The 72,089-nt window shown below is 32.5% G+C and overlaps 5 protein-coding genes and 1 long non-coding RNA gene across 14 annotated transcripts in view; 4 read left to right on the top strand and 2 right to left on the bottom strand.

Annotated features, from left to right (window-relative positions):
• Nucleotides 1–14,171: 14,171 nt before the first annotated feature.
• On the top strand, nt 14,172–16,660 carry LOC112282861 (xylan glycosyltransferase MUCI21). The gene is made up of 2 exons (XM_024520975.3): nt 14,172–14,524; nt 15,098–16,660. The coding sequence occupies exons 1-2, from the start codon at nt 14,350–14,352 to the stop codon at nt 16,378–16,380; spliced, it is 1,458 nt and encodes a 485-aa protein (XP_024376743.1). The 5' UTR covers nt 14,172–14,349; the 3' UTR covers nt 16,381–16,660.
• A 3,330-nt stretch (nt 16,661–19,990) lies between these two features.
• Nucleotides 19,991–22,102, bottom strand: LOC112282155 (uncharacterized). The gene is made up of 3 exons (XM_090250278.1): nt 22,005–22,102; nt 21,677–21,867; nt 19,991–20,491 (listed from the first exon to the last, which is right to left on the bottom strand). The coding sequence occupies exons 2-3, from the start codon at nt 21,856–21,858 to the stop codon at nt 20,269–20,271; spliced, it is 405 nt and encodes a 134-aa protein (XP_090106404.1). The 5' UTR covers nt 21,859–21,867; nt 22,005–22,102; the 3' UTR covers nt 19,991–20,268.
• Nucleotides 22,103–27,952: 5,850 nt separating this feature from the next.
• LOC141045445 (uncharacterized) lies at nt 27,953–30,097 on the top strand. 3 transcript variants are annotated; one of them, XR_016502855.1, is made up of 3 exons: nt 27,953–28,045; nt 28,212–28,530; nt 29,300–30,097. It is a non-coding gene; the product is annotated as an uncharacterized LOC141045445 (long non-coding RNA). The 3 variants fall into 3 exon arrangements; XR_012217592.2 differs by having other exon boundaries at nt 27,953–28,064; XR_012217593.2 differs by lacking the exons at nt 27,953–28,045; nt 28,212–28,530 and adding an exon at nt 28,533–28,972.
• A 1,006-nt stretch (nt 30,098–31,103) lies between these two features.
• On the top strand, nt 31,104–33,722 carry LOC112282807 (protein COP1 SUPPRESSOR 2). Of its 4 annotated transcripts, none has more exons than XM_024520887.3 (7): nt 31,104–31,318; nt 31,832–32,005; nt 32,125–32,325; nt 32,501–32,615; nt 32,801–32,874; nt 32,989–33,149; nt 33,310–33,722. In XM_024520887.3, exons 2-7 carry the CDS (start codon nt 31,926–31,928, stop codon nt 33,483–33,485), a joined length of 807 nt encoding a protein of 268 aa, XP_024376655.1. In that variant the 5' UTR covers nt 31,104–31,318; nt 31,832–31,925; the 3' UTR covers nt 33,486–33,722. The 4 variants fall into 4 exon arrangements, with proteins under 4 accessions (XP_024376655.1, XP_090106403.1, XP_024376656.1 ...); XM_090250277.1 differs by having other exon boundaries at nt 31,256–31,318; nt 31,853–32,005; XM_024520888.3 differs by lacking the exon at nt 31,104–31,318 and adding an exon at nt 31,568–31,707.
• An 11,074-nt stretch (nt 33,723–44,796) lies between these two features.
• Nucleotides 44,797–47,773, top strand: LOC112282781 (dynamin-related protein 5A). Its single transcript, XM_073534397.2, has 10 exons — nt 44,797–44,839; nt 45,280–45,402; nt 45,671–45,772; nt 45,955–46,005; nt 46,149–46,210; nt 46,391–46,481; nt 46,603–46,667; nt 46,862–46,888; nt 47,052–47,102; nt 47,404–47,773. The coding sequence occupies exons 1-10, from the start codon at nt 44,797–44,799 to the stop codon at nt 47,539–47,541; spliced, it is 753 nt and encodes a 250-aa protein (XP_073390498.1). The 3' UTR covers nt 47,542–47,773.
• Nucleotides 47,774–70,291: 22,518 nt separating this feature from the next.
• Nucleotides 70,292–72,089, bottom strand: part of LOC112282991 (putative F-box/kelch-repeat protein At1g27420) — a 3,242-nt gene continuing 1,444 nt past the window's right edge. The window contains exons 2-5 of one of the 4 annotated variants that reach the window (XR_016502853.1): nt 72,060–72,089; nt 71,469–71,828; nt 70,841–71,289; nt 70,292–70,678 (exon numbers count right to left, since the gene is read on the bottom strand). The exon at nt 72,060–72,089 is cut by the window's right edge and continues 260 nt beyond it. Coding sequence is in view for 2 of the 4 variants with exons in the window: in XM_073534442.2 (XP_073390543.1) it covers nt 71,507–71,828; nt 72,060–72,089 (352 nt within the window). In the remaining 2 variants the exon portion in view is untranslated. Of the gene's footprint in view, nt 70,679–70,803; nt 71,290–71,464; nt 71,829–72,059 lie in introns of those variants that run through there. The other 3 variants (XR_016502854.1, XM_073534442.2, XM_024521262.3) reach the window with 3 other exon arrangements.

Raw genomic sequence — 72,089 nt, 5'->3', positions numbered from 1 at the left:
TTGTATAGTGGTACCTCCCCAAAATCCTTAAATCCTTCAACAATCTTTGGCAATGGTTTCTCCCTCAATCTATCTTTATTCCGTTCATGGTTAGGAGGTACTGTTAGAAATTGTACAGCTTTCCTCCCATCTTCGCTATGTATCCATGTATAAGCAGAACCATCGTCAAGTACTTTTGTTTCCATTCGTGTTGCCATAATATAAGGTTGTCCTAAAATCAACAGATAAGATGTTGTATCTTGAATAAAGAAATGTTGCTCCGTCGCAACATCTCCAATCCGAATTTTGACATCTGGACAAGCTCCATATAATTCACCCCATGTATTATTAGCTGCTTGTATTGCCCATCCATGTTCCATATCAATTGGCCATTTTTGCTTCTTATAAAGATCTTTAGACATAAGATTTATTTCAGAACCACAGTCGACTAAAGCAGCAATTGGTTCTTCTATATCTCCTACTTTCACCAATACCTCTGTAGTTGCCCTTGTCCAATGCTTTCGAGTATAATGACTCAAAGTTTCCATTTCCTTATCACTATAATCTTCGAAACGTACTCGTTGATTATACCCATTCTTTTCATTTGTGGGTTGCTTGTAACCAATATCAACCTCTTCTTCTTCTTTATATATTCTTGCATCAATAGCATGACTTATTCCAGTTTCGTCCATTAATTGCCTCTTTTGTTTAATGTTGTCAATGATAACATCATAAAACTCCTTCTTTACAATTCTCAAAACTTCTTTCAATGTGAATTCCACCTTAGCATTTAATATACGTTCTTTCAACATCCCTTTCAAATTTGTTGCCGCTTCAATGTCAGAAAGTAGCTTATAAGCAATTGATTTGCCCTTATCTTTTGTCTCCCTTATTTTTTCTTCCAATGATGCTGAGGTATCCTTTACAGGCAATTCTTGTGAAGCTGCCTCCCAAGCCTTGTCTCCTCGAGTTTGCTTCTTAGAAGAATTTCCTTCTCTTGTATCATCAAAATTTCCTCGTCTCTTTTCTTCCATCAAAGCTTCATGTTAGCTCTTAGCAATATATGCATGAACTAAAAGAGACTCAACAGGATCCTCCCAATCTGTTGCACCTCGTATTGTAGCTGCAGTCCTCAATAACGCTTCTCGAGGTAATTTCCCTTCTTGCATTGTAGAAATGGCAAAAGTCCAAAACTCACTAGTTTCCGTACTTCCATCAAGGTCATCATCTACTCTAGCACCATAACTTGCACTTTCACTTGCTGCTGTTTCATGTTCTTTTAAGTAATCTTGAACCAATGCTCTCATTCCTCCCTTGCCAAAATTGATTTGAAGAAGATCCTTCCTATCTTTTAATGCTATCTTTCCATCTTTTCAGCAAATAATTCCTTATCATATCATATTATTAAATTCATTGCAATCTTTTCTAGTGTGTGAAGCATCATCATACCAAATGCATCTTTGTACATATCCTTGTTTTGAAACATTCTTCAAATTATTTATAGAAGTATTCTCTTCAAGTCTTGCCAATTTGATTTGAAGATCTCGTATTCCTTGTATAATTTCTTCCATCCCAATATCTGCTTTCTTCGATAAGGATGTCGAAGGTTGAACTGTAGGCATTGTTGGTGGTGTTGTACATACTGGAGCTTTAGGTGCTTGTATTGTTTTCGGAATATTGGTCCTATCCTTCCTCCTTTCTCTTTTTGTAAGCAACCCCACTGCATCTTCAACGTTCTTCTACTTTGTTTTCAATCCTTCATCTTTTTTTTTGTCTTCAAGAAGGAGTTCTAATTTCCCTTGCAATTCTCCATCAGCAGCTTGAAGAAATAGATCAACTTTATTCAGCTCCAATGTCAATTTTTCTACCTTTGATAATTGAGAGTACTGCCTCTCAAATTCCCTTAGTAGCTCTGTTGCTTGCAAATTCTTATTAGACCATTCAATCCATTCCAAAAATAACTCCTTAGTAATGCGATCAGTATCTTCCAAGAAATATTCATCTTTCAATGCATGTAAAAAAACCTCCCATGAATTCCCATAACGATCTGTAATCGATGTAATGTGGTCCCTTATCTCCAGTATCGTGGCAAGTCTAAATAATTCAACCATTTTTTTCTCAGAAATCCGATTTAATTCCATTTCACGAACATAACATCTTAAATATCTAGAAATATTCCTCCCATCAAATTGATCAATTTTATTGACCACTGCTTGCAATGCTTTGGTTGCCAAAGCTTCTTTTTGATCATTGCTTTGTTGTTGCTGCATTGATGATGAGAAGGCTTGAAACATACTAGCAATAGATGGATCCATGTGCATACCTTGTCCTTTAGAAGAACCCCCATCAGAAATTCCTCCCAAATATCCTTCAAAATTTTTATTTTTGTTCTCCATAAAAATAAAAATAAAATCAAATGAAATCAAATACCTTCCACCTCAAGCTTTCACGTCACGTTCACCACTTATGTCGTATTATGTGCTATCTTGCTTGAGAATGTGCCGGGCATCTAGCTGTAGGAGGTAGTATGGTGTTTCGCTAGTACTCAAGCAGTCTATTGGATTCTTGACTATCTAAATACAATCTATATCGGATTGCAATGTAAAAGCTTAATTCCAATATAAAACGCCTAAAGACCCTATATAACTTCAATCTCTTTTATTATTTTTATTTTATTTTATTTATTTTTTATTTTTTATTTTATCTTTATTATTAATTACCTTAATCCTAGACCATGAACTACGGCATGCTGTGATCCTCAACCAGTCCTTCCGACTTATTGTGAAATATCTATCGCTAGTGTCTCTGCAAGCCCTTTTGAATGCTTAAGAAGTTCCAATTCAACCCCGCTTACAGATTATGAGGTTGTGCTGCAATCCACACCGATGTTCCTTGGCCGCTCGCCGATATTCTTCTTATCCCTGTCGGTAGCTCTCCAGTTATCATAGAAATCCTAAACAACTCCCAATTTGCCAACTCCCAATACTTCTTTAAACTGTTGGCAGATATCCTCTATCCGTATAATCAGATTAACACAACCTCGCATGCATTTAGCATATTCAATCTTATAGACAACTCTGAATTTCAACCACAGAAGTATCTCCCATTCCATCAACAATCAAGGGTACCAGCCTTTCCTCTCTTACGAAAAAATCCAGTTCACCAATATAACTTTGACTTTCAGCAACCCTCCTCTCAGTGTCTCCAAAACCCTATATATAAAAAAAATCCCAATTCTCTGTCTTTATTTGAAAGCATGAAGCTAGCTCTCTGACCTAAAACCTCGATTCTCGAAAAATCCATTTCTTAACCTACCCTCCCCTTTTACCCTAAGAAGATTCTATTCTTCCGCCTTGGACTCCCCGAATTGGAACAGTCGACCCCAGCTTTTTTTCCCCCATTTTTACCTTTAAGAGATCCTTTTACAGAAAGGACGTTCCCGGAACGACACAAAGAACAGAACAGCCTAAAACGGAATCGAAGCCCCGTAATTACACTGCATTGGATTGCCCAACCAAGTCAGGTCTCATACTAGGTAAGAGGCCCGTAATACGACCTAGATTAGATGTCTTCTGAAATTGGATTCAATTGGCTCTCCAAACCAAGCTCATCCGACGTTGAATTGGTCCTTTCCCTTCCTGCTGACTCCCGTTACTAGAATCGAATGGAGCATTTCGTTATTGGTGAGTATGCCTCGGCTGACTGTAACGGGATGACTGAACCTGGCCTCTCAATATTTGCACCGGAATTGGCCGCCGCTATCGTGTTGTAACACGAGTATATCGTGAAAATATAAAGAAAGAAGAATTTTATTTATGTTCAGTTACCTCGAATATTGGGAGCAACGACCAACTCCAGTACAAATACTGAGTGTCGAGGTTCAGTCACCCCGTTACAGTCAACCGGAGCATACTAAAATGCTCCGTTCGATTCCAATAACGGGAGTCAACAGAAAGAGAAAGGACCAATTCAACGACGGATGAGCCTGGTTCGAAGAGCCAATTGGATCCAATTTCAAGACATCCAATCCACGTCTTACTACAAGCCTCTTAGCCAATCTGACGTGAAGGACCAAATTGATCCAATTATGGGAACATCCAGGTCTTACTATGGGCCTCTTAGCCAATACGAGACCTGAATTGGTCGGGCGACTCAATGTGGTCTAGATTACGGGGTTCCGATTCCGTTTCAGGTTGTTCCATCCTTTGTGCCATTCCTGGAACGTCCTTTCGGTAAAAGGATCTCTTAAAGGTAAAAACAGAGGAAAAAGTTCTGACGGCGGAGCCAATTCCGGATCCAAGACGGAAGATTGAAGAAATTCAGAGGCTAGGGTTTGAAAGAGAAAAGAATTAGGGTTAAAGGAGACGATAGGTTAAGAAATGGGAGGGGGGAGAAGGGTTTTTTTTTGTAGAAGGATCAGAGAGCTAGCTTCATGCTTCGGGCGGAAAAAAAAAACAGTGAATTGGATTTTTTTTTTCTTCATAGGGTTTCGGGAAGATTGAGGCAATTGTTACTGAAGTCAGTGTTATATTAGTGAATCGAGATTTTAATGAAGTGGGTGTGATTACTCTTGACTGTTTTGTGAAATCAAAGTTATGTCTGTGATTGAAGAATTAAAAGGATGTCTACAAGATTGAGTATGCGGAGTGAATGAAATTTATTAGGTTAATCTAACAAGACAGTCAATGGATACAAGGTCATGAGTATAAAGCGGTATCGAAGATTAGCAGTTTGGATTGTTCAAGGTTCTCTATAACGTCTAGAGACCTACCGACTGGGGCAAAAAGGACTTCGGCCAGCAATCGAAGGACATCCGTATAGATTTACGATATATTCTTGCAGTTGTTTATATTCCATCAATCAAAAACCGATAGACTACTTGAATATTAGCGAATCTCCATACTACTTTCTATAGTCAGACGCCCGGTGTGTTCTCAAGCAGGAAAGCACGTAATACGACACCGCTTCTAACATCCAAGGTAATTAAATATTAATAAATCTTCTTTATTTATATTTTCATCATATAGACGTGTTACAACACCACAACGGTGACTAAATTAGAAGCGCCTTCTAGATAATGATGCCATTCTTTAAAAGAATCCATAATTGCAAGAAGTTCTTTATCATGGATCTCATAATTGATTTCTGCTACTGAGAATTTTTTTGAATGAAAGGCTACCGAATGAAGTTTGTCATCTGTTCCCATTTGTGATAAAATCACACCTAGAGCAAAGTCTGATGCATCTATTTTCATAAAGAATGCTTTGGAAAAATCAACATGATACAAGATTAGTGTAGAAACAAACGCTATCTTCAAAGATTCAAAAGAAACTTCCACTTCTTGATTCCATTGGAGCTTGTCTTTACAAGTCAAACGTATAAGTAGGGCTGCAACTCGAGAGAAGTCCTTGATGAAGATCCGATAGTAGTTGGCAAATCCCAAAAAGCATTGGATATCTCTTACCATTTTTGGAATCTTCCAATCTATAATAGTTTGAACTTTCTTAGGATCCATCATAAGTCCATCATTTGAAATGATGTAACCTAAGAAATCAACTTGAGTAGTATGGAATACACACTTTTCTATCTTGGCATAGAGTCCTGCATCTCTTAATTTTTGTAACACATGACAAACAAGAAGTTCATATTCTTCTACATTCTTAGAATAGATCAAGATGTCGTCTAGATAACATACCATAAAATCATCCAAAAATTCTCAAAAAATATCATTCATTAGATGTTGAAAAGCTGCTGGTGCATTTATAAGTCTAAAAGGCATGACGTTGTATTCAAAATGTCCATACCTAATTTGAAACGCAGTCTTCCATTCATCTCCTTCTTTCATGCGTACTAGATTGTATGCTCTCTAGAGATCTATTTTTGTATAGATCTTAGCTTGATTTAGCTGATCAAGAAGTCCAGATATTAAAGATAGTGGATACCTGTTCTTAATGATAATCTTGTTGAGTCCTCGATAATCAACACACATCTGCAATGACCCATCTTTTTTCTTCACAAATAGAATTGGAGCTCCTGCCGGAGATTTAGAATGGCATATGAAATTCTTGGCTAGATTTTCTTCAATATACTCCTTGAGTTCAGTCAACTCATTTTGTGATAAATTATAGATTGGTCCGAATTGCAGTTGTGCTCCTTCTTGAAGGTCAATTGAGCAATCATATGGACGATGTTCTGGGAGTGTATCCGCATTCTTTTTTTCAAATACATCTTGAAATTCTTGATATTGGCTTAGAATGCCACTTGAAGTCTTTTCACGAGTAGAAACGGGTGTGGCATAAATAATATATGGTGATTCTTTCATAGCAGGATGCAAAAAAGCTTTTGCACCTATAAATATGGATTTAATTCAACTGGACTTATGACTCTCTACTTGATTAACTACATTATTAGTTATACTTTTAGAGAAAGTAAGAGTTCGAGAAATCCAATCTATTTGAGGGTTGTATTTTTCTAACCACGATAAACCTAAAATGATTAAATTAGAGGGAGATCTAATGATATTAAATACTACAAAGCTATTATGACTATTGATTATTACTTCTATAGGAAGAGTTTCATGAGTAATATCTCCAGAAGACAATGGACGACCATCTACGACTTTTACATGAACAGGTTTAGTTTTCTTTACTAAAGATATGCTATGTCTTTTAATAAATTCTTCATTTAAGAAACACGCCGAGGCTCCTGAATCTAACAAGGCAGAGGCTTTGTAATATTTAGATCTTAAAATAACATTTAATGTAAAATAAGGAAAGGACTCTGAAGAGAGAATATGACCTTTACTAGATGTTGTGCAAGGTTCTAGCTGCACGGTCTCTATTGTAGTAGGACAAACTTATTTTCTAACATATTGTCTTCTTTCACAGCCATACTCTTCATTTTGTGATTGCGTCGTTTCTTTGGACAATGTTGAGTAGTGTGCTTTGGTTCTCTATAATATAAACATAATCTTTCTTGACGACGACGAGTCTTTTCTTGCTTAGTAAGGAGTTTGAAACGTACTACATCAATTTACATATCTTTTACTTCCGAATGTATGTATTGAAGAGATGTTGGTATTGCCATTGAATTATAGTAATATTGAGGTCTACTTGTATGTTTCTCAAATCAAAATTCAAAAAGGCGATTGTTGTACTTCACAGCAAAGTCAATTGCTTGACTCAATGTTTGAGGATCAGGTAAGTTGAGTATTAATTTTTTTACCTCATATTATAATCGGTAGAGAAATTGGCTAATAAGTGCAGCATCATCCCACTTGATATCAATTACAAGTTGTCAAAATTGTGAAGCATATAACATTACTGATCGATTGCCTTGTCGTTAAATATGAATCTTATTGATTGCAACATGAATTGCATCATGTTCTCCATACATGGATCGAAACTCCGCTAAAAAAGCCTTTAGATTATTTAATATTGGATCTCATCGTTTAAGAAAAGATGAAAACCACCATAGTATTGAACTTGAAAGAAGCGTACTAATGAATCTAACTTGCGATCCTGGAGTTGGATAGCTTTGGGGTTGAAGTTCAATCACAAGTTGCACTTCATTGATAAATCCTTGAAACTTGGATCTGGTGCCATCAAACTTCTCAGGTAGGGCAATTCTTGGTTCTCTAACACTGGAAGGACATTCCACCATAGTAGAAAGGACATGGTTTGGTGCAGATATTGAAGTAGTTCCAACCATTTCTATATCTTCACTTCCTGCCAATCTTGTTGCTCCTTGTGGTAGTAAATTGAGTTGATACATTGCAAGCATTAACTCCCTCAATTACTCTTGCATTTGTGCCATTGAACTCTTCATTTCAATAAGTTCTGCCATGATAACACTTAAAAAAGAGAAGATGTTTAATATCGCTCAAGACAAATAGAAGAGAGGACTTGAGAACAAAGAAAATACTAAGGACAATATCAATTTAGAAGAGGGTAATCTACAAATTCTAATATACTTATATCTTATGAAAAAAAAAAGGTAATCCATTCTTAATCAAGATTAGACAAAGCTCTGATATTGTAGGTGTACTCTTGTCAATCTATCAAGGACAAGAACTCGATGAAAAAGAAATTCAGACAAGTGAGCCTTCACTCAAAGAAAGGTAACAAAATATAAATAAATAAGTATGTATATTGAAAGAGAAACTGGAATGACTATTGCCAAAAGACAAGAAAACTAGAGACCCTTGAAACTAGACTGGAAGCAAGAAAGGAATTGACAAGAGTGAAGAAGGCTTTACTCTTGTCTCTATATATACTATCTAACTAGGGGCTACATGGCGACGTTCTATAGGACCTCCAATATGTGTTGACTTTGTAGGACACATGCCTTGACTTACAAGGTAAGTTTTTCTACGTGTGGACTAGATAGTTAGCTTGATCTTCAAGCTATCAACATGTGTGGTACATGGCCAACTTGTTGACTACGTTTCTAATCCAAAAAGTCAATTAAAGACACCTATGAAGTCAAAGCAACGTCTATGAAGCTTCTAAAAAGCTTCTATATTAAATACTATAGAATTAACTTACTTTTACTTACTTTTATTTACTTCCATCTATTTGTATATATAATTATTAGCTTACATGAGTATGTCCGTGACACAAAGATGAGAGTTTAGATAAGAAGGGGTGTTGCAAGTATATTATTGATATTATATAAGATTGTAAAAAAATATTGATTTGGCTTGAAAAAGTTCATCTTACATTATCAGGTGTAAAATTTACATTTGGAATTAAGAAATCATAATTATTAGACATTTATGTAGATTTTATGAAATAAAACTAGTTCCAACCAAAATTAATACAATTGAGAGAATGAAAGAGGATTGCAGCTTTTTAAGAAAGGTGCATAGGTTTTTGGATGCATGTATATTTTATCATATTCAAATTCTTTATTATACTGATATAGCACATCCATTGAATGAGTTGTTATATAAGGATTATTGATTTAAATGGGAAAAAAAAAGCATATTAAAGTAGTACAAAGATTGAAGAAATTATTGATATCATCTTTAGTGTTGAAAAATATTGATTATAAGTATAATAGACTAGTGATTCTTATAGTAGATACTAGTCTAATTACCATTTGATGGACTATAAATCAAGATGGTTCAAATAGATACAGATTTATAATTTGATTTGGAGCTAAGGTTTTAAATATTTGCCAACGTGGATATTCATAAGTAAAAAGAGAATTATAGGGAGTTATTTTAGTTATAAAAGCTAAAAAAAGATTATTTGATAGAAACAATGATAGTAATAGAAATAAATTATTTGTCTTTACTTAGAATGATTACTAATTTTAGAATATATAATATTATAATATTGAGATGAATTACTTATATCAAATCATTAAATTTGGAGTTTAGGCATGTTACAAAAAAAGACAATATACCAAATATGTTATCTGAAGAAAAATATGATAGAAAAGATGAGATGATTGAGGATATTCATGATGTAGGTAAAAATTTTTATTTCATTTTACAATTGAATAAAGAAGATAAGTTGTTTCATGAAGAAATTTATAAAAGAGAGTTTTTAGATATTGAACATTATTTGAGTATATTAATCAAGCATGCTAATTGGTTGATTAAAAAATTTAAATGAATAAATTATATATATATATATATATATAATTTTATATTACAAGGAGGATTTCTTTGGAAGAGGCCAAAAACAAACATTATAATGCTACAACAAGTGGCAGGTACTAAGGAAGATCAACAAAAACTACACAAAGAGTTTCATGATAGTGTATGGATAGAGCCTAAAGAAATTTGGACTATTTTTGATAAATTAAAGGGACGATATTGATAGAAGAATATATATTGAGATGTAGCTTTGTTTTTAGAAACTTATGTAACTTATAAAATGTATTCAAATTTATAATATTGAGATGGTCTACATACAACATATTCTTTGGCTATTTATTTTAAGTGGTTTATAGATTTGGTTATTATATCAATAGGACTATGGAAAATGAGGTATTTACTTTTGGTTTTAAAATATTTATCAAACCAAGTAAAAGGCTAGATACTAAAAACAAAGTTTATATAGGAAATTTATAGATTTTTGCTTAAAGATGTTATTTGTCACTACGGATGTATAGAAAAGATTACTACAGATCATAGAGAATTGAATGCACATGAAGCTCAGGAATTCTTTAAAAGATGTACAATTAAATTATCATTGATTGTTATTTATAATCCAAAAAGAAATGTAAAGAGTGAACGTAGACATCTACCAATTATAAAAGCCTTAGTTAAAGCTTACAATGGAAGAGTAAAAGAATGGCCTTGACTTCTATCTTATGCATAATAAATTGATCAAACAATACAAAGTTTAGTGACAAGATATATGCTAGTAGAATTCATAATAAGTCAAAAACCTATTATGCTGATTAAAGAACATATGCCAATTTGGAGTATACTACCTTGGGAAGTTGGATTGATTAAAGAAGAATTGTTGGCTACTAAAATTTGATAACTTGTGCAGATTCAAAGAGAGTGAATGTCATATTGAAAGACAACTATATAGTAAAAAAATAATCAAAAATAACTTTTTAATTAATATTTAATCATCTTGGTTCAATAATAAGTCAAGATATTTAAATATGGCTTTTATAAAGGCCTTCTAATTTATTTTCTTGTCTTAATAGCTAATAGATTAAGACTTGGTTAGTAATTTTACCTTTTGGACTATAGAATTTTTTTAGTACATTAGAAAGCAATAAATTTAAAAAAAATATAATAAAAGAGATACATAATTAATATGATTGATACTAAGATTAAGTTGAGGATAAGGTCGGGCTAAAAAATCTCCAAGATAGGTTGGATTGATATCCAAGGATCGACCATTTGTAAGATAAGATCAAAATTAGACCTCTAGCTACTAAAATAGTTGATTAAGACAAATTAAAGAGGGATTTGAAGATCAGTAATTAGAATTTCTGAGCTACTTTTAAGCTTATTTCAAAGGTCTAAGGCTTGTTTTCATAAGGTTTGGAAGGACTTACCAATTATTGTTCAAAATCAAGGTTTGTATTAGTGACTTGGAATTTATATAATATAATTAGGGCTAACACTCTTCGCTAATTTATGCACCTATTGACACATCTATGGTTCAAAATTTGATAATGCTTCACTAATTAGATGTGTGTAAAAATTTATATTAATTTAATAATGAAGTTGGAAGATATTTGGATTTTGATACAAGCAGATATCAAAAGTTGGTAGTTTGGAATCAAGTAGGGCTTTTATGATATCTGAAAATCTACAAGTCAAATTAAAGTAAAATTTGGCATAGTATTAGAGGACTTCAAGATCAAGCTAAAAATTGATATTGAGTTGAAGTTAATGGTTGGAAAAGGAAAAATTACTATTAAAACATCTGCATCAACATTTAAGTTGGCAGCAAAGTAAAATTAGTGTGGTTTTTGGAATTTTTTTTCGTAATTTATAAGCTGGATTGAGCTGAATTTTTCTAAGCATATAGAAGACTTATAGTGGTATTTTTATGTAAAATTTTGCATGAAGTGGATGGTCAAATTAGGAGTTACAACTTACCAAAGCTCACTATTTAGAGCTTACAAAGAAAAATCAAAATTGCTTAAATATCAAAGTAATAATGCAATTAGAATTTATGTATGGTTGAGGTTACTAAGAAAAGTATTTTTGAATACTTTGTATTAGCTTTAAGTAATTTTGAATAGAAATTTGAATTATATTTTTCTTATATGGATAAAACCTATTAGAGTATTTTTGGATATTTATAAAACACAACTTTATCTTCTACAGCCAAGTACCCAGTGTATTTCCAAAGAAAACAATATGTTATACAAGAGTGCTTTACCTTAAAAAGTGATAGTAGGTATGATATCAACACCTTGATTTTGAATGCTTATAACAAGCTTGTGAAGATTTATAATAGTTGCAAATCTATTCTCACTTTTGTTAGAAATAATATCCATAATTTTTCTTTTCATAGACAATCCAAATAAATTCACAAGTCGAATTAAAAGAAAACAATCTATAATCACTAATATCAAATGAATATTTCCACTAAAAGCAATAGTCTATTTTTTTAATGAAAAAAATTAGCATTAAAAAATTAAATTATTGATTTAAATATAGATAATCTACAACCTTTAAAATATAATAATAAAAGTGAGATAATCTTCTTACTTCTAAAAACAAAACAAGAATAATGAATTAGCATCTTTATCAAACTATCAAAGATATGAATCTCAAAGAAAGAAAGAACTTAATATATTCTTATGCCATCAAAAAGTAGATATTCACTCAAAACCAATATAGTATTGAAACTAAAATGGCTATTACCAAAATACAAGAAAACAAGAACATCTTGAAACAAGATTAAAGACTAGAAAGATGTTGACAAAAGTAAAGAAGGCTTCATTCTTGCTTCCATATATACTATATAATTAGGAGCTATGTGGTGATGTTTTATAAGACTTTCAATACATGTTTAATTTTGAAGACACATGTTTTAACTTGCAAGGCAAATTTCTTATTTATATACTACATTGTTAATTGGTACCACAAGCTATCTACACATGCAACACATGGCTACATTATTGGCCAAGTTTTTAATCTACCAATCAACTATGAATATGTATAAAGTCAAATAAGTGTCTATAAAGCTTCTAAGAAGTTTCTCCATAAGATAATATTAAATCTATCCACATCTATCTTCTATCTAGTACTTCTTATCTAAATAAACATATATGTTTGTGACATTAGGAGATATTAATAAAGAAGAATTTAAATAAAAAAATACATAAATAAAATAAGTATGTCACATTTCAAAAAATATATTCTTTATACAAAATTAATTCTTAATTATTTTGTAAATTATAATATCTTATACATGAAGATATTGGTATAATATATGTATGAAAATATCTTCATGTAAACACAACCATCACCTAAGCCTTTTAATGATTACTTTTAAACCCCTAATTTTTGGAAACTCCTCCAATCCAAGATTTCAAATCCAATAATAAAATAATAAATAAATCACATGTATAATGTAGAGAAATGTCTAATGAATTCAATAGATTCCAAAAAGTAAAAAGATAGTTGTGATACCAAATGAGGAGAAAAATTAGGAGAAGAAGAGGCTTCACAGTCTCTTCTTAAATCCCAAGGATCTTTGGGCTTCGGAGGAAAATTAGGGTTTGCGACCCTCACGCTCGGAGCCGCGTGGGGCAGCGCGAGGGCGCGACGGAGGCGGCAAAGCAGCAGCACCGTCACCACGGCGCGATTGGAACAGGCAGGGACGCGATTGAATCAGGCAGGCAAGCAGCCACAAGCACAAGAAGCACAAGGCACAACAACAACAACGACGCTAGTTCTCTGTGCCCAGGCTGTCGTCAGGATCACAGTTACCCGAGGCGACAAGCGAGACCCAGGTTTCGACATGGCTCACCAGCTGGGGTCCCACCATCTCCATCGGTTTGACACGACTTGCCAACGACGACAGGGTTTTCGTGGAATACGCAGGAAGGAAAAAGAGTGGCACTTGCGACAAGTGGGGGACTTCAGTGAGTGCGGTAATTGGTGACCCGACCTTTTCAACGCTACAGTCGCTGGTCGCCTGGGTCCACCACGATCGACGGGCAGGTTCCTCCACGCTGGCGTGCGTTCGGGATTGACTCGGCCGGTTGCTTAGCTGAGCTCGTGGGATAATTGGTTTGTGAAGCTCGTAAGCTGGAAGGGTTTACCTTTTATCTTCGGTAGGGCGATAAGATCTTACCAGCTCACAAACAGCTTTGACATCGCATTGCAGCTGTTGGCCTCGTCCTCAATCTGTTTCTGGTTCAGTCTCGACGCGTGCACTTAGATTTTTGTCCCGCAACATGCTGCCAGAGCCTGACAGGATGAGTGCTTGAGGACAGGATTGTGCATGTTGATGAATTCGAGAAGGCAATTCGTAAGAGTGACTTCCAAGAGTTCTGCCACTGTCGAGTAACGTTGGGCGGTAGACAATTTGCAATTGAGCGGGTCAAATTTTGAGTCTACTAGTTACGTGAATGACGCGTGCCTAATGATGCGGGCTGATGAAGGGAATACGGTGACCCGCCTGCTCTGGACGTGAGCATAGGCTAGTTCAATAAGTCTTGTTCAACACGAAGCATGTTCATAGCACGATCGAAAATTATCAATTGAGGCGTTGTGCAGAGACCACGAAGCGAAGCAGAAGGGTTCACGGAATGCAATCGTGTTGTACATGTCGATAGGTCTGGGACTGGTGTGTAGGTTTGGTTAGGAATGATCCAACAAGGGGAAGTTCTTAGGAACAATTAGGGGCCTGGGCGTGAGAAGGATTGAATATGCGGACGAAGACGGTAGATGGATGGCAGCGCAAGGACCATTTCCGCTTGAGCGTAATGAAGACTATGAAGAATCTGCGTCAAGCGCGTCCGGGGATGATTTTTGGCATGATTTTGCTCACGGGATTAGTATTGATTCACCTGCACCTGCACCTTCGACAAGATTCCTCACAGGGTTTGTGACGCTAAGTCCCTCATTTTCCTCCACCTTTCTCATACCCCTTCCGACGTTTTCTTGCGAAGTGAATCGATTTTCGAACACCTCACAGCCTGTTCCACGTTCTTTTATCCGCTACGTAGGCAAAAATCTCCTGCGGGAACAACCTAGCGATATCGAACGTTTTCGAGCTAGATAGCGCCGGAATTAACAATTATGTATAGCATTATCCTATCTCAGGTTTTCAGTAGAGCACGATCTGGATATGATGGAGCACGCTAATTTTGAGAGTGGATTCGAGGTTCCGATCAATATTTTACTAATCAATTGAAAATGAAACTAAAACAACGCACATATCTGTATTTGTGTCCCTCATGTTTTGGTTGCTGTCTAGAACTTCAGGTGCTTCGTAGATGCACTCTCTGCTTAGATTTGTAACTTAACCCGTCGAATGAGTTAACAGCAACTGCGTTGTTCAATTGGAGGTCAAACGCACTTTAATTCTAGCCCAACAAACTGGGGTTTCCATTCAATTCTACACTATATTTTAGTGAAGAAACTAATGGTCGTTTTACATGTTTTGCTGCACAGCTAGCGAAAACACCGTCAGTGGATACCTGCCAGGCACGGTACGAGACGATCAGATATTTCAGTGCGATCGATCACAATGGCGGACGGACATCTGCAACTTGCGCGGTGACGTTCAACTAGAGATCTGTAACGGCACGAAGGCGTTTGTCCTGTACGCGAATCAAGCTGTCGAAACCACGCAACTTGTTAGGAAGGAGACGACGAAGCCATACTCGCGGAAATGGGAGGAAGATTCGATGAGTTCCGTCAATGAAGTCACGCTGCTCAGGATGCCAGCCTTATCACTTGCAGCTCAAGCCACTAGGCGCCCGTGCGATGTCCGTCACAAGGTGCCGGGCATCGTCTTCAGCACCGCAGGCTACACTGGCAATCTTTACCACGAGTTTAACGACGGCATAATTCCCTTATTTATAACCAGCCAACACCTGCGTCGGGAAGCCGTGCTCATTATTTCGAGCTTTCACAATTGGTGGTATTCGAAATACCGAGAAGTGATAGAACAGATCACCAAATATGAGATCATCGATCTAGAGCGGGACGAACGAGTTCATTGCTTTCCGGAGATCGAAACTGGCTTGCACATCCACGGTGAGTTAAGCATCGACGCAAATCGAATGCCTCTCAAGGAAGGCATTCAAGAGTTCCGTGACATGCTCAATCGAGCCTACAAGCCCGGACCAGAGGATGAACACAAGATTAGAGCTAGATTAAAAAACAAGATAAATCCGCGCTTAACCATCATTGTACGACAAGGGACCAGGAAGCTGCTGAACCTGGACGACGTGATTCACCTGGCGGAGCGCATCGGGTTTAAGGTCCATCTGTTAACGCCGGACCCCACCATGGAGCTGAAGAAGATCTTCTGGTTGCTCAACAACACAGATGTGCTGCTGGGCGTTCATGGGGCCGCCATGACCCACTTTCTATTCATGCGCCCGGGGAGCGTGTTCATCCAGATCGTCCCGCTCGGCACGGACTGGGCCGCGAATGAGTACTTCGGAGAGCCGGTGAGCAAACTGGGGCTCAAGTACATGCCCTACAAGATCCAACCTGATGAGAGCTCTCTCAGTGACATATACAACGCCACGGATCCTGTCTTAGTCGATCCTGATCGCATCACGCAAAGAGGGTGGGGCGATCTGAAGAAGATCTACCTGGAGGCACAAGATGTGCGTCCATCGCTGCATCGCCTGCGGCAAGTTCTGCAACAAGCGAAGCAGGATTGCAGACCTTTGTCTCACGAGAACAACACATCCAGGAAGAGTAGATTCATGAAACACTGAAACTGATCCATCCCCATCATCAGATTCAACACTGCATGAAAAAAATAACGAAACATCTTTTGGAGCTCATTCAACCAACACTGCACAGATCCATCGGAGCAGATCCTACACCTCCGTGATCGAAATCATCTAGATTAGCGTCGCAAGTTCGACTTGGCCATTGTTTAGAAAGCAGAAACCAATTCGACGATGGATCTTTCGTTCTGTGCTCTGCGGCCACGCACTCTGTACCATATCATTGAATTCCATTGAATTTAACCACCATTTTTTCTTCTCCCAATTTGCATCGCTCCCCCTTCGTTTTATCTTTCTCAGAATATGTTTCTTCACTATGTGTTGTTTGTAGAAAAGATTACACTGCATTCAGCACTTTGATTGTTGCTAGAAGAGTTCAACCAGTTCATAACTGCGTAAAATACCATGGTTTGTTTGAAATTTTACTTTAAATTATTGGTAGTGGTTTGCAAAATTTAGGGCTTTTTTGTAATGTTGTTAATTTTTGATGTTGGATATTGTTTTTTTTTTTCTTCTTTGCTTTGCTTTCTTTTAAATAATTCACACGTGTAAACTAATACATGATTGTATTTTTAATTATTTCTTTATTTTTTTATTGGTTTTTAATTTTTTAGTATAATTGAATGTTGATTGACCATGTCCTATCATGTGGTAAACTCATATTATGTTTTTCTAGTTCATTTTATTTGAAATAAATTATGTTTAATAAAAATTTAAAATTATTATTATTATTATGTTTTATGAATGTTTTTACATTGATTCTTATCTAAGTTTTTATTGAAGAAATACAAAAATATAATATAATTAAATGCAAAAGAAACAAGTTTCATTTTTAATAATAGGATTGGATATAAATATAAAATATATATATATATATATATATATATATATATTTATCTGAATTGTTCAAAATTGTGTGTTGGAAAAACTAATAGGGTCATTAGATCTTAGAGTCCACTTTGAAAGATCTATTTTACTAAAGCCTTACGAAAAGTTATATTTTAGAAGCTTTAGATATTAGAAATGGTATAAAGTAAGAAGACATCATGACATAGACCAAATCATTCTTTTATCATGATTCAAAATATAATAACTTAAATCTTGATTGTGAAAATTATATAAATAAATGTATATATATATATATATATATATATTTGTCAATTTTTTTTTTTTATTTATTTGGCTTCTTAAGTTTTTGTATAAATCACATCTTCAAGATGGATCCAATACAAATTGTGAGCGATAATGCTATTTATATTACTTAGAAAAAAATACATTTTACATCATCTATTCTTCTCATGACCTCTAGGCTTCTTTTTTTAATGTCAAAATCTAACTAAGAAAGACTTTTGGATTTTATTATTATAAACTCACAAGGTTATAGCCTCTTGCCTTCTTTCTCAAGCTTAAAGACATTTAAAGGTACATCTTGTCTTGTTGTTTGTTTGTAATATAGCAATTAGATTTTATAAGAGAAAAATTGTACAAAACTATGTAAGTAATATAAAAAATTATATAAGATTTTTTTAAGACTATAAAAGATTCTTTAAAGCTATAATTGATTATAAAAAATAAAATTGATATACAAGATTCACAAAAACTTTTAAAATATTATAATAGAATTTTATTGAAATTCAATTAGATTCTAGAGGTGTCGAAAAGTCTTTATAATTTCTGTATCAAGTAATAGCACATCTAACATTTATAAAAATAGAAGATATATGAATTTAAAATTTATATACCACTATTAATCTAATTAAATAATGTAAGATATATATGAGTATGTATTGATATATATATATATATATATATATATATGGATAATATATCTTGTATATTTAAAGATTTAAAATTAGTTAATTTTAATTAAAATTTAATATAAAGAGATAATAATATTTAAGAATATGAAAAGATAAGACTATTCCCACCTTTGTTGAGAAGAACATTGAAGGTACCAAAATATTTAAGTTGGGCACCAAAATGTTTATGATCTTTATTAAAGATGACTAGATGTTTTTAATTTAATTATCCCTTAGGATAAATTAAAACATTAACATATTTAAATTGATGCTTTCAACTATTAAAAAAAAAACAAAACAAAACAAACAAAACAAACAAACATAAAGTGGTTAAATGAAAAGATAAACAATGTTGTAAGAAAATTAATAGAAATCAAGAAAGTTCTCAAATAATCTTTTTTAATTTTCTTTTTTGATAATTATAATATTGGATTCAAAATAAATGTGAAGGTTTCGCAATAAATTCTATTTTTAAAAAAAAATTCAACTTATTTTCATTTTTATTGATAGTTTTATTTTTTGTTTGCATCTAAATAACTCAAATTAAGTTATAAAACTCATTTACTTTATTACTTTAAAATTATTAACATATTATTCTTTGAATATATAAATTATGAAAAATTACTTCAAACAATATGTCTGATAATATTATTTTATTCTTAATTTGAGATATACAAAATAATACTAATCTTAATATCATTTGAATCTTATATTTCAAACTTTCTAAGATTATATTATTAATGAAACTTCTTCTTATAACCATCATATTTTTTATTAGTGTAGTAGCCATTCAATTCCATCATGACACACAAGGTACCACAATTATTTTTGTCTAGCATTTGTACATGGCTAAAAAATAAAGTTCACTTTAATTTCAAAATATTGCATAATGTCACTATATCCTATGCAATGGCTTTTCATTTATTTATTTATTTTTTGTTTTGTTTTTGCAATAGTTTACTTTTTTTGGTCAATTCAATTCATATAAATTGTATGCCTTATGTACCAAAGCAACACAAGCAACTTGTTACAAAAAGTGAACCTGCAATATTTCCATCAAAGCATAACACATCATTAAATCATAAGCATGCAAAATTGTTGATAAGAAAAAGTAAATATCATCTACATTATCTGCAAGATTTGTTTTAAAATATTCACTACAAAATTCTTCAGGATACTTATTCAAAATCCTAAATCTCCTCTTTAAAAGAGTTTAAGGTAAAAACCCATACATTAGTTTCAAACACTTCAAATTAAATGTAGTATTTTGTATAATGTTTTAAATATCTTTTAAAAAAGATATACTTTGCATAAAATTTTGCTGAAATTTGAAACTTCATCAATTTATCATTAACACATTATTTAACAACAATATCAAACATTTAGAACCAAAACTGTAATAGAAAAATATTACCTGACAGATAAAGCTTGAAGCAAAAACTATGATGTGAATTCTTAACCAGATGCCCCCCTTTACAGCCAAAGTCACTACGCTGAAAAAATAAATAAAAAGTAAAAAAAAAAAACATCTATATCTTCCAGTTGTATTCTTACATTTTATCTCAGCATACATGATAGGCGGACAAAGCAGTTACTTTTGATAGAATCATACTGGAAAGTCTTGCCATTCATTTGGTCAACTCTAAAAGCTTATACAAAAACGAAAAAATAAAAGCTGGGGTCCTTGATCTCACTCCACAAGTGAATCTTCTGGCTGTAGTCCGCTCAAACCATTTATTACAATCGCCTGGACTCAAATTCCAATGCCAATGGAGAAATTTTGCGAAAAGCAGATATATGGTCTTGATCATTCATCGATGCTCCCAGTAAATTCGTTTTAAAAAGAAACAGAACTACAACATCAATTTACAAACCATTGCGTCTAGCTTTTAATGGGTACGTATTTTAACAGGTAAAGCTTGGTCAAGGTGAGCAACCAGGAAGCTTTGTCAACCAAGCTCGATTTAACCTCAACCTCTTCAAATAAAACTGTTGGTAACCATGCCTGAATCATCCATAACAATTGCTGGATGTTTTTTATGAAAGAAAAATATAGAAATATAGAAACAGACTTTTAGTCATCTTCCCCTTTAGAAGGCTTACGATATTGAGTTTCCAACTGTTTAGCAACTATAAGCCCAGTCGTAATGAAAGTTTTCAAATTCGGGATAGTGTAATTCTGCGCAATGTATACACCAGTGAACGCACCAAGCGAGAACGAAAAACTGGTTCTGAAAATCCCCATATTGCTGCAAAGATACCAAGTCTCAGTGCCAATATATTTCGTATTCAGCTTCCTGCACAAAGACAGGCGAAATGCTTAGCAAGCACAAGAGGAAAGATCTTGCCATAACTGTAAATGACAAAAAGCTTTTTAACATGACCATCCATCCCAAAAAGAAAACATAATTCTATCAACTGAACAATTTGGATATCACATAAATACAACCTCACATGACCAGAGTAGTCTCGTCACCACAAATTGTGAAGATCTCAGGTCAGCAAGCGAAAGAGAACTCCTGCATGTTATCCAACCTAAGGCATCTAATTTATCACCCTAGTCACGAAAGACGAAGCTCTAAATATTAATCTGCAATCTCGAGTCATAAATTCTTCACTTCTGCCTGCTAGATCCTGCTAAGTGGCAAAGTCTTGTATGACTCACACAAAGTTCTTAAGCCATGCCTCACATGCTGAAAAATACAGTACCGATCTCCGCACCACGTTCATCAACTATATCCCACTCTAAGCCCAGTGCACATACTTCTACACACTCTGCCACTAATCTGGTGTGTAAAAGAATTCACACACCAGATCCACACATTGCATTCATGAATCATTTTCATGCCCCAGTATCAGGAACAGAAAACAGACCACAGATAAGCAAAAAAAAAAAGATGCGGCAAAGAAATCACCTACTTAGCTCAACTCAAGCCTGTATGCAGATATTTCAATCCAGTTAACCTAGCAACAGTACGCAAAGTCTCTAACCACGGCAAAAGGATTGTTGCATCCCCCAACGCGTCAAGCGTACACACACAAACCTCTACACACCATCAGATTAATCATTCATTCAATTCAGTACAAAAAAAATTTGCAACTGCCCTTCCACCAAATACTGCATTACCAGAATGCAGTATTGGGAAGATCACACGCTTACACTCTTCGATGTCTCTCAAATAAATAATTCATCATTATAATTATCATTATCGATGTGTCATGGTTTATTTATTTATTCATCGAAAAAAGAATAATTAAACACTTTCGAAAAACCGTAGACAACGAACAGTGCAATACCAAAATTGCATACTGCGTACAATCACACGATTCATTGAACAGTCTATACTGCCGAACCCCATTAACTCAGCACGCGCACACCAAACACTCAATTCCCCCATTTCAATACTTCAAAAATAAATTAACACCAATCTCCACGCACGTAATGCAATAACACAAGATGAACAGCCTTCATTTCTACCTACTTAGCGCACAAGCGATCTCCAATCAGAACTCTCCCATCTGCAAGCTCAAAGTGGTCACAAAATCTCAGGATCAAACACAAACACACACACACACACACGGAAAATGCCCGGCAATGCACCCGATTCATTGCCACCGACACTGAATTTGGCCATCTCGTAACCAGAAAAAGGCACCACACCATCACCGTGTCCTGAAATGAAAAGGAAAAGATCAATTCCACAGCCGATTACAGCGAAACCCTAATACCCGAAACACCCGACTCCACGACACGCGAGAAAGACCTTCCAGACACTTTCACAAAAGAAATTTCCCGGAAATTTTAAGCACCGGAACTTGGAAGAAGAGCACGACACTTGTAGCGCGCAGTGCCCCAACGCAAAGCTCTGGATCGATTACACAAACAACGATGAATCGCAGCAGCAGCTGCTCCTCCTCCTCACCACGAAGCTCGCTTCGTAGCACTTTATGAAGGTTGGAGGAGGAGTTGGTGGATGAACGTAATTCGTTGATGCGCGTCACTTTTCTATCGATGACGTGTGATGTCCTCCTGGATTGTCGTAAAATTTAAATATTACGATTTCTTTGGGAAGTTCTTTTTAATGGTCTATTTTCAATTAGTTATAATACACTTGAAAACATTTGTTACATATTTCTTTTGTTCTTTTGTGATTTCTGGAATTGCTTTTGAATTTTATATTGGATAAAGTGAAATACGTTTTAATTTTTATGATATATTGTAGAAAAATTAGGAGCTGAATTCCTTTTTTGAATTTTTATATAAGTTTAGTTAGTTTCTTTTAGGCTCAAGTACAACAAAAAATTAACACAGATATTTTAGAAATAACAACTTTCATACAAAGTTTGTGATAAAGTATGGTTATCTTGATGTAATATCAAGACTAATCAACTTTGTTATAAGTTGGATTATTAAAGACTTGGCCTATTTAATATCAAAAAAGAAATTAATTCAATAACATATCAATTGCAATTACCACTATCAATGAAGATCCATTATGTATTCCATGTGTTTCTTATTGATCTTGATACAAAAATGAATATAGAAAGAAATCTAGATATTCTCAAAAAAGATATATATATATATATATATATATATATTTAAATGCTAAAAAGTAGTTGGAACATTTATAAGTCCAAAAAGCATGACATTATATTCTAAATGGCTATATCTAGTTCAAAACTTAGTCTATTATTCATATCTTTCTTTAGTATGTAGGCTCTTTGTAGATCTATTTTGATATAGATCTTAAATTTATTTAGTTAATAAAAGAGTTCTAATATTAAAGACAAAAGAAAGTAATTTTTGATGGTCAGTTTAATAAGTCCATAATAATCTATACACATTTGTAAAGATAATTTTTTTTTCTTCATGAAGTAGATTGGCACACCTACAAGAGATTTTAAATATTAGATAAAATTAATTTAAAGATTTTTTATCAATTCTTTTTTTAAAGCAAAAATTTTAATCTAGAGGAAGTTTAAAATTTATGATATGGTAGTTGAGTTCCTTCTTAGAGATCAATTGCATAATCACAAGACTAGTATTTTGGAAATACATTAGTAATTGTTTTTCTTAAATACATCTTAGTATTTTTTATATTATTTGGTAATTCTATTGCAATCCTTATTTGAATAAAGACTTAGTGTTGCAATAATCATAAATATGTTCATATCTTTTGTAGCTTGCATAAATGCCTTACTTTATATAAATAAAATTCAAGATAATTTATTGTTCTTAAAATTAAATCTCAAAATAATTTTTTATAATTTCTAATCAAAATCATAATTACATAATTTAAACTAAGAAAGACCAGGTATTATTAGATTTGTAGGAAAATAAATGATATTAGAGATAGTATTGGATATTTAATCTTCTAATGCACTTTTAATAGTTTGGTTTCTTCTATGATGTCTGTAGATGCAAGTAATTGTTTATTGATAATTTCTATTGTAGCTAATTGGATTTTCTTTAAAAGTATCAATTCTTATTGTAATGAAAAGTCTTTGTATATAACACATGTTTAAACTCCAATGCCTAAAAGTGATAAAATTAATAATTTATAATTTAAAGTTATAACAACTGTAAGATTTAGTAGTAGTATAAGACTTATATTTAATCGTCTAGACTTATTCAACTACAAGATTCTTAATACAACTAGACGTCTTTATTTTCCAACTTTTTCATGTTCAAATTTTTATTTCTTATTTTGAATCTTGTTCATTTGATGCAATAGTATTATATCTTATGACTTTTTTTTCCATAATATAAATACAAGATTTTATAATATATATATATATATATATATATATATATATATTTAAACTTTTGGTATCAATTACTAAAATTGATTTGTATTAATTTAAATAGATTATAGTCTTCATAAATAAGGTTTTGAAAACTTGGAAGTTGTTGTCATGACTTGATTTGTTCTTCTCCAATCAAATCTTTATTCTTCATACCTTTCAAATAGTAAATTGTTATATGCAATGGCTTAAGCAATAACTTATTTTAATAAATCTATTTTTTATTATTAATAATAATTTTTAAATATTATATAATAATTCATAATAAAATTGATTGATAAAGGCTTTATGATTTCCATCTAAAATGTAAGCAAGGTTTTAGAATGTGATAATATAAATGGTAGGTGATTGTAATCTTTATTGTAAAGACTAATGTTTTATTTTGCTACCTTTTCTTAATAGCTTTCTTTGAGTATGGTCACAAATACTTTCAAGAGTAAACTTGAATCAGAAAAAGATATCTGAATCCTTTTCTATTAAAAATGCAAATGAAGAAAGAATACTTATAGATAGAAATATATTTATAAATTTAATTTGAGTAAATCTATAAATATATTAATATATATAATCTTGAATAAAGCTTGACTTATAAAAGTCCTTGAAATTTTGATCTTATGTTGTCAAAATTCTCAAGCATTCTAATCTTTGCATCCTTCAATATCATAGTCATAAGACTTTTTGGATTCACTTGTGAGGTTGATTTACTTGCTTCTTTTTATCTACACAAATTCTTGGAATAGATATTTGATCTTATTGTTAACTTCTTCTATATGAATAAAAATAGTACTTCTATACTTGATATTAGTAATACATGAAATTTCTACACTAAGAATATTCATAAACTTGTGAAGATTTGCAATAGTTGCAAATCTATTCTTACTTCTATTAAGTATAAGACTCATAATTTATTTTTTTCTATCTTTATAATAGATAAATTTAACAAATTTATAAGATTTTTTTAAAAAGTTAATCCATAATATCTGATATCAAATAAAATTTCTAAAAAGATGGATAGTTTATTCTCTTTAAAGAAAGAATAAATGTTAGAAAACAAAAAAATATTAGTTTGAAGGTTGGCAATTTGCTACCTTTAAAACAAAACAATAAAAAAATGGAATGATTTAGTTACTTCAAAAAAAATAAGTATAAAAATTAATACTCTTATTAAATTATCAATAACATGAATCACAACAAAATTTTATAAATAACAATATACTCTTATATTACCAAAAGAGAAGTAGTAGAAAACTAAAAGATGTATATAGAATTGAAATATAAAATGACTAAAAAGACTTGAACCAAGATAAAACATAGAAAAATCATGAATAACAGTAAGAAAGACCTTACTCTTATGTTTGCATATACTATCTATTAAAGAACCATGTGGCAATGTCCTACAAGCCATATGACTTGTATCCAATTTGCAAGATATATGTTTGATTTGTAGTATGAATTCTCAACATATACATGACATTACCAACATATAATATAAGTGGTTAAAAGTGCAACACGTGGCTAACTTGTTGGCTAAGTTATCAACCTATCAATCATTAATAAATACATGTAAAGTCTATCAATAATTTAACATACTTCTACTTCCATCTATATAATTCTACTTATTTTAAGTAAATATACTAGTAAAATATGGCTATTTATTATATACATATATATATATAATATTAATATAAATAAATATATATATATATATATATATATAATTACATATTCTATATTCTTAATACAAATTTTCTGTAATAAATATTTTATACCTTTATATCTAATAAAATTATAACTTAAAATAAAATAATATATTGATAAAAACTTAATTTTTTTATTAAATATAGACATTCAAAGTAATTATTTTTTAAAATAGTCATATTATTAGTATATAATTTTAATGCCTTTATTTGTATATTAAAAATATTTTAAAAAAAGTTTTATTAATGATATAACTCAAAGCTAAAGAAATAACTTTATAATAAATACTATGTCAATATGGTGCCATACATAAAAGTAACTTTAAAAATAAGATCAATCAAAATAGTAAATACAAAGAAGATAACTCTACCAAGTAATTTATTACTATCCAATTGTCTTTTTGAGCTTTAAGATTTAACAATAATTTTATTATAATATTATAATATATCTATTTTTAATATTTTAATATGAATAATAAATTTTTTTGTATAGATTGTCAAGACCATAAATTTGAGTTATTTTTATTATAGCTAGTAGACTAATCACAATAATTTTTATAACATTTTCTATTGCTTAGACATTTTTTGAATAAAGCACAATCTTTTTGAATGTTGAATATAATTCTATTATAAAAAACCTTCATAAAAAAATAGAAATAACAATCTTCAAGAAACTATAATATTAATTTAAACTAAAATATTTGAAATTTTATAGAATCCTCTACAAATAACTTTACATTATTTTACAAAATTTTATGGTTTTTAAAAAATTAATATAGAAAATTAATATAAAAATACTTTATATGGTTTTCTAAAATATAATACATGATGCTATAAATACATACACACACACACACACACACACACATATATATATATATATATATATATAGTTGCATCTTAGTTTTGCTAAAACAAATTATAAAATAATTCAAAGTTTTGACTAATCCTTAGTCTTTACAACAAGTATTGTTGTTAGTACAGCTCTCTTATCATTGTTTGTTAATTTTAACATTTATAAAGTGATACAAAATTATTTTGAAAATAAATAAAAATACACACATGTATAAATTTTTATTTGAGATTTTATGAATTGATAAAAATAAAATTAAGCATAGTGAAAAAATGAAAGAATACACACACACACACATATATATATATATATATATATATATAGAAAAAAATCAATGAAAAAATGTTTTTGGATTCAAATAAAAAAGATAAATAATTGTGCAAAGACTCAAAAAGAATTAATACTACAAAAAATAAAAATAAATACAATAATTAAAAACTCAAGATGAAAAGCAGTGTGATTTAGATTATATTAATAAAACTTCTATCAATACCATTTGCAAAAAATATATATATATATTTTCAAAAATTTAGTTATTTATTACTTGAACCATTAAACAGAAAAAAAAAAAAAAAGAAAAGAAAAATCTAAAAAACATTACCAATCAATCTATTATTACTTTGTAAAAAGTTTTGTAAGAAGTTTCATTGACTGTACTATAGTATTTTACTTTATTTATTATATCTAAAACCAGACACGTCGGTTCAACAATCTAAAAGAAGCTTCTACTAATTGTTCTAGAATATATCAAAAGACTCTAGAGAGACTTAGAAGTGAAGATCTGCAACCACTTTGGTTCACCCAACAAACCGACTATTCGTCAAATTTATTATTCAGCTAAACTTACAACACAATCAACATCGACAAAACAGAAAACTCTCAGTGAGAGTATTGAAGACGTGAGGTTATTTCACATGTGCAGACCCAGTGTAGGTGATGAATCGACCGCACAAACAAGACATGTCTCATGTTCTTACATATATATACACACAAATGAAGTTGTGTATATATATACATATATATATATATATATATATACATAGATATATTGCACTGGGTGAATGAATTAATATACGTAAGTTAAACCGAGAAAGCGTGGCTGGTGCTGAAGCTGGCGGTGAGGTTGCGGCTGGGGCCGAAGAAGGCAACAACATTCGGGGAAGCGAGAAGCAAGATGCTTCGGAGGAAGGTCAGGTCAGCGTGGGGGAGGGGGAGGGGGGAGGGGATGATGAGCAGGCGATGAATGTGCGAGAATCGCTTGTCGACAAATGGCATAGCTCAGCATGCGCATCACAACGGAGCACGGATCAACGTCACTTGCTCATCGAATGAGCGTGACACATGCGTTCCGGGGCACCTGAACTTCAGCGTTCGGCGACGGATCTGCCCTTTTTGAGACGCCTCTTCATTGGCTGGGATCGTCTAGAACGCAAGTCATAACGGTGGATCCCGAGCGTGAGCATGAAAGGATTTCTGACACGTCAGCTCGGGAAATTGTAAGAGGGTTGCGCTGATGTGAGTTCTTGTCGAACATTTTGTTCACTGTGCCAGAATGCTTTTGCCGGTGTCTATTTGATGCGTGACATGTCGATGTGGAGAGGTGTTGTTGTGAGTGTGAGACAGTTTTTGAGACGCTGATGTTGCTTGGGTTTATGTGAATAGTGAAAGGAAGGCCTTTCTGGAGTTCATGTAAGTGGTAATTTGCTGTTTTAAACGGGGGCAGAAGTAGGCAGTCAAGACTACCTATTCGGAGTGATGAAGGTCAAACCCACAGTTTGAAGGAAGCTTCGAGACTTTGCCAGGAAGGCTTGAAGAAAGCTCTTGAAGTGCTTTTCAAGGAGCCGAAACGGGAAAGAAACTTGTGCAGGACAGGATCGGTTTCAAGCACTGACAATGTTCAGTTGTAGACGCGCTCCTGGAGCATAGGTGAGACGGGGATTTGCTAGCAGGTCGAAGTGGTCTCCGAAAGAATGTGCACAAGGTGAGGATCATGCTGGTTCGTGTGTTGTAGCGGTTGTTGTTTCTAGGGGTTCACACCGACCGTTGGTTTTACCGATTTACAGAGGTCTGTCATACCGACTTTGCAATTGGCACGGAGAGTTAGTCAATCGTGGCGCTTGACGAAGCGCCAGCAATCATAGCCCATGTCAAGTACTTTAATGAAGAACGTCTTTTAGTCGTGAATAATTCAAATGGCAACGTGTAGAGCTGTTTGGAGGATGGGGTAGTACGCAGTCGGAGTTGTTGTTGGGTGGAATGGGACCCGCGCTACCTGAAACGACTTAAGCACTTTTGAGTAGTGATACACTGCCAGCCTTTGGTGATGTCGGGAACGAAATCCACTTGCGTTGCTTCCTTCACAAGCTTATCCACAGATTTGAGTTGATGCAGTCTTGGCCTATTGCCGATATTGATCCAGTCAGGTTCTCTTCTCGGTGTTGATTCAGTCTTAGTCCGTTATACGAAGTGAGGGTGTCTTTGCTGTCTAATGATAAGTTCTAATGGGTTTTCTTCGAAACTGTTTAAATTTAAACTGAAGAAAATTTCTGAATTGTACCACAACAATGGAAAGGTTGATCGAAACCCCAAGCAAGGTGTAGTTGGCGAGACTGATAATCTGTCCAAGTCAGAAGTTACAAAAGCATTAACAAACACTAACATAAAGCACTAATATTTGAGTGTATAATCAAAGCTTTGACTGGGAACAGTTAGAAGGCACCCTGAAATGAATTGCGCTTGTTTTCGTGCAGATCAACGAGGAGAAGCAATTGTGTGGGTACTCGTCGATTTGAGATAGAAAAATCATGGGAGATATAGGAGTCATTGACGATTTGTCCCTGGATCATCTTCCAGAATGGACCAACTTGAATGAGCTTCTGGCGGCAATTGAGGCGCAGCTAGGAAGACAAGTGCGCGACCAGATCGAAAACGCACTGGGTCGTGATCCTGACGAGATGATTAACGTGCGGGTGCTTCTGTCAGATATTCAGAATGAATTGGGCGGCTCTTACTTCGTCGATCTACTTCAAGATGAGGATGGAGAGAGTGGGCTAACCACCCAGGAATAAACAACTTTTAGAGGAGCTATTTGTGGCCGATTGTTTCTTCTGCTGCAGGGTGATTGCGAAGACATAAGATCTCAAGGTATTATAACCACTCAACCTTGTAGTTGACTTGTTCCCAACTACTGGCGCATGTAGAAAGTCGTGAAATCTTTATCTTGTTTCACCACAACAGTAAGGATTTGTACGATGTTCAAAATCTCTTAGAGACAAATCCCTTGGTTTCAAAAGATTACTCTGAATCATTTCAACCAGTTTGGCACAATAGCTGACGTAAACATAGATGCGGATGCTGCGTTCAGTGCATGAAATAAGTCGTTTAAGCCATTCCACAAGGTCTAGTAGCTCCTTTGAGGTTCTGTTTGACAGACATTTTGAAAGGTCAAATGCACCTATTTACCCTATTTGTAATCTGGAATCAGAACATGTAATGGGAATAGAAACCAGGCATCTAGCTTACGCGTTGGAAACTCGATTTATTATTAAGTCTTGAAATTTATAAAATGTATTGTGAATGCATTTTTATCAACTGTTGCCTGCATCAAGTTTTCAAAAGAACAAGATGGACATGAGATTGTGGTTTATTAATTCATTTACTGTATAAAAACATTCAGTTAGATTCCATTGTTAAGATTTTACAAGTGTGTTATGCTCTCAAAGTTTACATTCGCTATCTCAGCTCTTTCTGAATGGTAATACTGAATGGTGGAGACTTCAAGGACCCACTGCAGAGGTGTGAATTTTCTAGCAAAGTATGGCGCCCCGTCAAGACGTGTAATGGTTGTACGAGTTGCTTCGATGTCATCACTGGTCTATTTCTGTTTGCATACGCTTTATTCCTCTGTGTTAATAACGCAAACAAGATCAATCAACCCTTAATGAGTACTTTCTACGATGTAGCCAAATAGTTGGATAGGCATAGAGAAACAAAAGCATAGCCGCATTTTTCCTCCTCCAGAGAGAAAATGCAGCCATTTCTTTGAAGAACATCGGCTGTCTTTCCACAATTTAAACAGCATCGACTTCCTCCACTGATCTTTGCCAACACTACCGCTGCGAGGAACCATCCACGACAATTAAATTTGTAAGTCGGTTGCTACACCTTGCCCAAAAATAAGTATAACAATTGTTTATCAGCTGGAAAGTTCAACGCAGGTCTCCGGTGACAAAAGTTCATGAAAGTTACTTCCGGCCGCAAAAGCTTGCGCAGCCATCGAGCCAGCCTGTCTTTGGAAATCCCTTCCATATGCCAGATCTTCCAATTCAGTTGCGCATGCTTTCACCTGGCAAGCGTACATTGTCATGAGATTCCGTAAGTAGTTTACTGTCATCTGTTCTTAGAAGCAGGCGATGTTGAAACTGTGGGTAGCTATGTGGAGAAATCACAAAATCTTCACCAAAATGTAGAAACAGCTGTTGGAATCGTCATTTTAGAACTCACAAGACCAAGAGTGATGAAGACCTTTATATTGAGGCTATTTTACACGAATCTCAGTGAAAACACATGAGGAACCGTAGCTTCGTTGAGGGGCCAGCAATAGAATCTCCTCACTTGGCCTCCAACTCGGACGACTGAACGTCCGTCCTTCTGATGGCACTAATCAATCGATGCGGGCTTGAATAACGCAAGCCAAGCGCTTTCGTGAAATTACATGAGAAGTGCGGGCGAAATTTTGCCGTTCATTGCAATTGCTTCACGTATTTCAAGTAGGTTTGCTGAAAATTACATGAAGTGGGTTGCTGAAACAGATTGTATAACTAGCTTTAGTGGTGAAGTTATATAGAACTTGACTGCTATGGTTGGGTAGTGTAATAACGGAAGATCTCTACTGAGGTTTCAATATTTTATTCAGGAACGTCGTGCTGGTTGGCTGACGATTTTACGGTTAATCGTTCTGTGTACAACTTGTCGTCCACAGAAGCAATCTTTCGTCCACTTTGGTTCATGTTTTTGCCTGGATTGATGCCTTTGAGGGTTGTGAATTTTGTTTTCGATGCCACTTTGGCTCGTTCGAGTAACTTCAACAGCTATTCTATTCAGCACTTTGCACCAATTCTCTGCTTTTTTTGAAGCGTGGAGACACTCTACGCAAATGGTACACGATGTTTGATTTTTGTAGGGCACAGAGTATTAGGGTTGGCAAGGCCCGTATTGAACAATGTGAAAGGACTCTCTGTTATTTTTATTTGTTTGTTTTTGTTTTGTTCCCTCTTTGACAGCGAAGATGGGTTTCGGTGAAGGGCCTTGATCGGAAAGGTGAGACTGAGGTGACAAACTTAAGAGTTTCAGCGACATTAGTGCTTGTTACGCAACATGGGCATCAACGGGAAGCGCTTCCGCAAGCGTGACACACTAGAATCAGAGGATCAGTCTGACGATGAGGACGAAATTAGGTATAGTGATGATCATTTTGGGGTCTGTTCATGCGGTGCTGATTCTGACTGGGTTTCTCAAGTAAGCTTTGTGATATATAGTCGTTGAATCTATTGATTGTTGATGGCGAATTTTGCAGATCCACATTAGAGGAGGTGAAGTTTTTGCAAAAGCAGAGGGAACGAAGCAATGGGGTTGTAGCGAATCAGCTTGGACAGCCTGCAGGAGGAGCGAATTCCAATGTTGCGGAGAAAGGCGAAGGCGAGGGTGAGAACGAAGAGCAAGTGCTGCAAGATACATTTGCACAAGAAACTGCTGTGACTATAGAAGACCCTAACATGTGAGTACATCATTATCTGTGATATCGTATGAGTATTTAAAGTCATATATATATACTTGTTTGAAACTCTACTTGAAGACAAACTGGAGGAGAAAAAGCTATAATCCCATTGTTAGCCATAGCTTAATATGGAGTGGATTGCTATTTGGATTTCCTCATACTGGAATTGTGATAGGTTGAAGTATATTGAGCAGGAGATGGCAAAGAAGAGGGGAAGGGAGACTAGTGAAGTAGGAGAAGAAGTGAAACCTCCCGAAGTTGATCTTTACGTGATACCTGAGCATCTCAAGGTGTGCTCTTGATGGATGCGTGCACACAACTTTGCACGATATCTTTTCTCAGTTCTGGGTTTCATGTGTCGAATACACTCGATAATGAATACTCCAACTACGTCCAAGTGATAGCTCGGTGTTCTTTTCTCACAATGTCGTATTAGTGATGAGTTTGTGACTTATTTGTTTCTTGAATCGACCAGGTACGAAAAAGGAATGGAGAGGAGAGCTCCACACAATGGACAACTGGAATTGCTGAAGTACAACTACCTGTAGAGTAAGTTATTTTTACATTTTTAAGGTGGAATAAGCTTCATTTACATGCTATAGATCATTTCCACTAGCTTGTTTGAGACTCCTACAAAAAACACCAATGCCGCTCTTGGTACAGGTATAAGCTCAAAAACATTGAAGAAACCGAAGCTGCAAAGAAGCAACTACAAGGCAAGCGTCCATTTGTAGGTCGTGGCCGATCCCAGTCCAGCATACCCGCCAGCTACAACGCTGACTACTTCCAACGAGGCCGGGAGTATGCTGAGAAACTTCGAAGTGGTATGCAAACGCACATGCTCATGAAGAATATACAACTAGGTTTTGTCAAACTAGATTTATGTTTCAAAGTTGTTTTCATGGAAGCTTATCTGATCTTATCTGATTTGGAGAATCGTGACCTTATTCGTGACCATATCCTTGTAAACTTGGTTTCGAACAGATCATCCTGAAGGCTACAGAGACAAAGGAAGAGGTGAAGGACGAGGACGAGGACGAGGTGGACCAACTGGTTCTAAAAGCGAGACATATGATGTAAGGAATAGGAGGCAAGCTGCTACTGATGAGATAATGTTAGAACGTTTTAGGAAGAGGGAAAGAAGATTGTTGAGAAGGTGACTTGGACTTGCTGTAGCTGTGCCCTGTAGTAATTCTGGAAAAATCACCACTTGCAGGATAGTCTGTTACCTTTCCATGTTTGAATGCTTGTTTGACATGGGTGACAGGAAATGTTTTCACACATCTGCCTGGCCCTTTCTGGTCATTTTAATTTTGTTACTATCTAACGTTTGTTTTCACAATATTTACACGAACGAGAAGGGCTCATCCGTTTATTGCCCATGGGCAATGGTTCCTTCTCATCTTTGTGCAAGAATAAGATAAAACTTTGGAGGTACTAGCTAGGCACTCGTGAGGTAATTGTTGTAGCTAAGCAAAGGAATGTATCCAATAATGTGCACATAATTTTTGCTGATGCAGTTGGACTTCTAAATTCTATGTGAACGGCATTTGTATTTCTCTATGACTACAAGAAAATCATAAATTAACCACCGCCACACTCTATGCATTTGGCACATTGAATATTAATGGCAGCCCATGCATTAAAATCTTCTCATAGTTGGATCCAAATTTACAAGTATCTTTTTACATTGTAGTAATCAACAAGCTTGAATATTTTTTTGATATTACTCTTGTTTGATCTAAGTCAATTAAAATAATAGATTTTCAAATGAAAGATATTAGTATATATTTAAATTTTAAATTTAGATACTAATTAAAATTCTATTAACCAATAATCAATTGAAATTTTAATAATATCATTATATATTCAATAAAGAAGGATTATAAAATTATCCAATAATGTATTATATTCAATCCAAAACTTGATATTACAAAAAAATTAATATAACTTTTAATAGAAGCCTACAAAGGACAAATTAAGGCCACTAAAAAAAAAAAGAATAATTACAATAAAAAGAACTTATATTGATTATTTAAGTTTTCAAATATTTGTTCTTAATATATACTTTGTTGCTACTATTAGAATAGTGTTGTGGACATTGACATTTTGTAAATTCTTAGCTTAATTTATCTTTTATGATAATATAAGAGCCTATTGTCTCTTTAAAGTTTTTTCTAGATTCATATCCTAAACTCTTTTTAAATACACCTTATATAATAAGTTCTCTTGTTCAATCTAATCTAATTAATTATCTTTATATTTAGTCTATTTCTTTTTATATCTATCTATGACTAAATTTCTATTTATTTAATTTAAAATTAATTTAAAATTTTTATTTTTTAAATCTAATATTTAATATAAATAGCTACAAGTCTAAAACTTTATGTAATGATATACATAAAATAAAATAAAATAAGATAAATTATGGAAATATTGTTGTATCTAAATTATTGAACAATCTATTTTACAACGTTATTAATGACATGAAATTAAACTATTGAATATAAAATATTTAAACTTTTTAAATTAATAAATAAATATTTATACTAAAAATAATATTAATTAAAATTTCATTTGTTTAAGATCTAAATATGTGGATTGAATCTACAAAAACAATGATATGACTAAAAATCAAATATAATATGAATGTACTTAGTTACATAGCTATATGTTTGTTATGGATATACACATGTAAATCAATAATTACCTATATGATTTAGATAATAATAGGTAAAAATAAGTTAATTCCATAATATCTTCTATAGAAGCTTCTTAGAAGGTTCATAGACACTATTTTGACTTTATAGGTGTCTTTAATTGATTTTTTAGGTTAGAAACGTGGTCAACAAGTTGGCCATGTCCCACACATATTGATAGCTTGAAGAACAAGCAAACTATGTAGCCAACACATAAAAAACTTGCCTTGTAAGCTAAGGCATGTATCCTGCAAAGTCAACACATATTAGAGGTCCTATAGAACATTGTCACGTAACTCCTAGTTAGATAGTATATATAGAAGCAAGAGTGAAGCCCTCTTCACTCTTGTCAATTCTTTTCTTGCTTCTAGTCTACATTTAAGAGTCTCTACTTTCCTTATCTTTTGGCAATAGCTATTCGAGTTTTTTTTTTTAATATACATACTACTTTATTGCTATTTCGTCACTTTTCTTTTAACACAAATATTTCAGGTTTATGCATCTTCTTCTAGTTCATGTCCTTGACAGATTGACAAGAAATCACTTACAATATTAGAGCTTTGTCTTTTCTTGATTAAGAGTAGATTATCTCTTTTTCTTGAAAATATATAAGCATATTAGAAGTTACCAATTATCCTCTTTTAAACTAGTATTGTTGTTAGTATCTTTTTTATTCTCAAGTCCCTTCTTTTATTATCTTGAGTAATATTAGATATTTATTTTTTAAGTATTATCATGGTAGAGCTTGTTAAAATGAAGAATGCAATGGCATAAATACAAGAGCAATTGAGGGAGTTAATACTTGCAATGCACCAACTCAATTTATCACGATAAGAAGCAACATGAATGGAAAGAAGTGATGATATAGATATGATTGGAGTTGCTTCAACATCTGTACCTACTAATGTCCCTTCTTCTAAAGTGGAACATCCTTCCGGTATTAGAGAACCAAGAATTGCCTTCCTTGAGAAGTTTGATAGCACAAGATCCAAGTTTCAAGGATGTATCAATCAAGTATAACTTGTGATTGAACTTCAACTCTAGAGTTATCCAACTCCTAAAACACAAGTTAGATTCATTGATACATTTTTTTCAACCTCAACATTATTGCAGTTTTTATCTTTTTTTGAATGATGAGATCTAATATTGGATAATTTGAAGGCTTTTTTAGCAGAGTTTTGATCTATATATAGAGGACATGATGCAACTTGTATTGCAACCAATAAGATCTGTATTTTACGACAAGTCAATCGATCTGTAATATTATATGCTTCTTAGTTTCAACAACTTGTAACTGATATCAAGCGGAAAGATGTTGCACTTATTAACCAATTTCTCTATGGATTACAATATGAAATAAAGAAATTGATGTTCAACTTACTTGATCCTCAAACATTGAGTCAAATAATTGACTTTGCTGTGAAGTGTGATAATTGACTTTTTAAATTTTAATATGAGGGTCAGATAAGTGGGCCTCAACATTATTATATATCATGGACATACGCATGTAAGCCAATAGTTACATATATAAATAGGTAGAAGTAAGTAAAAGTAGGTAAAAATAGATAAAAGTAAGTTAATTCTATAATATTTACTATAGAAGCTTCTTAGAAGCTCCATAGACATTGCTTTGACTTTATAGGTGTCTTTAATTGACTTTTTTGATTAAAAACGTAGTCAACAAGTTGGCCATGTGCCACACATGTTGTTAGCTTGAAAACCAAGCTAACTATGTCACATACACGTAAAAAAACTTGCCTTGTAAGTAAAGGCATGTGTCCTATAAAGTCAACACATATTGGTGGTCATATAGAACATCGCCACATAGTCCCTAATTAGATAGTATATATAGAGACAAGAGTGAAGCCTTCTTCATTCTTGTCAACTCCTTTCTTACTTCCAATCTAGTTTCAAAGATCTCTACTTTTCTTGACTTTTGGCAATAGTCATTCCAATTTCATTCTTAATATACATATCAAGTTATTTCTATTTTGTCACCTTTCTTTGAGAGAAGTCTCACTTATTTATTTGTTTTTATTATGTTCTTGTCTTTAATAGATTGATAAGAGTGCACTTACAAAATCAAAGCTTTGTCTAATTTTGATTAAGAGTGGATTATCCTTTTCTCTTGATAAGACATAAGCATATTAGAAGTTGCGGATTACCTTCTTTTAAATTGATATTGTCCTTAGTATTTTCTTTGTTCTCAAATCTTCTCTTCTATTTGTCTTGAGCGATATTAGATATCTTTTCTTTTGTAAGTATTATCATGGCAGAACTTGCTGAAATGAAGAGTGTAATGGTACAAATGCAAGAGTAATTGAAGGAGTTAATACTTGCGATGCATCAACGTAATTAACATCTACAAGGACCAATAAGATTGACAAGAAGTGAAGATATAGAAATGATTGGAGCTGCTTCAACATCTGCACCAAATCACGTCCCTTTTCCTATGGTGGAATGCCCTTCCGGTATTAGAAAACCATGAATTGCCCTATCCAAGAAGTTTGATGGCATCAGATCAAAGTTTAGAGGATTTATCAATCAAGTACAACTTTTGATTGAACTTCAATCCCAAAGCTATCCAACTCTAGGATTGCAAGTTAGATTCATTCGTACACTTCTTTCAGGTTCAACATTAACATGGTTTTCATCTTTTCTTAAACGATGAGATCCAATATTGGATAATTTAGAGGCTTTTTTGGTGGAGTTTCGATCCATGTATGGAGAACATGATGTAATTCGTGTTACAACCAATAAGATCTGTATTTTACAACAAGGCAATTGATCAGTAACGATGTAAGCTTCATAATTTTGATAATTTACAACTGATATCAAGTGGGATGATGCTGCACTTATTAGCCAATTTCTCTACGGATTACAATATGAGGTAAAAAAATTAATGCTCAACTTACGTGATCCTCAAACATTGAGTCAAGCAATTGACTTTGCTGTGAAGTGCAATAATTATCTTTTTGAATTCCGATCTGAGAACCATATAAGTCGACCTCAATGTTACTATAATTCAATGGCAACACCAATATCTCTTCAACACATACATTCGAAAGTAGAGGATATGCAAATTGATGCAATATGTTTTAAATTTCTTATTGAGTAAAAAAAGACTCGTCATCGTTAAGAAAGATTGTGCTTATATTATGGAGAACCTAAGCACACTGCTCAATATTGCCCAAAGAAGCGACACAACCATAAAATAAGGAGTACGACTATCAAAGAAGATAATATGTCAAAAAACAAATTTGTCCAACTACAATAGGGACTATGCGGCTGGAACCATGTACAACGCCTGGTGAAGGTCCTATCCTCTCTTCAAAACCCTCTCCATGTTTTACGATAAATATTATTGTAGGACCTAAACATCACAAAGCCTCTTCTTTGCTAGATTCAAGAGCCTCAATATGTTTTTTAGATGAAGAATTTGGTAAAAGACATAGCATATTTTTAGTGAAGAAAACTAAACCTATTCATGTAGAAGTCATAGATAGTCGTCCGTTGTCTTCAGGAGATGTTACTCATAAAACCTTTCCTATAGAAATAGCAATTAATGGTCATAGTAGGTTTGTAATGTTTAATATCATTAGATTTCTTTCTAATCCAATCATTTTAGATTTATCATGGGTAGAAAAATATAATCTTAAAATAAATTAGACTTCTCGTAGTCTTGACTTTTTTGAAAGTATAACTAAGAGCGTAGTTAATCAAGTAGAAAGTCATAAGTCTAGTACAATTAAACCTGTATTTGTAGGTGCAAGAGCTTTTTTGCATGCTGCAAAAGAAGGATCACCTTGTGTCATTTATGCCAAACTTGTTTCTATTGGTGGAAAGACTTCAAGTGGCATTCTAAGCTAATATCAAGTTTTTTAAGATGTATTTGAGGAGAAGAATGCAGATACTCTTCTAGAACATCTTTCATATGATTGTTCAATTGGCCTTTAAGAAGGAGCACAACCGCCATTTGGACCAATCTACAATTTACCTCAAAATGAGTTGGCTAAATTCAAGAAGTATATTGAAGAGAATTTGGCCAAGAATTTCATACGCCATTCCAAATCTCCAATAGGAGCTCCAATTTTATTTGTGAAGAAAAAATATGGATCATTGTAGATGTGTGTCGATTATTTTATAGAAACAAATACATCAGAGTTTGCTTTGGATGCCGTATTATTACAAATGGAAATAAATGATAAACTTCATCTAATAGCTTTTCATTCCAGAGACTTTTTAAGAGCCGAGATTAACTATGAAATCCACGACAAAGAGCTTTTTGCAATCATGGATTCATTTCAAGAATGGCATCATCATCTAGAAAGCGCTTCTAATCCAGTCACCATATATACGGACTACAAGAATCTTGAGTACTTCATGTCAACATATATTTTCAATCGTTGCCAAGCTAGTTGGAGCATGTCTTTATCAAGTTTTAATATCAAGATCACATATCGACTAGAAAAATATTAAGGTTTGTCAAACGCCCTTTCTAAACATTTTTATCTTGCACCAAAAGAAAGAGATGCATCTTTTGATCAACAAAAAATGATTCTCTTGAAGCCAAAGCATTTTCGTCTTCGAGTAATGAAATCAAAAGACTGTTGATACAACCCTTCTGAAACAAATCCAATCAAGTATGTCTTCTGATCCTCTTATTCATAATATCAAGAATCTTTCTTCTAAGCTCTAAGATACTTCTAAGTTTGAGTTCAAAAACAACTTATTCTATTTTGAAGGTCAATTATATATTCCAAAAAGAGAAGTATAAAATTTCATGAAATCCATAGAAACAAAAGATTTTGTAGGTAGTAAAAGTGAAGTATAAAATCTTCTAATCTTAGGTTCATATGGCTCTATATTTGTGATAGTAGATCATTTTACCAAGATGGCATATTTTATACTATGTAAAAAATCTATCACAGGTGAAAAAATAGTTAAGCTCTTTCTTGACAACATCTATCGCTATCATAGATTATCTAAGGATATTATATCGGATAAGGAAATTCAATTTGTATTAAGATTTTGGTGGACTCTTTCCAAGATTCTAAAAGTAGATATAAAACTATCTTTGACATTCTATCCTCAAACTGATGGACAAATAGAGCATATTAATCAAGTTTTGGAGCAGTATTTATGATATATCATCAACTGCTAATAAGATGATTGGACAATTCTTTTTCCATTGGCAAAGTTTGCTTATAATAACACGATATATTCTTCTATAAAATAAACACCTTTTTTTACCAATTATGGTTATCATCCACAACTTGATGCTTTTGACTTTTCAAAAGCTGATAATCTTACAACAAAAGATTTGGCAAATCATTTATCAAAGCTACATATAACAATGAATGCACTGTTAAAGGAAGCTCAAGAATAATAAAAGATCAATGCACATGTCTATCAAAAGGAAAAACCACAACTTCACATAGGTGACAAGGTATGATAATTTTGTCGCAATTTCAAGACCACTTGTCCTTGTGAGAAGTTGGACTATCATAGGCTAGGACCATTTCTTATTTTTATACAAATCAATTCACTTGCATATTGTTTACACCTACCAAAATCAATAAAAATCCATCTAGTATTTCATGTATCTCTTCTTGAACCATACAAGATAGTGGACATAAAAAAAAAGAAGATAAGTTCCCCTTCCTTCTATAGAAATAGGTAATAATGAAGAGTTTGAAGTAGAAGAAGTCCTAAATTGAAGGCAACATCAAAATAAGTTAGAATATCTTATCCATTGGCATAGATATGATATTAGTGAATGCATATAAGAGCCAATAAAGAAACTTACAAATGCAAGAAAGGTGATGGAGGCTTTTCATTGAAGACATCCATCAAAATCAAGATGAAGGCCTTTCTTATAAAAAAAAACAAGATCTAGGCTAGATAACATTCTACTTTCAATCTTTGTTTGTAGTTTTTTTATATTTATGATGTTAAAGAGATGGAAAACTAAGAAGTAGCGAATTCAACTGAAAAGCCTTTATTTGCTGACTTGCTGGATAAAACATTACAATTGTCACAACCTTTAATACGATACAATCGAGATGAAGATTGTCAAGAATGACATGTTTTTTTTTTTTTCAATAATTAGCGAGATAGAATACGTTTGGTATCACGATCTTGAAAGAGACTGCCAATGTTTGATAATTTTATTAGAGGTAGGAACAATTCTTCATGGTATTTCAAATATTTTATTTTAAGGAAGTTATAAAGGCATCAACAACGATCAAATAACAGGGTGGTCTTTCTGCCCTGATATGGGACACTATCAATGGTTGAGAGGCCCTATCAATCATCTTCAAAGAAAACAAAGATCTGAATATGTCGCAAATATAATTTGTCGCATCATAGATTTTTTCAATATATGATGACCACTCCTTGTAGAACTTGATTTTAGAAAGGAAGATAATGTCACGGACATACACTTATAAGCTAGTAATTATCTATATAAGTAGATAAAAGTAAAGTTAATTCTATGATATCTTCTATAAAAGCTTCTTAGAAGCTTCATAGATGGTTCTTTGACTTTATAGGTGTCTATAATTAACTTTTTGAGTTAGAAACGTAGTCATTAAGTTGGCCATGTACCACACATGTTGTTAGCTTGAAGATCAAGCTAACTATGTAATCCACATGTAAAAAAACTTGCCTTATAAGTCAAGGCATATGTCCTACAAAGTCAATACATAATAGAGGTCCTATAGAATATTGCCACGTAGCTCCTAGTTAGATAGTATATATAGAGACAAGAATGAAGCCTTCTTTATTCTTGTCAATTTTTTTCTTGCTTCTAGTCTAGTTTCAATAGTCTTAAGTTTTCATGTCTTTTGGCAATAAGCCATTCTAGTTTTTTTTTAATATATGTACTTCTTTATTTCTATTTTTTCACTCTTTCTTTGACATAGATTTCATTGGTTTATGCATCATCTTTTAGTTCATATCCTTGACAGAAGGCCTATCAACTATCTTTGAAGAGAACAAAGATTGGAATATGTAGTAAATGTAATTTGCTGCATCTTGGATTTCCTCAAAATATGAAGACTACTCCTCATGGAATTTGTTTCTAGAAGGAGGGATAATATGATGGATATACACATGTAAATCAATAATTACCTATATGATTTAGATAATAGTAAGTAAAAATAAGTTAATTCCATAATATCTTCTATACAAGCTTCCTAGAAGCTTAATAGATATTTTTTTTGACTTTATAGGTATCTTTAATTGACTTTTTAGATTAAAAACGTGGTCAACAAGTTGGTCATATGCCACACATGTTGGTAGCTTGAAGAACAAGCTAACTATGTAGCCCACACATAGAAAACTTGTCTTATAAGCTAAAGCATGTGACTTACAAAGTCAATACATATTAGAAGTCCTATAGAACATCACCACGTAGCTCCTAGTTAGATAATATATATAGAGGCAAGAGTGAAGCCCTCTTTGCTCTTGTCAATTCCTTTCTTGTTTGAAGTCTAGATTTAAGAGTCTCTAGTTTTCTTGTCTTTTGGCAATAGCTATTCTAATTTCTTTTTAATATACATATTATTTTATTTTTATTTTGTCACTTTTCTTTTAACACAGATTTTTCAGGTTTATGCATCTTCATCCAATTCATGTCCTCAACAATATTCTATTTAATTAATTTTCTAGATCAACTTAGTTTGAAGATTCAATATTATTTAAAAAAAAATCTTTCATACACAAACCTTAAAAGATCTTAAAATCTTGCTTTGAAAGTAAATTTTATCGTACATATTAAGTGCTTATAGCAATATAACTAATATCATAAGAAAATATACAACTTTAGAATTAAATTTCTTTTTTAGAGATGTCTAAAGTTGTAAACAAAAATATTATACATTAATATGGTTAGAAGCTAAAAATAATTAAAGATAGATTTTTTTCTAAATTATGTGGCATTAATATCAAATAATATCAATTATGTGTTTATTAAATTTAAACATCAATATATATATTAAGATATTTCAAAGATGTGTAATACTTTAATTCTTTTGTTAATATTTTTTTAAGTAATTATTTATTTTTTTAAGAAAAAATTAATAATATAATCAATTTATATAATAATAAATTTAAATTTAAATATTAAATTATATTTTGATGAATAAAAAATATAAGGTTTTATTTATTTATTTATTTATTTATTTTGTTTACTTGGAATTATTTTCTAAATTTAAAATAAGTATATATTATAATAAATCATAATTTTTTTGTTTTAGTATCTAACTTGAGTATATATCTATATTAAATTAAATAAAAAATGTAAGGCCTCACAATTTATTCAGGTTTAATATTAAACTTGGACACCTAGTTTTAATATGTTAAGTTAAGAAATATGGTATTTGAATTCGTTTTGTAGTACCATCAATTTAAATTTATATTCCATGTTAAATCAAATCAAAGATATATATTTAAAAAAAAATTATACAATATTTTTAAATTTAAGCACCTATGCATTTTATAATAAATCAAAGATGTAATAGTCTTTAAATTATTTGGATATATTATCAAGCTTAAGCACCTATTTATACTAAGATAAGTAAAAAAAAAAAAAAAAAAAAAAAAAAAGTTTGTTTAGCAATAATGTCCAACTTGAGTACCTACTTTATATTAAGTTAAATAAAAGATGTAAGATTTTTAATTTTTTTTTTTTGGCAATAATGCCAATCCTAAGCACTCATCTATTATAAGATAAGTCAATGACGTAAGTATTTTTAATTTAATTAGCATTGATGCTACTTTGAAGTATTAGTCTATATTAAGATGAATCAAAGATAAAAGATTTTCTAATTCTTTTGGTCATAATGTCAACCTTGAGTACTCTTTTATATTAAACTAAATCAATGATGTAAAACTCTTGAATGTATTTAGGAATAATATCAAGCTTAAGAACCCATATATGATAAGATGAATTAAAGATGTCAGGTTTTATTATTTATTTGGCAATAATATCAAACTTCAACAATCTTTTGTATCAAAATAATTCAAAGATATAAAGTTTCTAATTTACTTGGCAATAATGTCAAACTTGAGCACCCTTCTATATCAATATGAATTAAAGACAAAAGGATTTTCACTTTATTTAGCAATTATGTGAATCATGAGCACTAATTCATACTAAGATGTTTGTAACAATGGATATAAAATTAATTTAGAAAATAGAAGCAATAAATTTAGAAATAAAATCTATTATATAATATTTTATTTTAATTTTAAAAAATCACATTGTTAAATACAAGCATCAAGAAAGAATAAGTTTTTGTTCCATAAATCAATTAAATATTCCTTAACAATATTAACCTAAATAATTCCTTTAGTATATATGGTCAAATAACTATTGATCAATTTTTTTGCTGGAAACATAACTATATCTTTTTTTGCTGAAAGGTTGCAAAAACCTACACTTTTTCTCTTTTTTTATTGAAAAGAAGAAATGACAATTGGAATTGTGTAAACCATAATTTTCTGACAATTATTAACAAATAAAAAAAAATAGTTAATTATTTTTTATTTTTTATTTTTATTTTTTTTTCATACAGCACGTGCTTGAGGCTGTTATAACCTCATCAGGAAGTCGAGTTTCGGAAAGAGTTTGAGGTTTTCGTGCAGTGTTTGATAATCGTCTTGATCAAATTGAGAATCTGATGCAGCTTTAGAAGGACCTCTTACAATGAAGAGTTTAATAGAATTAGTGAACAGAATTAAAAGGGCAAGTACAGCACTGGGGGCTATGGAGAAGATTCCTCTTTGCCCAGTCTATGGGAGACTTTGCCGTCAGTTGTAGTAGGTGGTCAGGTATGGCTATGATTTAATGAGCCCTTCAATTTGTGTGCTGAAGTTTTGCAGTTGTTAGTCTCGTTGCATTGGTCCGAGTCCGGAATTGAGTCAGGTCCAGAACCACAATCTTGTCGTACGAACTATAGTTATGGGCGCCTTGATTCAACAACTCCGACATCTCAAGGATGATCGTGTTTTGTGAGTTAGAAAGTAACCTCATCCTGAATCAATTGTGGTGTCTTACATGTGGAACCAGTGCTCTGGCAAGTCATCCGTGCTAAAGAACATCATAGGAAAGGATTTTTTACCTCGTAGTTCAGGTTTGACTTGTGCTCTTTTTTAATTCTTGATTTCGTAGTTGGACCAATCGTAATTGGACAGGGCAACAAAGAGTGTCGTCCTTTTGAAGCTATATTGCCAGAAAGATGGAACTAAGATGCTTTTGTGGAGCCCGAAATTGTTACAAGACGGCCTCTTGTTCTTCAGTCGCATAAGACAGAGGAAGGATCCGATTATGGAGAGTTCTCACATCTTCCAAGGAAGAGGTTTTATGACTTTGGTAGGTTGATCATTTTTCTATTCTGTCTAAATTGCGTTTTGTCGAAAACTAGGACCAACGCTTGGTAGTTCTGCTGAGGCTCGGTGCTCACAGTTAATTCTATGGTACTATAAAGATGTTCACGAATTATTATGTTAGACGCAACAGCGTGGAAGAAAATATTTTAAATGCTGAAGTAAGAATCTATAGGCTTTTTTGTTAAGAATTTCGAGAGCTTTTAATTTTCAAAGTGTGTGGTGGTCGTTTAAGTGTCCTAGTTATGATGCAGAAAAAGTCCGGAAAGAAATTCAGGACGAGATTGATGGAGTTACAGGATGGAGCAAGAAAATATCACCTGTACCAATTCATCTCAGAATTTGCACACCTCATGGTATCATTCTAACCCGAACATTAGCTTTCTGTGTCAAATAACACTCAGTACACTAAAGCAGCAATTAGATGGTGGATGAGTTTATTTGATACGAAAGTATCAGCGAATTCATAACTGTTGTACTTATAAATACCTTCTTATATTTACATGGCTGATAACTCGCACTCTGGAATTTTTCGCAGTGGTGAATCTGACCTTAATCGACTTGCCTGGTCTAACGAAGGTCGCAGTGGGTAAGTGTCGTCTTACTCCCTTAAATTTATTTTCAGCTTTCTGGAATGCGATGTAAATTCCGCAAGATGTTTTCTGAAAAAGTTGAAAACGATGAGACTGGAAATGCACCTGATTGACTGCATTGTTTGGTTTCATTGTTTAGAGGGGCAGCCGGATAGTATTGTGAAAGATATTGACGATATGGTCAGGTCGTATGTTGAAAAGGTGGGACATGATCATTTTCCATACAATCTTCTTTCCTTTTTTCCTTTATAAAGAAAACGTCGGTTGTGTTGATTGTTGAAATATGATGATTGATCGTAGCTACCAGATTGGTTGATGCCTATTCCAGCAGAGGTATAACTCAGCTTTTTTGGTATGCACTTGGTTTTAATCTTGCTGCAGACAAATTCCCTCATTCTGGCAATATCACCTGCGAAGCAGAATGTTGCAACATCGGATGCAATCAAGCTTGCGCTTGAAGTGGATCCTGGAGGTACTTAACTATCTGAACAATCAAAAATTTATGTTGCATACTCTGCTAATTTTCTTGGAATAACAGATTGTTCCGTAACTGGGTCAATTATCTTCATCCTACCTGGCTTGTAATATTTCAGGCGAAAGAACACTTGGAGTCTTGACAAAGCTGTACCTCATGGATAAAGGCACCAACGCGGTCGATGTAAGTGTACATGACAACAAGAAATGATCTAGTTTTTTTTCTTTTTTACAAAGTTGACGTATATGAGTTAAACAATATAGTGCAAGGGCCGTCACAGTCTATATACATGGAGTAAGAAGGTGATGCCCTTGGTCCTTTCAATCTTCTGGTCATTGGATCATTAATAGAAGCATTCTGTTGCGCATCATGTGCAGGTTTCGGAAGGTCGGGCAGTTGATACGGTGCGGTTGTAATCTTCTACATGAATTTCTTCTGGCAGTTTAAGAATAAATCTAATGTTTGAAATTATCTTCAGGGGGAGGATTAAGTTTAGTACTTAATTGATACATGTCTAGAACACGGACGTAGATAGATGTGAATGCGTATGCTATTTTTGATGTGCAGGTGCACTTGATCCTGAGGGAGCTTGTTCGCAAATCCGTTGGCGAAAGCCAAGTAAGAATTACTTGAGTAACATTCACTTGTTCAACTTAACGTTTTGGTCCAATGGGATGATGAGAAGTTTTCATATTATCGGCAGTACTGGCATGTTCCGGTGGTGTTACGCGCTGATACACAGGTTTCTCTACAAGTCTTGATCTGCTGGAGTCCTTTTGAGTTCAATCTTTTGCGTGTAAGGATTATTATCCTCAGCTACCCAAGAATGAAGCTTGAGATGATCATGACTTTAGTGATAAGATTTTTACTCCAGAAAGCAAATCATTTCATTTAACTGAGTCTAATGTTGGCTTTACAGAGCAAGCGCCTAAGTCAATTGTTGGATAAAGACACAGCTTTGATGGAACGAAGACAGGCTTGTGCTCAGCGGCTAAAACTTTACAAGAACGCCCTAAATGAAATCGACTCAGATGCATGGAGAAGTCGCTGCTCTTAATAGTTACAAGAAAGGGGAAAGTTTGTGTTAATTATGAATACAATGTAAAGTAGCCTTTGTCATTTGATTACTCGACAATCTTTGAAGAGCAGTTAGTTGTCTTGTTTTTTACTAGATATCGATATATTGTGTATGTTATCAATTCGCCTACTATCAATAGCTTCAAGTGCGAGCACAGCAGCTCGGAGACCTTGTGATCGCCCACATGTGTCAACTGACGAGCTCCAAAATCTGCCAACAAGGCCATGGAACAAAGATGGAGTGAAGTAGGTGAAGTTCTCGTCCTTACCAAATCAAAGACGATGCAAATTCTGATGAAACGTCTTCAAACATCGAAGCAAAAGAGCAGAGCTTAATCTTCTGGAATAGATTCAAACAAATCTTTAAGTCATGTCACTGATTATCCTTAAACAAACGAAATACATGACTTGCAGTTCATATCATAGACCAGGATGGAATGGCGATCAAATCGCAAGTATGAATGTCAAAAGCATGGCAGGCGTGAACGACCCGGCGGGGTAAGGACCCCACACAAGATCTTAGGTCTCTGATGTTACTGGGAACGCACATAGCGGGATGCATTTGCGTGGGTGCAGTCTTTTCGGGTCCGCGCTAAGAGTTTATTACCGACACTGATGAGATGAAAAACCGCTCCTGAAGGTGCCATAGTTGATCCTTGGCATCGATACGCTCCTGAAGCATCAATTCTTGACACTGCTGACCAGATTGAAATTTCGTAACGATCTCGAGAAACCGTTATTACTGGGTTTTAAATCAGATCGAATCGTCTCGAAGGTTCCTCTGGAGTTCGGGAGTAATAAAACACGCAGGCCGCATGATGACAGAATTGGTAAAAATAATTGTAAGCTTGCAATGGCCTACCACTGAGTATAAAACTTTTGGAAACATTTTTGAAGGAGAACAAGAAATTGAGATATTGGTCTTTAGAAACGTTGAAAATAAAAAGAGAGTTGAATGGAGATCAAAAAAATAGTAATTGGAAGACATTAAGAGTATGCTTTGATAATCTCTAAGTTGAAAAGAAGAATATGTTTTTGGACTATGTTATTTTTTTGTGGTAACATGTGTCCACAAGGCAGGTCATAAGAAAGAGCATTGCAAATATGGGCCAACAGTCAAAAGAACATATTTAATTTGAACAAGATGTAGAATTTATGTTGGATACATTGATTTACCAATTATTGGTAAAAATAGACAAAAATAGATGATCAACTACAAGACAAATGTACATTTTATGGATTATCAAACAAGGTAATTTTATTTAATTACTATCCAAATGGCATGTGAAAAATTAACAATAATAATAAAAAAATAAATATTTTAAGGTTTAAGTATTTTATTTTTATAATATTTAATTTACATTGTATTTTTTAGATGCATACTGATGTGAAGTTATTATGTATAAAAATTTAATCTTGTGTTATAATTAGATTTGTATGTACATTAAGTTCAACACTAATGTGAAAATTCTAAGCTTTTGTGTATTTAGTTGTATTGAGTTATGGTTGGAGGAATTATTTTATAACAATACAAATAACAATATTAGTGAAACAAGAAGTAATTATTTTTAATCACTTAAATTTTTAAGTTTTAATGTTTGTGTTTCAACACCAAAAACTATTATAAGGAAACTAAGCATATTTTTTGCATTTGTAAAGAATTTTCTAAGTTCAAATTTTTTTCTACTAGACATACCATGGAAATGTAAATTATAATAAGAATTAGCAAACAAAGCATTGAAAATGCTACATGACAAAGATGTCTAAAAAATGTTTGAGAGTTTCAATTTCTTGTAATTAAAAAAAATATAATTTTATTAAAAAATAAAAGAATTATTCTTTAAAATTCTTTCAATTTATAGTGTGATATATTATTTAAATTTATAATGTGCAGATCTCATAGTGTTTGCAAAATTGTGCTTCTTCCAATTCATATAAATTGACCCCCTCTTGATATTCATGTTATTTTTTTATAAATCTTATTTGGCTTGGAGGTTGCTAACAACTATTGCCATGATTGCTCCTCATGTGGATGAGTGCTTCGGTATTGCACTAGATCTTTTTGTATAGTGACTATTGTGAGGTTCTATAATGTTGTTTTGTAACACCTCTTCTTGCTTCTAAGCTGACTAAACTATATAATAAATAACTATGGCTGAAATATTTTGCATGATTTTTTAATAAAAACGGTTCCATGTTACAAAATTAATTAATGTTGTATAATTTGAATTTGATTCTTGTGAGGCTTGTAGATAAATTACAATCTATGTCAACATCAAAGCACTTAAAGTAACTTGATCAACATTCACAAAGTATTTATAGAATTGAAATCAATTAAATTTAAACAATTAAAGTAGCAAAAGTAAATAATTTATATCATAGTTAAAAAACGTATCCTATAAATAATATATATTATACTAATAAAGAATATATACTATTTAAGTTTATATATTTATTATAGATATTGGTATAATTGGCTAACTAATAACCAATAATTTTGACCTATTGTAGTACTACAAATCTAGGCTGATTCTTTTAACTATTTTAAACAGATTTCAATTTTGTTAGAAAAATATTATCAACCATTACTTAGAACAACAACTTATGTCCATGTACAAAAAATCAACAACTACAACATCAACAATAATAGTATTGCAAGTAGGCAACCTAAATGGCATGGACTTTAACAATGTGATTGCCTTAGCATTTTATAATCTATCCATCTAGTATAAGGCTAACCTCAAGAACTAAGCGGTATCGTATAGCATGATTTGCTATCTGGGAATATACTGGATATTTAGTTGTAGAGAATTTAGCTTAAATTTTTATATGTATCTTACCTTAGTTTCCAAAACTCCTTTAATTTGCATAAAACTCAAAATATAACAAAATCCCTTCAAAACATATTTTTCCCATCAAGGGTTTTCTCTTTTTGAACTTTAATAATTCATAACTCTTGATCTAAGTGTTCAATTTGTTTCATATTTATAGAGTAGATAGAATTCATCCTTAAGTTTTACCTCAAAAAAAACTAACTACAAAATCTCTTCCGATCATCTAGCATCTAAGAAACCCTAGTAGATGCTCTAAATCCTAATTTACAAGCACCTGAGCACTATTTTCTTAATATCTCAAGAACCCAATACTCAAATATCATCAAACTTATGTACAAAGTTTAATAACATGAATTTACACATTTCTTAAAATTTTGAGCCAAAACCTTATTAAATTGCTCAAGATATAGCTCAAGACACAACCACTAGTAAATCAGGTCACTTACTACCCTTAGATTGCATGTGCTGACTTCAAAATCCAATAACTCCTTCATTTCAACTTGAAATCCAGCAAGTAGTATGCAAAAAGTGTAGCTGCAAAAGAGCTTTCTTCAGTTGCGGTCGCCGATCCTCAATTGCCTTCTATACACGTGCGTTATGTTGAAAAGAGTGACAGTAGCTCCCAAATCAACACCTTAACTTTGAGCGCCTATATCTCCTTCATATAAACTCCAAATCATACAAGATTTGAACCAAAACCGTAGCCAAAAACCTAAACTTGCTGATCCCAGCCTTCAAAGCTCAAATGGCTCCAAAAAACTAACCCTAATCTCTAATATGGCCTCGGACAGCCTCCTTGAAGCCTATTGGTCATGATTTTTGACCAATAGGAATGGATATTTTCATCATCCATCTCCATTCATCTATATTGGTGCCCTTATTACTCCCTTTGCTACTAAAACCCTTCTTCAACCCTTTTAATTATAAGATTTACATAATTTATGCTCTAAACACCAAATAAAAGAACCAAAATAAGTTTTCAAATGTCACCAATGTCTAGCAAAGGTGACTCTAAATATTTTGAAGTTAATATCAACCAAAACCAATCTTAAAAGCCACTATCAAAAGAAATTAAAGTTCTACAAATTCTATAATAATCTTTTTAAACAACCTCTTTTTAAGGTAATAATCAAATTATATTCTACAATCAACTAAAATCTACTAACATGGCTCTCACCATATTACTTAATAAATTATATATTAAGTGCATAATTATGTAGCATTATTTTCATATAGTAGTCAAACCACAACACAACATCAGATTATTTTAACAAGGCCAAAATAATCAAAGGCAAAGCTTAGAAGAGGTAGTGCATATAGTGGATTCTTATACAAGAGCTACTTAGATAGTGATTGAAGGAGCCAATTTGAGTGTCCCTTAGATGGTTGCAGTTGCTTGCAAACTCTAAATAGAGATCTAGCCTTATTAATTCTTAACTTCTAAGCTCTTTCAACTCAATCAATTAGCTTTTATAATTTTTCTTTTCTAAGTCTTTTCAACTTTTTTTGATTGGCTTTTGCATTATTTGCTATTAGTTTGATGGATTCAATATTGACAATTATAAATATTATTAAGAATGCAACAAATATGGCAAAAATTAATTCGAACATGAGAAGCATATGGCATATACATTGAAATGCGGTAAGACAATGTTGTGTTTTAAATTAATTTAACATATAAAAATCTGCTTAGAGTTATAAAATGTTATGATTTCTTGATATGTATTGCAATTATGAAATAAAATATTTAAAAGAATATTGGATCCTAAAAAAATAATTATTAATTAAACTAATAATTTAGGATGAAATTTTGTAAGTATATTTTTTATAAGCTTAGAAGTAATTGCATGGATTTTAGAAGCAATAAATTCTATATTTTATTGGTAAAAAATTTCTAAAAGAAAAAGAATCAAACTAAAATATTTCAGAATTTAGTTTTTAGCTTTAGAACATCAAGTGGTAACAAAGAGCTTGTAGAGATGTGTTGAAGGCTTCTATGGTGGGATGGCATTTAGAAGGTGTTGAGTTTAAATTCTATTACCAATAGAGAGTGAAGGCATAGAAGCATATTTTCTAAAATCCTTAATTTATTTTTAAAGATGCTAAAATGATTGGCCTTACAATACTTGCACTAGAAGATTATGCCAAATGACTTGTCACTTATGAGAGAAAGCAAGAAGTTTTTCTTAATATTAGCATGGTATGTAATATCAATGAATTTTATATTTTTATCTTCTTAATATATATATATATATATATATATATAGATCTTTCTTAAAAAAAAGAAGTAAAAAATTGGTAGTGACTATAATGCAATAATATTAATCTTCCAAAATCTTTATTTTTTTGTAAAAAAATATAAAATATAAAAATATAAATAGGTTTTATATTCTGAAGCTTAGATAGATCATTGCACCACCTTTAGAAATCATCTTGAGGTGAATGAATTGGTTAAATAAGTTAACTACACTATTAAATACGATTTATAAAAATATAAATTATTTCATGGTAATGATTGTGATTGGAGCTTGATATTGTCATAAATTACAATGGATTATTATATTAATACACAAATATCTTTAACATCTTATAATCCTTATTACTTGGTGAAGTCAATGGTAGTTAATTCTACTAAGCTTAATAGGTGAGAAACTAGCTCTATTTATGGATTTTGATGACTTTGATATATAAGCTCAATATTTATATGATTGAGTAAAGTTGAAACAGTACCAAACGATTTCAAAAAATCTTAGATCCTTCTATTCCACTGCAATATAAAACTTCATCACAAAATAGGATAAACAAACTAGAATAGAAGCAAATAGAACTAAACAAAATAGGACATGAAAGACAAATTGAGCAACCAAGAACAGAACAAAATAGAACCAAACAAAAGGATGCAAAACCAAACTTTAATATGAAAAAAGGTCTAAAACCATACCTAACCAGATGCTCCAAAAGGCTACGGATAATCCTATGTATACCTTATCCTACCACCTTGGACTTTCTAAAATATTCCTAGGTAGTAGGCCCTACTTAAATAATCACCTTAAGCTTTTTTTAGAAGGTTCTACGATGGATCCTATTTAAATAATCATCCTAAATTCTTTCTAGAATATTCTACAATGGATCTTACGTGATTTATTAACCTAATTCTAATTTTAGAAACTTTCATGGTTCTATCTATCTATACAATTATCTTATCTATATCCTATTATAATTAATTCCCTTCCATTAATGCGAAACATCCTCATTTTGCTCGTAATGGTATCTCAAAATTATTTCTTAGGAATTGGTGAGGTTTTGTGCAGGTTTCCATATTGTATTATGAATGGAATAATCTTTTTGAAGAACTTTCTAAAAAAGTTCTGGACGTCTATTGCCACGCCAAAGGTAGCAATGTTTCAAAATGTTGTTCACTTCATATTCTTATTAGTCATCAACTACAACTGGTGGTGGTGGTAGTTGATATTAATCAAAAAAGCCCTTTTGCTCAGTATGTAATTCCTTTAGTTACAAAACATGGAAGACTGGATAGACCCAAATATGTGATGGAAGCTCAAGATAGTATGCAACATCAAAAATAATTGCAGAAATATAAAAAGATTCAAGCCACTAAGTTGTTAGTTTATAGATTTGAGTTGATGTAGCAAGTGGCAAGTTGGCATTGGAGAGTAACATTTGATCACCTTCCTTAAAGATCTTGTATTGTTGATGATTATCCGCATACTACTTCTGTCAATTATGTACAGTAAAGAAGAGGTGATCTACCTCTTATTAGGTCGTTATAAGTCGTTGTATAAATTCCTCTATTATCGGGTTGTTGATGTCAATGATACGATGAAGAGTTGTTTACCTAATTAGATGTTGATCAATATTCAGGAAAAATAGTGAATGATCATTACTTGCTTCAATACTATCATTGTAAGCAAAGTCCAAGGACATCAAGTATTCATCCCAATCATTATGATGAATCACTACAAATGCTCACAACATATCTTCTTAGATCCGATTTGCATGTTGTATTTGCCTATCTATTTGAAAATAGAAGGTTGTAGATATGGCAAATCATGTACCTAGTAGCTTGAATAAAGCTTGCCAAAAACCTCCCATGAAATGTGGATCCCAATCTGAAATGATGACATGAGGTAATCCATGGTGACAAAAGACAATATCAAAGAAGACTTGTGCAAGCATTAGGACATCAATATTTGAGCGTACCACAGCCAAGTGAAGTTGCTTCTAGAGTCGATCTACAAAGATGGTAAGTGCGATATGATTATGAAGCATCTACAACAAATACATAATAAAATCTATAGTCACCTTCTCTCAACATGCCGTAAGTAGCGAAATTGGTTCTAATAGTCTAAGAGATGCTACATTACATACTTTGTTACGTTGACATGACTTATAAGAGCGTATAAAGGCTAGAACATCACGATCCAAACCTATCCAAAACTATATCCTTAAGCTCCATTTTAGGATCTTCTCTCATCCTAGATGTCTAGATATTGGGATGTCATATCCTTCTTGAAGTATATATGTCTGAAATTTAGTATTATCGGATATATAAATTTGATTCTTGAAATAGAGCAAGCCATTCTTAAGAATGTAATCTTGATATTGTATATCATCCACTTTTAGTTGATCGCTAACCATCTTGAAATAAATATTTTGTTACATTGTTGTACTATAAATGCTTACAGTACGTAAAAATTAGTTAAAACATATTATATGTTAATAAATCTAGATGTGTGTTAGAGTGACTAGTAGATTAAATTAAAAAGACTTGGTATAAGAAACTTTACTTTGTTTCTTTATTTGTTTTGATTTTGACATTAGAAAAAAATATATATATGACCTAAATGTTTAGTATGAAGCCTTGGGAGAAGATGGAAGCCTAAGGATGAAAATCTAGACTAGAAGGAGGCTAATTGGGAGGGATGAAAGCAAGGCATGGTTGGATGAAGGCAAAGAATGGAGAACTTCATCCCTATTGGTCGAATACCATGTTCAATGGACTTTGAGGAGACTACCCGTGACCTTAACAAGAGTTTCGACGACTTCAAAGAAGACATTTGGAAATTAGAAGCTAAAAATATAAAGTTTAGGATTTGGGGTACAATTTTTGTATAAAAATTAGAGGATTTGGAGTTAGAATGAAGAAGTTATAGCCGTTTGAAGTTAAGGTATTAATTTAAGACATACTGTTACTCTTTTGAGGATACGAGGAATTAAACAGTAGTTTTTGAAGATCGGAAGGTGCGATTTTAAGGCCTACATCTTTCATGAAAAAATGTTTATAGTAATGGTTGGAGCCATAACTTGAGTTTTCGAACGAATTTTTGGCTCAAACTTTTTGGAGAATATAAAATTTTTATTTAAAAAGTAATAAATATAAATTTCGTGGTATTTGAGCTTATATTTTGTGAGATATAAAGAAAATTACCTGTGGGTGTATAAAGATAAGGATTTGAAGCGGCTATTAGAATTTTCAAGATATCTCAAGATCCGCAATGAATTTGCCATTGAAATTTGTTGTAGAAGTTAATAAGAATATATCAGTACTTCATGTAAAATTTGAGTTTGTTTGGACGGTCGGATTAGGAGATATAAGCTGTTGAAGTTCGGAAAAATTTCCATATAAGGATATATAAGGTTTTAAAGGATTTATCATATTTTTGGTGTTGTTGGTTACTTGAGGCTTGTGTATTTGGTGTAATTACTCAAAAAGAAAAATTTATATATAAACTAAGGGCTTTACTTATTTTAAAGCTTGATTGAATAATTAGTGACAGCCAGAAGCTCAGCGTTTTCTTGAGGCAAATTCTCTCTATCCTCACATATTGATGCTTCCACTGAGAGAGCCTTAACGCACTAATTATCTCAACAAGTTAAGATGGGGGATCAAAATCCAGGGTTTGGATTATCAGGAGGAATGGGTGTCCATGATTTATTTAAGGCATTTGCTGAATTTACAGAAGAAATGCAATATGTGCATGGAGATGATAGGAATACTATCAAAGCTTTACAAGTAGTGGTGGATAAAATTAAGAGGTTTGATGGGAGGAATATCACCAAGTTTTTAAGGATTTACACATGTAAAATAGAAGTGTATCGAGTTTTAGAAATGAAGATGATTACTACCTTTGATTTGATAGAAATACCAAAAATTAGGGAAAGGATGCAAGAGTTGTATGTAGAGGCTATATCATGGAAGAAATTTGAAGAACTCTTGAAAGACGAATTTTTTGAGGAAGATTCAGAAAGAATGACCAAGGTGACTTTTTTGGAGTGGATTGAACATAGGCCAGGGAATCAAATGGCTCCAAATGAATTAATTAGAGAATTTAAAAATTAATTTGGGTAATTACTATGGCGAGAGAGGTAACTATTAGAAACAAAGAAAACTAAGTTATTCTTGCAAGCAACTGATGAATATTTGGAAGATAAGCTTTTCTTTTATCTAGCAAACAAGACATCTGAGAGTGGTTTTACAAATAATTGGAAGCTAGTAGAAGAGACAATGGAACTTTTAGCTAAACAACAGAAGATTAAGACTTGTAATTTAATATCAAGGTTGAAACCACTACTTACATCTCAGAATCAAGTGCCACCTCAAAAGATGATCAAGATTATGATAGATGATATTGTTGAATAATTAATTAACGGCATATAGGATTTGAAGGTGGAAATAACTGAGTTGAAGAAATTCTAGACAGTAAACTCATCAAAGAATATTGAAGGCTCAAAGAAATTTGTGGAGAGATGTATGTGGTGTGATAATCCAAATCATAAGTGTGGTGAGTGTAATAACTATAAGGCTGCAATCAAGGATGGTATTATATATTTCAAAAAAGACAGGATAAGACTCACACGGTTAGATGAACCTTTAAAGACTAATTTTGAGAAGGATGGTATGAAAAAATTGGTGGAAGAGTAAATATCAAAGAATAATGCCAAAGAAGGAGAAAGAATTGAGTCTTACTCTATTATAATTGAACAAAAAGCAGTTAAGGCTAGTTTCCTATCAATTACACAAGTCATGTTTAAGGAGCTGAAGCTATCAGAAAGGTGACTGGGTACAATGATCCAGTTGATTCTATTAATATTAAAGAATATTTATGTGGAAAAAAACATGATGATGATCTGTATGATGCCATGGTTGAGAAAAAAATAAAAAAAAAGATAGAGCTATTCATGAAGAGGATGTTGAACTTGGAAGCAAGAAAAGGTCTTCAAGTAATAAAAAAGCTTATGAAGAATAAAAGCTAGTGAAAGTGTCTTCTTTTGCTCATCATGGAAATATATCAATACCAAAGGAATGGTGGAAGAAATACAAAGAAAAGGAGAAGGATGACACATGGAAATCCAAAGTTGAAGCTATTATAGTGGAGGCATTGGATATTCACACAATTAAAAAAGAAGAACAAAAAGAAAAAGAAGAAGAAGAAATTGGCCAAGTACTTACTCTTAAATGTGACCCTATGATTAATGATGATTACAAAAAGGATCAAGAAATTGGCTTTAGTGAGGCTCAAAAAGAGAAATTTGAAGAAATAGAAGAATTTTTCAATGGAGAAATGAAAAATGAGGTTTTATAAATGTTTGCTGGAATAAATATGAGTAATAAGGGGATTGTTATAAATACAACATGTATCCAAAATCAAGGTGAATTTCAATATGGAAGAGTACAAGGTTTAATAAAAGAAGCCTAGACCATCCAAATTCAAGAATGCATGGTTGAAGAAATATCAAATGAAAAGATGGTTCACAAGGATACAAAGGTACTTATTTATGTTGTTAACTACAACTTTGAGTGTGATAAAGAAGGAAAGGTGGATTATTATCATTTTTTTTTGAAAAAGATAAAGCTTGAAGAGCTTGAAGATATGATTTTAGCTTTGATTATTTGTGACTCTGAAAAAAAATCATGTCTAGGAGACTATTTGATAGGAAAAAATGGTCTATTAATATCAGCCAAAAATAGATATTGAGAGTTTTAAATAATATGGAAGATATGTGAATAGATATTTTTAAGGATACTTTAGACTATTAATATAATAGATAGAAGAATTTTCAAAAAAAAAAAAAAAAAAAAAAAAAAATTGAGTCATATATAGTTGCAATACTGCAACACAATGAAACATGTATATTTTGTGAGTTAGATGGAGCTATCATTAGAATTCCAATAGCATAGAAGAAGGTGAAGAATTTTAAGAGAAGAAATAAGAGGTTTCAAATAGAAGACCTTCAAGAATTCTTACATCAATATTTGGACCAAGAAGATGAAGAAGAAGAGCCTATGAGTAATTCAAAGAAATCTCAAGAGGATGAAGAGGAGTAATACGTGGCACATACCGGAGGATGTGTAGGTTTGGAAGGGGTGGATGTCATACTATAATTGCTTATAGTATGTAAAAATTAATTAAAACATATAATATGTTTGTAAGTCTTAATGTAGATTATAGTGGTTAGCAAATAAATTTAAAGAGAATTGATATAAAGAAATTTATTTGGAGATTTATCTATTTTGATTATAGTGTTTATATTATGTAGGATTTAGATATTTAGTATAAAGCATAAGAGAAGGTTGTAGCCTAAAGAAGAAAATCTTAACTAATAGGAGGCTTATTGGAAGGGATGAAAACAAGGAATGGTTGGATGAAGGCAAAGAATGGAAAACTTCATTCCTATTGGTCGAAGGCCATGTCCAATAGGCTTCAAGGAGGCTGCCCGAGGCCTTATTAGGAGTTAGGGTTTCTCTTTCGAATTCATTCGAGTTTTTGAGGTTAGGGTCAGCACGTTCAGGATTTTGGGTAGAATTTGGGTGAAGAATTTGTATGATTTTGAGTTTTTGTGAAGGAGATATAGGTGTTCAAAGTGAAGGTGTCAAATTTGTACCTATTGTCACTCTTTGAAGCATAACATATGCGTACAGAGTGCAATGAAAGATCGGCAAATGGAATTGGAGAGGAAACTTTCTTAGCTACACTTTAAATATACTATTTGATGAATTTTAAGTCTGGATGAAGGAGTTATAGACATTTGAAGACAGCACATGTAATTCAAAGGCAGTAAGTGAGTCATTATGTTGATAGTAATGGTTGGAGCCATATCTTGAGTTCTTGGGCGAATTTTTGGCTCAAAATTTCTATAAGTGTGTGTTATTAAGTGAAGAAGCTATAGATCAAATTTTCTTGGTATTTGAATAATTTTTTGTGAGATATGAAGAAATTAGAACATGGGTGTATGTAAGCTAGGGTTTAAAGCTACTGTTAGGGTTTTGGTGATATCTCAAGATCCGTAATGAATTCATAGTTGAATTTTTTTGTGGAAGTTTTTGAAAGTATATTAGTACTTTATGTAAAATCTAGTGTTGTTTAGATGGTCCGATCGCGAGATATGAGCTATGTAAGTTTGAAAAACATCTCTCATAAGGATATATAAGGTTTTAAGATCTTTATCATACATTTGGGTGTTTTCTTGGTACTTGGGCTTGTGTTTTGATGTAATTGCCCAAAAAGAGAAAATATTATACATATAAACTTGATATTTTATATCTTAGATTTGATTGAATATTTAGTAGTAGCTAGAAGTCCAACGCTTTCTTGAGGCAAACTCTCTCTACGCCGACAATGTAGCTTCCTTCCATTTTGCCTTTTTGATTAGATCTAAAATGATACTATTAATGGTAGTGACTTTTGTTTTATCTTTTGATTTTTCCTGAAATTTTGGTCTCCATGATAAATTATCTGGCATAGTATGCTGTCATCCTTGCTTGTACTCAAGGTAAATATTAAAAAGCTGCAATTGTTCTTCTCAATGATGATACCACAATTTAATATTTTTTAGATGCAAATCATGTAGCAAAGATCAACGATCAATCTAAAAAACTACTACCTTTTCTAATAGATAATGTTTCTACACCTTTATGGTGTATACAATCACTAATTGCTCCCGATTATGTGTAGAATAATTGCACTGTCAGGGTAGAGAGAATTTGCTTCAAGAAAGCACTGAGCTTCTGACTCCTATTAAATACTCAATCAAGTCTAAGACATAAAATATCAAGTTTATATGTATAATATTTTCTCTTTTTGAGCAATTACATCAAAACACAAGTCCAAGTACCAAGAAAATACCCAAATGTATGATAAAGATCTTAAAACCTTATATATCCTTATGAGAGATGTTTTTCAAACTTACATAGTTCATATCTCGCGATCGGACCATCTAAACAACACTAGATTTTACATAAAGTATTGATATACTTTCAAAAACTTTCACAAAAAAATTCAACTATGAATTCATTACGGATCTTGAGATATCACCAAAACCCTAACAGTAGCTTTAAACCCTAGCTTACATACACCCATGTTCTAATTTCTTCATATCTCACAAAAAATTATTCAAATACCAAGAAAATTTGATCTATAGCTTCTTCACTTAATAACACACACTTATAGAAATTTTGAGCCAAAAATTCGCCCAAGAACTCAAGATATGGCTCCAACCATTACTATCAACATAATGACTTACTTACTCCCTTTGAATTACATGTGCTATCTTCAAATGTCTATAACTCCTTCATCTAGACTTAAAATTCATCAAACAATATATTTAAAGTATAGTTAAGAAAGTTTCCTCTCCAATTCCATTTGCTGATCTTTCATTGTACTCTGTACACATATGTTATGCTTCAAAGAGTGACAATAGGTACAAATTTGACACCTTCACTTTGAACACCTATATCTCCTTTACAAAAACTCAAAATCATACAAATTCTTCACCTAAATTCTATCCAAAATCCTGAACGTGCTGACCCTAACCTCAAAAGCTTGAATGAATTCAAAAGAGAAACCCTAACTCCTAATAAGGCCTCGGGCAGCCTCCTTGAAGCCTATTGGACATGGCCTTCGACCAATAAGAATGAAGTTTTCCATTCTTTGCCTTCATCCAACCATTCCTTGTTTTCATCCCTTCCAATAAGCCTCCTATTAATTAAGAATTTCTTCTTTGGGCTCTATTCTCCTCTCAAGGCTCCATACTAAACATTTAAGTTCTATAATGTTTGTTTTTGGAATGCTATAAGTAAAAAGATAAACTCAAAATAAAGTTTCTTAAATCCAATCTTTTTAAATTAATCTATTTAACCATTCTAACATACACCAAGTCTTATAGACATATTATATGTTCTAACTAATTTTTACATACTATAAACTTTTATAGTACGACAATGCTTTATCTTTCTGAGCTTGTGTGATTCATACGCTACAGGTTGAAGGCCCCTACCAAAGTCTTGTTGAAAGACCGCTCTAATAGTAAAATCAAAAGCATCAATGTCAAGCGTACAAGGGAGATTTGGATCATACAAATGCAATATTGAAGCAATAATGAGTGCTTCATTCAACTTATCACAAGTGTTTTGCTATTTGAGTTTCTATTCAAATGTGCACCTTTTTCCAATAGATTTGTCAATGAGGCAATAATGTGAGCAAATTGCCAAACAAAATGGCAATAGTATCCAGCAAGGCCTAAAAATGAGCAAACTTCAGAAGCATCCTTAGAGATTGGTCAATCCTCTATTGCTTTCACCTTATCTTGCTCCATATGCATGCCATCGGAGGACACCACATGCTCCAAAAAGGTGACTTTTGACTTCTAAAGTTCACATTTTGATTGCTTACAATAAAAGTGACTATCTTGTAGCTAACATAGCACTTTTTTTAAGTGTTATTCATACTCTTCAGGAATTTTATTATATATAAGGATATTAGCAATGAATACAACTACATATTTATCTAAAAGGTCTCAAAAAAATCTATTCATGTGACCTATGAAAGAGGCTAGAATATTGGTGAGGCCAAAAGATAAAACCAACCACTGAAAATGTCCATAGTGCATACAAAATGCCATCTTTTCTATATCCTTTCTTACAATAGGTATTTGCCAATAGCCGCTCTAAAGTTCTAATTTACTAAAGATGGTCATATCTTAAAATTAGTAAAGAAGATCATCCACACATGAAAGTGGATATGCATTTTTAATAATCTATTTATTAAGACCTTGATAGTTGATGCAAAGGTGAAGTCCACCATCTTTTTTAGGTACAAAGAGTACAGGTACTTCCCATGATGATGTGTTTTTTTTAAATGAGGTCTTTTTCCAAGAGTTCATCTAATATCTTCTATAGCTCTTCAAGTTTTTTTGGTGCTCAGTGATAAATTGGTCGACTTGTTGGTTTGGCTCTAAGCAATAATTCTATTTGAAAAGGAGCACCTCAATCAAGAGGTACGCTACTAAGTAGGTCGGTTGAAAAGACATCTTGATATTTCCATATGAGTTGTTCTATCCATTCTATTTTTTTGGTTGTCTTTTCCACCATTGATGCGAGATTTGGAACCACCACATATATATATATATATATATATATATATCGATTTTTCATGCTGTAATTATTCCATTATAAATATTGTTCCTACAAATAAGCCTTTGGTTGTAGGCTGTCTTTTTTCTTCACTTAATGTAGAGGTGTACAGAGTCATCTTGCGTCTTCCATCTTTAAAAGAGATTGTCCTTGCTATTTAATCAACTTTCTTATTTCTCATCTCTAGCCATGGCATACCAAAGATAACATCATATCTTAGTTTTATTACCTTGAATCTCTCTCTTAAGACGTAGGTGTCTGTTAATCTCAAGGTTTCTTCTTCACACATCTCACTCAATATATTCTTTCGTTTGTCTATAAGGTATATAATTCCTTCCTTGATTTCCTTGATTTTAATTTTAAGCTACTTGGCAATTTCAATTGAGATGCAATTTTTTGTAGAGCTACAATCTATAAGCACTTTACATGGTTGTCTTTTTAGTAGTCTCATTAGATACACCAGTCAACTCTTTTTATAATTTTCTAAGGCTATGCTATTTGTTTCTAAGAGACAATAGCTACCTCTAGTACTAGCCCTCAGTACCTTTATTAAAGAATCCCATTTTTGTCCTCTAACTCATTATCAGCTTAGTGAATTTTGAAACTGTGAACCTGCCTTGTCTTGCTAGTACTTATACTTTGATATTTTGAACAAATCTTGATCTAATGGCCTAGCTTCCGATAATAAAAGCAAAATCTTTTTTATACCAATATTTGTCGTCTTTATAGTGTCAATGATCCTTATAAGGCATCAATCTCTATTGACATTGATTGTTATGCAATAATATTAGATATCAACATAGGATTTTGTGCTATAGGTCGTGCTCCATGATTTTTGAAATCTATAGCATTGACCTTCTCTGCAATCCGAATTGCCTCTTTGAATGTTTATAGATCCATTAGCTCTATCTCTCACTAGACTCCAGGTTTCAAACCTCATAGAAATTGATCTATCATCTCCGCTTCTAATACATTGTCAATTTGGAGATATAGGGATTTGAATGAAGAGACATAATCTTACATCGACCTAGCTTGTATAAGATTTTTCAACTGATCACGTGCTATCTTCTTCGCATTGATGGGCTGAAATTATTCCTAAACTCGGTTTCAAACTCCTTCCAATCACAAAATCCACCTTCAGCTCGATAACTTTGAACTTGATGTTGCTACCAAATGATTGCCGCATCTCACAAATAATTGGTTGCATATATAATTCCTTCAATGGTATTTGCTCCAAATAGTTAGAAGTATTATTACATGTTGAAGAGCCATTGACATACATCTTCTTGTCTTGAAATTTTAGAGTATGTACAAAACTTATTCAATTTCAACCAAGTAGATGTCGACTCTCTTATCCTCGAGGCTTCTATTTGCCCTTGCAAAGTAGCTATCTGGCCTAAAAGGTATTATATTTGAGCTTCCATCTAGGATTGCTCTACCATATCTCTTATACTGTAATTTCTTTGTTGGATTCTACTATTGTAATATCTTTTCACCTCTTGATTAACTTTTTAAGAGTAGCTCATAGTAGCCTCAATACAATACCTAGTGTAACTACAATAATTAACCTTAGACTAAATGATGATTATTGACACGCTGATGTATTACGTATTGTCTTACTCGAGAATGCACTTGGCACCTAGCTATGGAAGGTGAGGTTGTGTTTTACAAGTATCCAAGAAATCCTAATAAGTTTCACTCATACAAGAAGAATGTAATCTGAATTTCGATTCAAAAGTGCTAAAAAAATTCTTCTTAGTAGCCTTAACCATACATAAATCCCAATTACCCCGTTACTTTCATATTTAAGCAATTTAGATTTTTCTTATAAGTCCCAATCCTAATTAGTGACCTTTAACAAGCTGTAACATCCAATCCGACCATCCACTTGATGTAAAATTTTGCATGCAATTGTCAATGTAAGTCTTCTATATGCTCAAGAATTTTTAATCCAATCTAACTTAAAAATCGTGAGAAAACCTCCAAAAATTGCATTGATGTCATTCGGCCACCAACTTGAAAAGTGAAGCAAAAATCCCTATAGTGATTTCTGTCTTTTCAACCGCTAACTTTGACTCAAAATTGGTATGCAGCTTGATCTTCAAGTCCTTCAATATTATGCCAAATTTCACCTTGATCCAACTCATAGATCTTCAGATATCACAGAAATCCTACCCAACTTCAAATTGCCAACTTTTGAAACCCTCTTGTGCCAAAAACCAAATATCTCTAAATCATGCCGTTAGGTTATCACAAAATTTTGTATACACTTAGCACATCTAATAATCCAAATATTATCAAATTTTCAACCATAGATGTTACACCAATTGCACGAAGTAGCCAAAATTGCTAGCCCTAATCATATTATATAAAATCCAAATCACCAATACAAACCTTGACTTTGAATAATAATTGTTAAGTCCTCAAAAACCTTCCAAAAACAATCCTTATGCCTTTGAAAAGAACTTCAAGCTAACTTTCGAACTCTAACTTCGGATCTTCAAATGAATCCCTATTTTATCCTAGGCTGTCATTTTTGTGGCTAGAAGTCTGATTTCAATCCTATCTTACAAACGACTAATCCCCAAATATCAATCTAACCTATCCTAAGGATTTTTTAGCCCAACCCTACTTTCAACTTAATCCTAGTACCAACTATACTAATTATTCACCTCTTTTAACTTGATTTTATCAATTTATGGTCTTTCTCAGGTAGTAGAAGAGTCTCTACAACCTAGAAGATAAAATTTCTAACTAACTTTCAACTTACTAACTATTAAGATAAGAAAATAACCTAAGAGGCTTTTATAAAAGCCATGTTTAGACACTTCAAATTATAATTGAACTAAGATAATTAGATATTAATTAGAAATTCAATTTTGATTATAATTTCACTATATAGTCATATTACATCACAACAATGCTACCAAAAGCAAATAGTCTAATACTCGCTTTGATACCAATGAGAATAAAATCAGACTATCTCAAAAAATCCAAGATCTTTTTATTCTATAGCAACATTAAACCTCAACACAAAATAAGACAAAATAGACCAAAACAAAACTGAATGGAAGTAAACAGAATAGAACATGAAAGACAAATTGAGCAACCAAGAAAAGAACAGAATAGAACTGAACAAAAAGATGCAAAACCAAACTTTACTAAGAAAAAAGGTCTGAAGCCATATCTGACGACATGTCCCAAAAGGCCCTAGCCATTCCTATTTATACCTTGTCGTACCACCTTGGACTTTTTAGAATATTCTTAAGTAGTAGATTCTACTTAAATAACCTCCTTAAATTCTTTTTTTAGAAGATTCTATGGTAGATTCTACCTAAATAACTACCTTAAGTCTTTTTTAGAAGATTCCACAATAGACCCTATCTAAGTAATTGTCCTATATTTTTTATAGAATATTCTATTATGGATCCTACATGGTACACTAACCTAATCTCAATTCTAGAAACTTCCATGTTTCTATCTATCTATATAATTATCTTATCTATATCTTGTTACAAAAGTTTTCTAAGAGAGCCATGTCAATGGCTCTGGAATTCTTATTTATTACTGAATATTGTGATATTTTATAATATGATTACATTTGTAGTGGAGCTTATTGACCTTATTTGTAGTGATTTTTTAAAAGAGATTTTTTGTATTTACAATATTAAATCAAAGAGTATAATTTTTTGTATCAAGAATATGTTCCTCAATGGTATTTTATTGCTCAAAGGCAAAGATGGACAAGAAAGTTAAGAGCATTCTAAGAATTGTGCCTCTTATCATCTCTCTATTGATGATTTAGTATATTCTAAATTAGTAATTGTTCCAAATGGTCTTTTTTTCTTTATATGTGGTCAGAAGAAATGAGTTGCTACCATGTTATTGTATGATCAATGCTAATATGGATGGCATATGAGATACTTCATACTACTTCTTTTGACTCTTTCTTCATGAGATTGGATTTGTTCTTGTTGTAAGAAGTCTTTTAATCATGTTTCATATATTGACAAAGATTGAAGATTCTTTCTTTTATATCTCACATATTTTGGTGGTCTAGTTGCTAGAATATTGACTTGGTTGTATACAATTTTGTAGCATTATTATAGCATCCATTTTTTACTATATATGTATTATCTTCCTAGATAAATGGAAGGATTCTTAATCAATTAGGAAGAAGAGAGAAACACTTGTAAGTGTGTTGATTGTACATTTGTATTTGCTTTAGATTGTATATTTTATAATTGATTTATGGCACTTAATTTATTATATGTAATAATATTTATTTACATAATAAAGATAAAACTTAATATTTTAATATTAAATATTGATATTTAATTAAAAAATAGAATAAAAAATATAAATAGAAAGAAAAGATAATAATTTAAATACACTTAACAGTAGTTTAGTAATCTTGCCTTAGCTACAAAAGAACTTGTAAGCCATATAACAAAGAATATTTTTTGAAGAAAAATCTTTTGATGATGAAATGAATTATTATTATTAGTAGTACTTATAAATTAAAAATGATTTCTTTAAAAAAAATTCTTGTCTTCTAAATTTTAATTTTAAAATTTTAAAAACTAATTTAAATGACTTAGAAATATACATTAATAAATGAATATAAAATTAGATGAAATTTCATCATTACAAACACAAAATATATATATTTTTAATAAAGATAAAAATAAATTCTAGAGAGATAAAGGCTATGCTTAGAGATATACCATAAGCAATAAGATCTTTATGTTATATGGGTAGGTGGCATAATCATAACCAATTATTTTAGCATAAATTTTTAGAATTTACTTATATAGATAACTTGGTTAAAAAAAATCAAGTAAAAGTTAGTAGAAAAAAATTAAATAGATAAATATCTTTTCTGATACAAAAAAGAATTGAAGAAGATTCTCATATAAAATATTATTTTTAGATGTCCTTATATATTCCAAATGGCTTTGAAAATTGCTTGTAGAAATTTCTTACATCTAAGATCTGCTTATATAAGCATCCTACAATTTAGACACTTAGTTTGCAAACTTTTTGGTCTTTTAAAATATTTTATATTATTTTTTTATTAATTAATAAATATATAGGAAAGACTTAGATCTTCTTTAGTTTTATTAATATCTTTTGCACATCCTAGTCTTAATTTTAGTCTCTTTAGTAATTTATGATTGGTAATAATTATTCTTATATATTCTTTTTTTATAAATACATGTCTAAGTCATGATTCTTTCTTATCAATTTTATGTAAGTTTATTTTTTAACAAGTATATCTAGACATAAATCTTTAATAAGAAAGAATAAAACTAATATAATTATTTTGTATAAATACTAGCATTATATCAACTAAGAATAGTCATAAAGTAATATTTTTAATATTAATAAAAAAGATAATCTTTGCTTTTATTATCTTACAATAACTTTATATCTTGGCAAGTGCATTTAATTAGCTAGCATCAATATCTACCAATTATACATTTATATAAAAAGTTTCACATTGTATTTTAGATTAATGCATTCTTTTTTATATATCTAAATGATAACAAGCTTGAAATGGCATTAGATAAAGTGCTTCAATATAGATGTATTTATAGAACCATTTTAATCTATGTAAGAATTAGAAAAGGATAACATTGACTTTATTTTAGTTGATGCAATTTTTGTGAGGTACTCCTATATCATAGTATATTGTAATAAAGAAATCTTTTACTTTCAAATATATGTAATAATAGACCTCAAATGTGGAATAAAATTAGCTTTGTAATTTAAAAATAAATATCAATAAAAAATAGAGTGAGCCACTATAAAAAAAAATTAGGTAATATTCAATCTAAGTAACATAATCTTAATGTGTTTGAATTAGTATTGTATAACCATGTATTGTTGTGGCAAGGAATAATGTATTTAGTAGCAATAAGTATAGATATGTACAAAATGAATGCATTGGTATTGCTAAGTTTTACTACTATGCTGACATGGTAATATGTGATATTTGGGCTTTGCAGCAACAACACAAATAATAGTTATTGAGCAAAGACAGTTTTGAAATAGCTAATTTTTATATTTTTTATTTTCAACAATTGTAGTTATTAAGTGTGGCTAAAAGTGCCAAATAGGCAAAGCATACTTTGGGCCAAAGAAAGATGTGAGTGAAGATGACTATACCCAATATGATTTATTTATAAGTACTTAAAATGGTTCAATTTTACAAAGTAATACAACAAAGTTTTGGAACGTATGAACATGAATTTTATAAAATGAACTTTATTTGAACTTTTTAATATGTATACAATATTAAAATCATATCTCATGATTTAAATTTCATCACATTTTTTTCTGATAAAAAGATATTTTGACACGTTTAATATCAAATACAGTATATTTGTTGATTTTTTATTTTTATTTTTAATTTTTTAAATTATAGTTTTTTCCTTTTAAAAACCATAATTTTTCATGCTAATTACATACATAGAATGTTTAAGATCACTATGTTGATATGCAATAATTTTAACTCTAGAAAAATAATAATAACTGTAATTCAAATCAGATTATCACGAGTGAAAATGTTGTGCATCATGAAAAAAGTGCTATTCATGGAGAATAGCTTGTTGGTCCACAGCAAGGCCCGCACACGTGCCACCTTGCCAGTGAGCACATGATCGATTACACGTAATCCATGCAATGCGTTCACAGTTGGGAGTTAAGGCTTGAAATGTGTGAATCCACAGTCGACTTTTCAGGTCTCAATGCCTGTTGATTGAAGTATTTTGATCGGGTACAATCACTCAAAACCATAATCTGTAAACAGGTGTATTACTTGGTGCACAGTTTGTATTTTGCACATTGTTAGGAGACTGAGCCAACAACGTACGAAACTGATTTATTACAGAAAATAAGTATGCAAAATGAATGGGTTAATACGACAAAGTACTGATATTCCTCCCACAAATGGTTTAACCTGTGGATAACATTGATAATTGTTCAAAAGTGTTCCTAATTCCGAACTCCTCTTCTACATGTATTCAAACAAAATATCAGCTTGTATTGAAATAGAAATTGGTAGTCTCATTTGTTTTTTAGGTGACATTCACACAAGTAGACAGTTCAAAACCCTTTCAAAATATTGATTTCAAGCGATTTTTCTTTTTATAAGAATATACCATAATTATATATGCTAAATCATCAATTTCAAACTGGTAATACTATAAGCTGAAATTTGCACAGCTCACCATTCTTTTGATATATTGCTCACTTGTATCAACTAGAGCGCACCATTGTATATACCAAATCTATTAATTATTGACAACAGTAGTTAAACTTTCTGTGCAGCATCCATCTGTTAGACCACTTTCATAATTTCAAGCTGAGCAATAGAACATGTAATTTTGGTGAATTTTTCAAAATATCGATTCACTAATAGCTCAACCAATGCCTAACTTAATGAAGAGTGTAATTGTAAATGTATGAGAATATAAATATATATATATATCAAAGTTAAATCTCAAAGACGTTTGAAAAAGCACATACAGCACAATTGGAATATATGGTACAACCCAACCGATGGGCACCTGAGGTCACTTCAGACGTTCAAAGTTGAAAATCTGCCTTGGTGCATGAATAGTTCTACGATTTATTGACGAATAAATGTGGATTCAATATCTCGGTTTCACGTTTTTTCTACCATCATTTTCAATTTTATGGTTTAATAACATGATCACATTTCATCTAAAGTTGCATTTATATCATAAACCCCAACAAACTGGAAACAGTGACAACAGGACTGCTCACTCACCTTACTTCAAAATCTTCAGTTTGTGGCAATTTTTGGGAGAGGCAGCTGTGCAAGTCTGTGAAAGGATTCAAGTTACGCAGATGAGCATGATAAACTTCGAAACATCATTCTACTTCAATCAGAAGCAGGAAAAGAATTAGAGACATTAGTAAGTAAAAGAATTAGAAAGAAGAAGAAGAATAAGAAGAAAGGAGACCGCTGCATTAACCAAGCTTACAGTATTTGTGCAGTCTGCTCAGTGATGGCACTGGCAAAGAACACCGTGATATTTAGGTGCACCTCAAAAAATGCAGCCATGCAAGAATTGTCCTTCAGACGGAACAGGATGCTATTGCTCTTTAAGTCATTCTCCAACGCAACAACATCCTCTGCTTGCAAACAGAATTTTCTACTTTTCAATAGTTCTATACGGTTCGGCTCCCCAATACATCTACGACACGATCCATCCGCCAACGGCCTACAACATATGTAAACCTCGCTAAGATCCTTCCGGTGGGACTCATCACATGATTCCGTTCTTCCATCAAAAGGTTCATGGCATTTCTTTGCCAACTGAAGGATGCAGCCTTGTGCTGCTGGTGACGAGGGAAAATTTAAGCATACACCGTTTCTCCCTCCCTCTTCAGATCAATTCAACACAAGGTAATAGACCCATGTTATCCTAGCCTGCAAAAAGTTCACAGCATGGTGCTGAACAATGTTAACATTGACCCGGCGCCCCCTCATCTTTAAAATGCTTTTTTCTTCACCGCACAGCAAGGATCTGAATACATGACATCCCTTTCCCAGCGCTAGCAGCTAATTTCCCAACTATGAAAAATGAAAAGGTCTGTGGTCTCACTTACAGTCTCTGCTCAAGACCAGCAGAAATACAAGGCAAGGATCATAGTGCCAATACTTCGCAGCTGAGGACCTCTTCATCCTTGACACCGGGACCCATTGGGGCACCCCAGAAGCGCAGCAACTGTCCGGAGTCCACTTTGCTGACATCTATACTCATAATCTGAAGGCCTCTTTTCACAACAAACAAGGATGTTCCGAGCCCCACCATTTGTGGATTAGCTCTCCAGATTTGTACCCAAGGTAGATTTTGAATCTCCTTCATTTGAATCCACCCCATGCCACTGGTGTCAGCTACGCGTACCCTTCCAGCTGCCCAATCCACTGTGTGCAGTTTCCCAGCCAGCACCGTGCTCAATCCATACCTTCACATGAAATAACCAAGACTAGAGGTGACCCTTCAGTTTCAGATAACAATTCACCAAGCAAAACTACAAGTCTGTTGCTGCTGAACATATGGGATCTTTTTGTGTGGGATGAGTTTTGCTTCAATGGCAATCTGCCCATGCCCTACCACAAAGTTCCTAAAACAATTTCCTCTGTGATTCACAGGAATACTTGATGATTGGTACTCAAACAAACTACTAGATTTGCACCTTAATAATGCCTTGAGCTTGTGCTTTTTA

This window comes from Physcomitrium patens, chromosome 5, assembly GCF_059467195.1.
Source record: "Physcomitrium patens ecotype Gransden chromosome 5, ASM5946719v1, whole genome shotgun sequence".
Classification (NCBI taxonomy): Eukaryota; Viridiplantae; Streptophyta; class Bryopsida; order Funariales; family Funariaceae; genus Physcomitrium; species Physcomitrium patens.
The sequence above is the reverse complement of the archived record's forward strand: the minus strand, read 5'-3'. Positions and strand labels throughout refer to the sequence as shown.

Bases quoted from the DNA above. Each gene is read 5' to 3' on its own strand.
- LOC112282155 (XM_090250278.1), bottom strand. From the start codon at position 21,858: ATGGTGTGGTGCCTTTTTCTGGTTACGAGATGGCCAAATTCAGTGTCG. The intron at 20,492-21,676 runs GTAGGTAGAAAT...GTCTTTGTGCAG, and splicing joins GGAGATCGCTTGTGCGCTAA to GAAGCTGAATACGAAATATA.
- LOC112282807 (XM_024520887.3), top strand. From the start codon at position 31,926: ATGGGCATCAACGGGAAGCGCTTCCGCAAGCGTGACACACTAGAATCA. The intron at 32,006-32,124 runs GTATAGTGATGA...CGAATTTTGCAG, and splicing joins GACGATGAGGACGAAATTAG to ATCCACATTAGAGGAGGTGA. The intron at 33,150-33,309 runs GTATGCAAACGC...GGTTTCGAACAG, and splicing joins TGCTGAGAAACTTCGAAGTG to ATCATCCTGAAGGCTACAGA.
- LOC112282861 (XM_024520975.3), top strand. From the start codon at position 14,350: ATGCGGACGAAGACGGTAGATGGATGGCAGCGCAAGGACCATTTCCGC. The intron at 14,525-15,097 runs GTTTGTGACGCT...TTTGCTGCACAG, and splicing joins TCGACAAGATTCCTCACAGG to CTAGCGAAAACACCGTCAGT.
- LOC112282781 (XM_073534397.2), top strand. From the start codon at position 44,797: ATGGAGAAGATTCCTCTTTGCCCAGTCTATGGGAGACTTTGCC. The intron at 46,006-46,148 runs GTAAGTGTCGTC...TTCATTGTTTAG, and splicing joins TCTAACGAAGGTCGCAGTGG to AGGGGCAGCCGGATAGTATT. The intron at 46,889-47,051 runs GTGCGGTTGTAA...TTTGATGTGCAG, and splicing joins AAGGTCGGGCAGTTGATACG to GTGCACTTGATCCTGAGGGA.